The sequence below is a fragment of the Talpa europaea genome (assembly GCF_964194135.1).
Source record: "Talpa europaea genome assembly, chromosome: 7".
Classification (NCBI taxonomy): Eukaryota; Metazoa; Chordata; class Mammalia; order Eulipotyphla; family Talpidae; genus Talpa; species Talpa europaea.
Window position 1 is genome coordinate 81,559,488 of NC_140074.1, and position 72,089 is coordinate 81,631,576.

Here is a 72,089-nt window from a genome sequence, read left to right on the forward strand (position 1 = left end):
CAGGAGAGGTCTGCTGCACCATGCCAAGAGCTCCCTGACCTCCCTCCCTGCTGCAGTGGCTGTGGATAGCTTCATAGTGCTGCGTCTTAACCCCTTGGCCACCAGGAAGGCCCTGTCCTTTTCATTTTAAATCTCTCTGAACATTGTTTCTCAATCTTTCTGGCAATCTGAATCCCCTCCCCACTAACACTATTGTTTTCCAGAGTTCTCCCCTTGACTCACTGTGCTTTTCTCAAATCACCCCTTGCCCTGGTCCATCCCATGTATTCTCATGGGATCAGCTACCATCTCTACCTGCTAAAGACCTCCAACTATACACCTCAGCATAGTCCTATCTCTTACCTTTGGATTTACACCTCTGTCTACTAGACATCTAGATGTCCCGTAGGTTTAAAAACAAATTAGTGTTAAAAAAAAAAAAATAAGGGGCCTCCCTGGTGGCGCAGAGGGTTAGGACGCAGCCTATGAGGCTGTGCTCGGCCACTGCAGCATGAGTTCGATTTCCCAGCCGACCAGGGAGGTGACCCACACGGCGCAGCAAACCTCTCCTGTCTTGCCTGCTGCTCCCCTCAGCAGTGTATTTCAGGAGACCTGCCTGTTCTGCTCCCCACTCTCTGTGGTGAATCCTCTCACCCCCAGCACATCTGGCTTACACACCAGTTCTTGTATGCATAAATAAATAAATCTTTAAAAAAAAAAGATCATGTTTAAAAAGATGATGTTTAAAAAATCAACACTAGCTAACAGATCCTAATAATAGAAAGAGTGGGAGAAGCCAGGGACATATGCATAGGGCAACAAAAACAGGGAAGCAAGGAGGAGCTAGTTTCTAGGGAAGACAGCAACTTTCATTTTGAATGCACAGTTTCTGATTTACAGTAAATCATGCACAGTAGTTGCTTCTTTCCTCACCACTTTCACTCTTTGGTCAAAATATAGTTGTGAATGGACGCTCTGAGGAATTAGGGAGTTTCCTTGAGGTCATTAATAATTGGTTCCCAAGAAGAGGTGATACTCTAATGAGGGAACTAACATTTATTGAAGCCTTATTGTATGCCAGGCTTTCTGCATCTAGTTTCTCATTAATCCTCTTAATAGCCTTGTGAAACAGGTATCACCTTCATTGCGCAAAGGAGGAAGCTGAGGGTCAGAGGATGAGAAACCGAATAAGGTTGTACAGTTAGCAAGTGATTTGTTGCATTTTGCTTGAACCACATCATCTCTGAAAGCACCAGTCGCTCATGACCTCATGTGTTAAGTTTCCTAGGGCTGCTGTAGCAAATTACTGCAAACTGGGAGGCTTAATACAAAAATTTATTCCCTAAAGTTCAGTATGGTAGAACCCTGAAATTAACCTATCAGGAAGCCTGGCTCTTTCTGGGAGTGACTCTTTTCCGCGCAGTTCTCCTAGCCTCTGATGACCTGCTGGCAGTTCTTGGCCTTGCTTGACTTGGAGATGCATCACAGCAATCTCTGGCCCCATTCTCATCATTTTATAAGGATAGCAGTCATATTGGATTAACCTCCCCACATCCCCCCCACACACGCACACTTCAGTGTGACCTTATTTTAACTAATTTCATTTGCAAAGACCTAGTTTCCAAAAACTAGGTCACATTCTGAGTGACCTAGTGAGAGCCAGAACTTCAACATATCTTTTTTTGAGTGATACAATTCAATCATTAAGTGGAATAAATCCTGGAGTTAAAAGGAAATTATTGATTTGGAGGATTCTGCACAAAAAGTTGACCTTATTTTTTGTTAGATTCGTAAGTTCCCCTCAAATTCCCAATATTTCTAAATTTCCATGAATAATTCTTGTTTTTTTTTAAGATTTCTTTCTTTATGCATACAAGAGCTGGGGTACAGGCCAGAGGCTTGGGGGGTGAGTAGATTCACCAGAGACAGAGCAGGGAACAGGCCAGGCAGACTGACCAAAGTACACTGCTGAGGGGAGCAGCGGGCATCAGGAGAGGTCTGCTGCACCATGTGTGCAGCTCCCTGGCCTGCCAGGGATCCAACTCGTGTTGCAGAGGCTGCGGATAGCTTCATAGGTTGCGTCTTAATTCCTTGCGCCAACAGGGAGGCCCGCCATGAATAATTCTTATTAACACTTAGGATCCACCACATCGTTATTGCCTCCCGACGGTAGCTACACACGGCTACTTCATAAAGACACAAAGTCATCATTTTTCCCTTCAAAAGTCACCTCCCTCCTGGTTTTCCTGTTCTTTTTCACAAAGCTAGTCTTTCCATCTTCCAGAAAGAATTCATTATGTTAGGGGGAAAGGATGTCCTGAGATAATCCCATACAGGCTTTGTGGACTCCACCCCCACTCCAGACTAAAGCCATCAAGACATTGGGAAAGACAAATCCCATCACCACCAAAGGGAAGGTGGCTGGGACCTGAGGGTGGAGTTGGGCAGCCAGGTTGGATATAAAAACCAAACACGTGGGCCTTGGGGTCTCTGGCTCTGTGATCGCTCGCCTCCTGGCTTCACGGCTCCTGGCTGGCGGCCAGCTCTCAGAGCAGCATTTTGGGATTCCTAATCGGCGGATCGGGTAGGACTCATTTAAAACTTTGTCTCCCACTTTTCTCCCTGAGCTGTACATTTCCTCATTTGCCCTTCCTTGTAAATAAACCTTTTATTAACCTTTCACGTGTGCCTGCAGTAGAGCATTGATAAGTCCTTTTAAGCACACGGGTGAGGACCCACAGTGAGGCACCCCGTTTTGTATCCGGGTTGCTCTACAACAATTACTTTCCATTCCTTAACACTGCCAGAGTTCAAGTCCTTAAGTCTTTATGGCTGCCTGCATTACTTCTCGTTTCCTTTCTTTGTTCCCAGTCTCTTCACCACCAGTCCAGCCTCATACTGCTATATATGGCTAGTATGCTAGCAACACACCTCAGCCTGGCTCTGCAAAAGCCTCAGTGGTTTCCGGTTACCTGGTGGGGCCATTTAAAGTTCCACCCCGCATTCAAGGCCATTCCAAATTTGCCTCCGGCATCATCTTCCTTCCAAATGAAATACTGCTCGGACTTTTAAGGAGCAGCTCCGAAGCAACCCACTCTTATCTCGGCCTTCCCCGCTCCCCTCATTGCATGCCGGTTCCCTGCTGGGTTCTGAACCTCTCCCAGTTAGCCCATTCTACCTAGTAATATGATTATTTGTGTACCTGGCGCCCCAACCTGGCACCTTCATTTTAAGTGCTTAGAAGAAACGCAAGGGAATCCCCCAGAAGGGACTTTGCTAATTATGGGCAAAAACTGACCCATCCATGTCCTTCCTAAGGATTTGATTCAGCCGCTGTCAAGGGCCGGGTGGCAAGCAAACGTTTCCCCGAGGCAGTGGAACACGGCGCGGGCCGCTCCGGGGCTGGGACCAAGGAGCAGCGCCGCGCCCGCGTCCGGCCCAGCCGCGCTCTGGCCCGCCCACTTCTCGGCGAGCTCCTCCTCCCGCCCGCCCCGGAACGCGGCTTCGGCAGGAACCTCGCGAAAGGTCGGACACTTCGGGGAGCGGACGCAGGAACCGGAAGTCAGTGGAGGAAGCCTGGACTGTGGGAGCTACTGATTTATAACGTGGAGGATGAGCGTAATGAGTCTCATTTTGGCGGGAGGTAGGGTTCTGGAGTGGTGGGTTCGTTTCCCGGCTTTCCCTCAGCCTCTGGTTCTGGAGTGTTTCACCGCTGACGGCCCATGTCCAGGTCTCCCCCTTGGAGCCCTAACTGAGCAGTCGGAGCGATTCTGGTCCCCAAGCTTTGGAGCGGACCTAGGCTAGGGGTTCACGATCAACTTCTAGCGAGACTGGGCCGCGGGTGGAGGGTTCGGCTTCTAACCGCTGCTGGCTTACTTTTGGCTACATTATTTTCCCATAGCTGGGATTTCAGGGTAATTGTCTGTTAATTGCACAACCATACAAGTTGTTTTTTTGTATGGTTTTTCTTGCAGAGACATAGTCATGGTGGAAATCTTGAAACATGCACAGAAGAAAATTAAAATCATAAAATGTACCACTTAGCTAAAACATTTCTTATAAATGGGTAAGATTTAATTTTATTTGGTTGCACCAGAACTAGTGAAACTGGAAAAGTAATTTCACTAGAGAAACTGGTGAAAACAAGTATTAGATGAGAAGTTACAAAAAAGCTCCCTTGAAGGTTGAAAATATCAAAAACATTAAAGCAATTGAAAGTATTGTTTTAAATACATACATGCATACTTCTTAATGGACGTAAGATTTCTAGGTAGTAAAACTTAGGGCTTAACACAAATGAGAAGACATTTCTCATGAATAAAAATCTCTTTTTAAAAATACGTTTGCATATTACCAAAAGGAAATTTCAATTTATAAGTTAATACTTTTAATTTGTAATATAAAATTACTGTTTTGCTAAATTTTTATTCTAGGAAGGTGGAGATATTTTCCAGTTCCACTAGAGTCATCCTTGTTCCAGACCCTACATAATTCCTGCTGTCGGAAAAAATCTACTGCTCCTATGAACGTTATTCCCAGTGTTGATTTTTGTCATGAAAAAGCAGAGGAGTCTGGTAATGCACTTAATAAACTGTTCTCTTCAGAACAGCAGGCTTCCATCTTGCATGTATTGAATACAGCATCTAATAAAGAACTTGAGGCTTTCAAACTGCTTCGTGGAAGAAAGTCCAACAATATTGTACAGCATAGAGAAAAGTTCGGGCCATTTCAGAATTTGGAGAGTTTAATGAATGTGCCCTTGTTCCAGTATAAAACTACCATTCAAGTTTGTAACTCCATTCTTTGTCCAGAGACTGGGCAGAAAAAAAGACAGTTACGGGAAAACCGGCTCTTGAGAAAGCTCATCAAACCAGATATAGGAAAAGAAAGACTTAAGGTATATTCTTTTTCTTAATGTTTCTTATGCTGCCTAAATTATTGAGAACCTGCTCCAAAAAACACTATTCTGTACACTAATACATAGTTCCTCAGGCAACTTGGAGTTATGTTGGTGGGTCCAGACAGACACAGTAGTACATGACCTTTACCAAATAATAAGATGTAAGATGGTAAATTGTCACTTTAAAGGAGAGAGAACTGTGAGCTGTGATTGTTGAGGACTTTTTCTTTTTTAAAGATTTATTTATTTTTTATTTATTTATACAAGCACTGGGTACAGTCAGAAGCGCGGGAGGGTGAGAGAATTCACCAGAGCCAGAGCAGGGAGCAGAGCAGGCAGAAGGACTGAAGTACACTGCTGAGGGGAGCAGCGGGTGGCAGGAGAGGTCTGCACGCCATGTGGGACCCTCCTCCGGTGGCTGGGGAGCAGCCAGGGATCGAACCGGCGCTGCAGAGGCTGCAGGCAGCTTCGCAACCCAGCACTCAACTGGTGCGCCACCGGGGAGACCCTGTTGGGGACTTTTAATGGAAGCCTTGATCCTGAAGGAGAGAATTAGGCTAACTAGGAGTGGAGGGGATTCTAAGAAGAAAGAACCATTGATGTAGAGAAGTAGGTCTGTGCAAGTTTTGTTTTAGAAGTCTTATGGCCAAGGAGTGACTTTAGTAAAATATATCAGTCTTCCAATAGAATATATTTTGTATTCCTCCCATCCTCCTTTAAAAGCATTCTGAAAGCAGAGCTTTTTTAGTATTATCTTAAAAAATAGTTATTATTTGGCATATCAAATATTAAGCTTTGGAGGTACCTAGGCCATATGTAGTAAAATTTTCATACCTTATGCACCCTTTTTTTCACGACTAGTGGTTCCAGTTATTGGGGAATAGAATACATTTTGAAAAATAGAGCTGATGAATTATACTATACTTGATGAAAACTATGGATCCTCTTCCCAGAAAAAAATAACATGCGTGAGTGTGTGTGTGAGAGAGAAAATTTCTCACACATACAGAATATTGCATACTTTTAGAGGATTTGCTGGTTTCATTAAGTCCATAGACTCTAGATGTAATTCCTGTTGTAATTGATCTGGAACAAAGTTGAACCAAAATTTTCTGGGTTTTGGCCTTTCATTTAAATTTATGACTGAAATTACTGTTTACACTAAGATTATAGTGGCTTTGCATCTTTAGAGGGCCAGGATCTAAAGTCAGTTTTGGTTTTTTTTTTGGTGGGACCCTCGCCGGTGGCTGGGGAATGAACCGGCGCTGCAGAGGCTGCAGCCCAGCGCTCAACTGCTGCGCCACTAGGGGAGGCCCTAAAGTCAGTTTTTATGGAGAAAATTATGCAGTAAAGTCCTTGAAAAAAAATATATTGCCCATGAGGTACTGGGTTCAACCTGGCTCAGTAATTCTTAGGCACAGTAAAGCTTGAGGTCATTGAGCTAAAAAAAAGAAAACCAAAAGAAGGCCTACATTTTGTAGCTGTCTGGACATCCAAACTACTATGCCTTTAAGATATTTATTCATTCCTTGGCAGTGAAAGGGAGATAGCATTAGAATTATTAATTATATATCCTGCTTATCTGCCTCTGTATCTGTAGAGCATAATCAATTGTTTGTCCAATAATAATAAATCATTTAGGAGTGAGGTGATGCCATTGTGCTATAGCTCCAGCCCAAACTTAGAATTAAATCTATATATCCAATTATTTATTATACAACTCCCCTTAGAAGCCCTATGGGCAACCCAAACTTAATACAGTAGAGGACTCATTTTCCCACTTTCCTAAATTGATCTGCCTTGTGCTATCATCTTGATTAATGATGCCTGTCATTGAAGTAAAACTATATGGGATTACCCTAGGATCCTCCTTTATCCCACTCAAAGTCTACTCCCATTATATCTGATCTGTTTCTTGTCCTTCTCACTACCATTGTCTTTGTCATATGACAGGCACCTAATGCAGATCCCTTCTCTGGTCCATTATCCATACAGCTGTCAAGTGATTTTTCTGAAATGTAAATCTCATGTCATGCTTGGGGCCTCCCTGAAACTCTCATAATAAAGCAAGTTACTTTTTACAAAAATCTGTCTACCCCTCTTCGCTTGGAATGGAGCCTTACTCCATTCCCTGAGTGTAGGATGTCAGAGAGCCTATCTTTGTGGACATCTGTGTGAAATGACTTACTGTTTACATTTTATGGTCCTCTAGTAAAGTCTTCCTTACCTATTTTTTCTCTCTATCATGTAACTGTTTAATGGTGGCATTTCTTATATGGTTGTTTCCCAGTGTCTATCACAGTGCCTGGGAACATTTGAATGCATAGTTTGAGCTTGGTGCTGAGATCTTGTAAAGGTTCTTCATCTATAACTGGTATCATCATCCACATCTCCTGCATTTCTTTAACAATTCGCAGTTCATAAACTGTAAATAAATTCCTATCACAAATTAATTTGACATTCTGGCTTGTAGCTTAAAGTTTATATTTGTTAAGGCCTCCCTGGTGGCGCAGGTGGTTGAGTGCTGCACTGTGAAGCTGTCCGCAGCCTCTGCAGTGTGAGTTCCATCCTGGCCGACCGGTGAGAATCCCACATGGCGCAGCAGACCTCTCCTGCCTCGCCCGCTGCTCCCCTCAGCAGTGTATTTCATCAGTCTGCCTGTTCTGTTCCCCACTCTGTCTCTTGTGAATCCTCTCAGCCTCCTGCGAATCTGGCCTGTACCCTGGTTCTTATATAAATAAATAAATCTTTAAAAAAAAAGTTTATATGTTAAAATAGTTAAAATTTTAAGTAAATCAGTCTTTCGTTTTAGGCAGTTAACAGTATCGTGTCCATTGTTTTTGGTACTCGAAGAATTGCCTGGGCTCACCTTGATCGTAAATTGGCAGTACTTGACTGGCAGCAAAATGAATGTTGCCGATTGATTAAAGGAACGTACCCATCATCTGTCTATTTTGAAAAGGTAAGTTAATTGCATCTCCATATTGCTAGCTTCTAGAGCTCCTTGTGTGCTTTAATTAAGTTTCAAAAGGAATATAATAAAATAGTAAGGATGGATTTTTATTTGGTACTTATTACCCATTCCTATTATGTTTTTCTATCACCTATATTTAGAAGTTAAATCTTCACTTACTTCAAGAAATACCTTACATATTAAAGATACTGAGGGTTTTCCCTGGTGGCCTAGGGGTTAAGTCTCAGTGCTGTCACCTATACAGCCTGAGTTCGATCCCTGGCCCGGGAGCTAACCTACATGCGGCACAGATCTTTCCTGTCTTGCTTGCTGCTCCCCTCAGCAGTGGATTTCAGTATATCTACCTGTTCTGCTCTCCACCCTGTCTCTGGTGAATCCTCTCACCCCCACACCTCTGGTTCTACACCCCAGTTCTTCAGTAAACAATTTATAAAAAAAGACACTGAGAAAATCAATAATATTTAAATGTTATAGAACTTTATCAGTAATGCTTATTCTAAAGCTTATTTTTCAAAATGCTATCACATATTATCTCATTTGTGTTTTCAAAACCATGTGAAATGGGCAACAATTTTCATTCTGGTTATACCTATAAAAACTAGTTCAGTCAATCAGTCTGTGATGGATGAGTTGCGAGGTGACTGAGTCTAGGCTAGTTGTTCTAACTTTGTTCTACCCTAAAAGGTGTTTTTTTTTTTTTTTTTAAAAAGATTCATTTATGTAAGAACTGGGGTACAGGCCAGAGGTGTGGGAGGGTGAGAGGATTCACCAGAGACAGAGTGGGGAGCAAAACAGGCAGACTGATGGAAAAGACTACTGAGGGGCACAGCAGGCACAACAGGAGAGGTCTGCGTCATGTGGGTATCTCCCTGGCTGGCTGGGAATCGAACCGGCACTGCAGAGGCTGCGGACAGCTTCACAGTGCTGCTCTCAACCTGCTGTGCCACCGGAGAGGCCCAAAGGTGTTTTAATTGAATATTGTTTTGTAACATTTGTAGCATTTCAGGTGTACACCTTTTAAATCAACACCTGTATCTACTACATTAAGTTTGCCACCATAATTCTAGTTTTCATCCATCACCATACAATTAATCCTTTTTACCCAATTTAACCACTTCTCTTCCCCCTTTTGGCAGCCACCCTCATTTGCTTAGTCTAAGCCTGTTTTTGTTTTATTTGTTTTCATTCATTCATTCGTTTGTTTTTCCTTATATACCTGATATAAGTGAAATCATGTTTGTCCTCATTCTGACTTTTTTCACTAAGCATAATACTCTCCAGGTTAGTCTATGATGTTGCAAATGATAAGATTTCTTTTCATAGCTGAATAGTATTCCATTGTGTACGTATACCATATGTTCATCATTCACCTATCAGTGGACATTTAGGTTGTTTCCAACTCTTGGCTCTTGTGAATAATTCTGCGATGACCATGATGGTGCATCTGTCTTTTCAAATTGGTGTTTTTGTTTTCTTCAGCTAAATACCCAGAAGTGGGGTAGCTGGATCATCTCCGTCATATTTTCCATAGTGGTTGCACCTCCTATCAACAGAGTGCAGAGGGTTCCCTTTTTCCAACACTTTTTTTTTTAAAGATTTATTTATTTATTTATACAAGCACTGGGTACAGTCAGAAGCGCGGGAGGGTGAGAGAATTCACCAGAGCCAGAGCGGGGAGCAGAGCAGGCAGGACTGAAGCACACCGGAGGGAAGCAGCGGGCAGCAGGAGAGGTCTGTGCGCCATGCGGGACCCTCCTCCGGTGACCAGGGAGCAGCCTGGGATCGAACCAGCGCCGCGGAGGCCTCGGGCAGCTTCGCAACCCAGGGCTCAACCGCTGCGCCACCGGGGAGGCCCTCAACACTTTTTTTAAAATTAGCCATTCTCACAGGTTTGAGGTGATAATTTCATTGTTTTCATTTGCTTTTTTTTTTTTAATAAAAGATGAACATCATTTTATGTGCCTGTTGACCACCTATATGTCTTTGGAGAAGGGTGATTTCAGATCCTCTGCCCATTTTTTAAAACAAATTTGTTGCCGGATATTAACAAATCCAGTATGAGTTATGTTTTTGGATATTAACCCCTTGTCTGATAAATGATTTGCAAATATCTTCTCCCATTCAGTAGGTTGCCTTTTCATTTTAATGGTGGTTTCTTTCACTGCAGTAGTCCCATTTGTTTACTTGTGCTTTGTTCCCCTTGCTGTTGGAAATGTATCCACAAAGCTATCACTGTGGTTGATGTTGAGTTTAACCACCTATATTTTTTTCTATTTATTTTATGGTTTCAGGCCTGATATTGAAGTCTTAAATTTACCTTGAATTAATTTTTGTGTGTGGTTTAACATTGTGGCCTAGTTTCATTCTTTTACATTTGTACAGTTTTCCCTTTTATTGGAGATTATTTTTCCTTCTCTGTTGAATGTTTGACTCCTTTGATGTAAATTAGTGTCCATATATATCCTGGGGCTCTCAGTTATGTCTCATTGATCTGCATGTCTGTATTCTAAAACCATGCTATTTTGATTGCTTTGTAGTATAACTTAGTAAGGGATAGTGACACCTTCACCTTTCTTCCATTTTCTCAGAATCATTTTGCTATTTGAGGACTTTCACAATTGCTTTAAGGTTAATAAATCTTAAACTGTGTAATCATAAAGCCAGTATAGATTTTAGAAATTATGAAACCCATTTACAAATGAGGAAACTGATACTTAGATGGCTTGTTTTAGCTCTGTTCCTGGTAGAACCATGACCAGAAGTTGGCTGATTCCTCCATAAAATCCCTGTTCAATTACTCCAAAATTGTCATTATCAAAATTATAAAAATTTCATAATTGTATTTTTTTTTTTAGAGGCATGTTTTATTTTATTTATTTATTAGTTTGTTTGTTTTGTTTATACATGCACTGGGTACAGTCAGAAGCGCGGGAGGGTGAGAGAATTCACCAGAGCCAGAGCAGGGAGCAGAGCAGGCAGAAGGACCGAAGTACAGTGCTGAGGGGAGCAGCGGGCGGCAGGAGAGGTCTGTGCGCCATGTGGGACCCTCCTCCGGTGGCCGGGGAGCAGCCGGGGATCGAACCGGCGCTGCAGAGGCTGCGGGCAGCTTCGCAACCCAGCGCTCAACCGCTGCGCCACCGGGGAGGCCCCATAATTGTATTTTGAAAGTAAAAATGGGGACAGAGAGGGAACCCAAACAAAATTTAATTATTTCTACTCTTTATTTTTTCTTTTAGATTTCTTCACTCATTTCAAAGATGCCTAAAGCTGACTTCTATGTTATGGAAAAAATAGGACTTTCAATTCAGAACACAACTCTGTTTCCTGTAATGTTACATTTTCATATCTTGGAAGCCATGCTCTATGCCCTGTTAAATAAAACTTTTGGCCAGGATGGCCATCATCAGGTACTTAGCATGAATCGAAATGCAGTGGGGAAGCACTTTGAACTGATGATTGGTGACACACGGACTAGTGGAAAAGATCTAGTGAAGCAGTTCCTCTCAGATTCTGTACTGAAGCCAGACCCTCGGGTATTCTTCCCATCAGATAAGATAGTCCGCTACAGACAGCTGTTTTCATCTACTGAACAAAACAGAGTAGAAGAGTTGTATGACTCATTATTACAAGCTGTTGCCTTCTATGAATTAATAGTTTTTGACACTGAACATTAAAATTCTGAGGTTAATTTATTATCTTATTTTTAAAGTTTCAATAATTTGTATTTATTAGCTCTAGTGCTATTAAAAAAACTGTTTTGAAAATCCATGGTAATAAAGAAAACATGTTTGAGTGTATTCAAATGTTTGAAGTTAGATTTTTGGCTGTTGAGTGGTTTACACAGTAATAAGCCAAGGCCAAATCAGTATCTTATGAGATTCTGTGCCTTTTAGGTTTTAAAAAGTATTTGACAATGAGATTGTCCATGAAATTTGCCAAAACAAGAAACAAAGTTATCTCCATTTGAAAGCAGATACCATATAGAGGATTTGCATACTTTTACTGTTAAAATAGGGAATGATTTATCTGGGTGGTGCTTATGGGAATAAAACTAAATATAATGGACAACACAAGAATGGACTCCTCTTCTTACTCTGTAAGTAGAATGTGGTTTGATATAGTCTCCAAAAGGTGGTTTTCAGTTCAATCTACTAGACCCTTGTTTATTAGGCTCATATTTTTTTTTTTTTGCTCATTTTTTTACTGTGAAATAATTTACTTGACAGAAACCATCTTTTGAGAAAATAGCACTTTTCCCCACATTTCCCCATTTTCCATTTTTACCTTAGTTCAGTCCCTCATTTATTTCACCTATACTCAATCCAAGACTGTTTGATGTCAAAACATTGTCTTTTTCCTCCCTTTGACTTAAAAGTAAAATATACTCGGGCCTCCCCGGTGGCGCAGCGGTTGAGCGCTGGGTTGCGAAGCTGCCTGCGACCTCTGCGGCGCCGGTTCGATCCCCGGCTGCTTCCCGGCCACCGGAGGAGGGTCCCGCATGCGGCGCCGGTTCGATCCCCGGCTGCTTCCCGGCCACCGGAGGAGGGTCCCGCATGGCGCGCAGACCTCTCCTGCCGCCCGCTGCTCCCCTCAGCAGTGTACTTCGGTCCTTCTGCCTGTTCTGCTCCCCGCTCTGGCTCTGGTGAATTCTCTCACCCTTCCACGCTTCTGACTGTACCCAGTGCATGTATAAACAAAAAACAAACAAACAAATAAAGAAAGAAAGAAAACATGCCTCTATTAAAAAAAAAAAAAAAAAAAAAAAAAAGTAAAATATACTCATTGGAGAAATTCAAATTATCAGAAATATATAAAATAAGTGAAAGTTCTCCCTTCCTGCACCAAATCCTCAGGAGTTTGGTGGCCACTCTGGGCTTGTTGCCATACAGATGTAAATCTCTACTTTTACATACGTGGTGGTATGCACAAACATCTGTACCTTAAAATTGTCCATACTTTAAACTGCATGTTTAAATTATTCTCTTTCTTCCAAACTACCTCTTTTGCCATTGCTTCATATTTTGGTAAACAGCTCCACCAACCAACCAGATGTTCATGTTGGATATATGGCTTTCTGCCTTCCACATATTTCTGTAAGTGTAAGTGAAAATGTCTGTTTTAGACATAAGATACTGTATGTTGAAAGATCATTAACATTTGGTTACTTTCACCACACAAGTACATCTAAATCTTACAGAACTATGTCATCCTAAGGAGAAATTTTCCCCAAAACTATACTAAACCTCAAAAAGATTAAATGTGTTCCTAGTACAGAGGAAAATACCCCTATTATTTCTTGATTTTTGAACATTTAAGTACAATTCTGGGAAGTTACTTTACATTGGTTCTTTTGATTACTGAGAATTAGAATTTTCTAGTAATGAAGACCAAATTAACAGTAAAAGCAATTGGTAGGTTATAAATTCTTTGAGTTCAAAAGGAAAAGAAAATTCACATACTTTTAAAAAACGCTTTAGATGTTACTGTCTTCTGTAGAGATGAAACCTACAAAATATAGTTTATATCCAAACTCTGCAATACCCATATTTACCCAGATGCTTACCTCTGGAATTTCTATTTAAATATTGTATAAAGCCTTTTAGCTTTAACCTTTAATTAGATCAATATATTCTCAATATAAGTTATGTTAAATAAGAGGTAAAAACATACATATTTGTAAACAGGTATACATCTATATTTTTCAGCTGTACAAAATTAGGATCCTCACCATTTGAGTTGGAATTATAATTCATAAGATAGTATAACAAAATACTAAGCTAACATATAAACACTTGAAAAAGGAAACCTCAGATATACCTGATCGTCTGACTATAAAATGATTTTAAGTAAAATGTATATTTTTAAAACTTAAAAATATTTTCTCTCCAAAAACAGCCTCACATGGAAATGGCTATTATATAGAAACCTTATAGCAGAATCCATGTTTGTTACAGTTTTAATGAATACCAGTTTATCCAAAATAGATATATTCACATCATTAATATCTTTATGAAAGAAAACATGATATAAAAATACAAGGAAAATGTACAAGGAAAATGATTAAAATTGGCAAAATATACAAGATATATATGTATGGTTGCTAAAAATGATTAATGAAAACTACAATTCATAATCTTGATTTCACTTGGCCAACAACATTCAGTGATTCAATGGTAAACTTGCTGGAGGAGTACACTAGAAATAAAAGAATCAAGATTATCTTAATTTTCGAAAAGTTAAGCATAATTTCCTTCCTAGGAAGTTTTCTATGTATTATATATGTGATTTTGTATTGGGTAAATATATTTAAAAAGATTATCACTGAGGTGACTGATATTTACAAGTGCTGATACTTGGCTGAGACAGGTGGATTAAGAGTAACAGAAAAGGGAAAACTATGAATTAAGTTAGCACCGAAACATCTTTAGAAATACTTTAGTGAATTCTACCTTCTATAAACAGCTCACTCACAAAAATACTCCAAAAAGCTAAACTTGATGATACAGACATCCAGAGGGAAAAAATACTACTACAATCATAAATACAATTTGTAACTCAGGTTTTTTCATTTAAATATTTGCACACTAATAAAAATATACAGTCTTAAATTTACATTAAGTTCTTCCATGAAAATCCATATAAAAATGTGCCTTAAGGACCACATCACAATCTGTACAAGGCATTAATGTGGAATATTAAGGGAAGCCAGCTGCCAAAGTGCTCACAGTCTCTTTTGAAATGTTAAGATGAATTCCTTCAAGATAGTGCAGGAACCTGTCAAAATTACAAGAAGAAAAGACATTTTCATCAGATGAAAATATTAATCTTGAAAGTTATCTAAAATTAATTTTATAAACTTTTTTACCTTCTTTTATTTTTTCCTTGTTCTTTTAGCTTCTCAGTCCTACAAATGTTTCGAAGAGTTGGCAAGTATTCAGTTATACTAGCTTGTCTATTACCCAGGTTCAGAAGGGATCGGCTAGAAAACACACTTTTAATGACTGCTATCCTCTTCCAAGCACTGCTGTAAATGAAAAGTAATATATTACTTTATTTGTAATGCCCAACAAAAATGCCACACTCCCAAAGACATCCAGTCTCTGCTCTGCTTCTATTCTATACTGGATTAAATGGAGTCCAGATTAATTTACTGTGTCATTTTCAACACACCAGTCACTCCCATATGAAAAATCTTCAGTGGCTATCTGACATCTACCACAGCATTATCCAAACCCCTTCCCCTGTCATTCAAGTCTTCCAAGTCTTGCCCACACTCATCTCTCATTTCCTTTTCCATAATCAGTCTGGTCTTAACTACCTCATTAGAAGCTACATAATCAACATTACAGGTTAACCACTATCAGTAAAGCTGAATATTTCAAAATTAGAAGAATATTAATATTCCTTTTACATTTATTATTGAAAAAAATAAAACTTACTCCAAATTAGCAGCTGACTGACTGAAGTACACATTGTTGCGCCTTTGTGAAACATTCAAAGTAAGCTCTTCAGATGGATCTCTTTCTAATTTCTTGCAAGAATTCAAGGTTTCCAATGCTTTCGAAATAGTAGAAGAACATTTAGTGAAGCTGAGAGCTTCTACAGATGCCTTTAATTCTCGGGAGCTTTGAGAAATCCATCCATCATTACTCTCGATACTAAACTCATCACAAAGTCCACTTTTAACCTTTCCATTTGTCCAACTGAAGTCATTTTTACTAAATTCCTTCCGTTCCCTTACATCAGTTAAAAGGGCATCTAAAAAGGACATGTTATCCATGAACTCAGTAAGAGAATTTAAACAATGAGAAACGAGGGCAGAACATTTTTTTTCTGCTGGTGTTTTAGGAAGACGAGAAATGGATTTGTTTAGTTTCTGTGTCTCTGGATTGCTTTCCATGTCACTCACTCTATTTTCTTCTGAATTTGAAGAAGGTGGTGCTGGGGACAGGCTAATCTGTTCATCAAAAAAGTCCAATTCAGTGTCAAATAAGTCACTATCATCTAGAGTTACTATCTTTTTCTTATGTTTCTTCTTTTGTGACTTTTTCAATGGCTGCTCTCCTTCAGAATCCTTCCTGGTATGACATTTCATATTTTTTGTTCCTATACTGGTGTCCACACTTACAGATGAACTACCAAAGTTTTCTGTTTCTGGAATGACAGCAACAGGTAATGGTAGAATGAACTCCAGATTACTATATAAGAAATCTACATTCTGCATTTGGAATTCGGTAAGAAGCTGGATGAGCTTATGCCATTCTTCCTTTGTTCTGATTTTGTGCTGAAAAATAATTTTGAATGAAAAAGTGTTATAACAGTGTATAGTCTGAACATTTTTCTACTCATGAAACAGAATCCCTATTCCATCTTCAGTAATGAGTCAACACTCCTCATAATTTTACCAACCTGTACTCTATGAATACATCAAAATAGACGAATTTTAAAATTAGGACTGTTAATTTGAAGAATTATATTCTTTGATATTCAACATATAACAATTCAATAATCACAAGCCCATTTGCTTAAAAACTACTTCTCTGAAGTAGTTTCTTTCATCTGAAATATTTCCAAGTTCTATTCTAAACCCTGTAGCATGCATTTAGAGCAATGGCCATCTTCTGTTTGTCAAAATGGAATATGTTAAAATCATAAATCTGGAGCTTATACAAATTATAGGCAAATTTAATGAACTTTAAATTCAACAGGCAGGAGAGAATATTGGGAAGATGAAAAGAAACAAATTTAATATTCCAAATTAGATACTGAAAATACCTTTAAAAATGAAAATAAGTCTTCAGATGGAGAAAAAATGTTCTTAAGGCCAAACAAAGTCTCAACACAGCCAGTGTCACATTTGGGAAGATCTGTAAGATTCCTTTTAGCATTTTTAGGGTTATTTTTAGAATAAGGATCATCTTCAGAACAAACAAGTTGTACACTTCTGCTATTTCCTCCTACAAAATAAATAAAACTTTAGCTGTCCATATTTTTTTTTAAAAAGACTTTTTTTTTTAAGATTTATTTTTATTTATTTATACAAGCACTGGGTACAGTCAGAAGCTTGGGAGGGTGAGAGAATTCACCAGAGCCAGAGCGGGGAGCAGAGCAGGCAGAAGGACCGAAGCACACTGCTGAGGGGAGCAGCGGGCGACAGGAGAGGTCTGCGCGCCTTGTGGGACCCTCCTCTGCTGGCTGGGGAGCAGTCGGGGATCAAACCGGCGCTGCAGAGGCTGCGGGCAGTTTCGCAACCCAGCGCTCAAGCGCTGCGCCACCGGGGAGGCCCTCTAGCTGTCCATATTTTTAACAAATTGTAGTAAATGATTATTTGAAATGTAAGCTGGCATTTACCTTTTTTTTATTTCTTTTTAACTTATTTTTGTGTAGGAGAACTAGGGTGTAGGCCAAAGGTGTGGGGGGTGAGAGGATCCACCAGAGACAGAGTGGGGAGCAGCAGGTGAGACAGCAGAGTCCCGGCTGGGGATCGAACTCAGGCCATAGTGATAACAGTGCTAAGACTTAAGCCCTAGGCCACCAGGAAGCCCTGAATTTCCCTTTTTTCAGCTCTATACCCCCATTTTTTGTTTCTCCAAATAGGTAATTAATTCATTCATTAATTCAGTATGTTTGGCATAACATATACAGATTAAGTGAGGGTGGTATTAATGAACTTATAAAACAAGCAAGGACTGTGAATAGGCAAGACACAGAAGAAATACATGTATCCAATAAACGCATAAAAAGATGTGCAGTTTCACTAGTGTTGCTGGAAATGAAAAAACAGTAAGGTGTCATTCACTTTTCACCTATTAAATGGGCGAAATAACCATTAACCTACTTTTGTCAAAATTACAAAAGAGCCATCATATACTCCCTGTGGGGTCTTAAACTTACATAATTATCTTTAGAGGGCAATCTGGCACTACTTATCAAAATGCTAAATGTATATATATCCCAGCTAGCAACCACACTTCTAGAATTCTGAGAGAAATATTCAAGACATGTTCAAGGATATATTTATATAGGCATAAAATTACAGCATGCACATTCACTGCAAGACAAACTGGTAACTTACAAATAGGTAATAGTTAAAATTATGTTACCTCCCTTCTATATTATGGAATATCATACAGCTCTGAAAAAAAAGATGGGGTTTAACTGCACATGCGGACACCAGTCAAGTATGAAAAAAAGCAAGTTTTTTAACAATATATGTAGTATTGGTTAATTTTCTAAATAAGCTGGCAGCAATATTTGTTTATGCACAGAAAAAGGTCTCACTATGGCTACCTTAAAGAAGTAGGGGAGATATTTTACTCATAAATTTTGCACTTTTTGATTTTTCATTGAGTAGGTAACTTTTTTAAAAAAAGGAATAAAAAGCATAGTTAAGAAAAGAAACTATACTTTTTGTCTGCTAAAGTTCTTGATATATATAGCATTTACATCCAGTAGTAAATGATAGTTATTAACTAATTTATCTTTTTTAACATTTATTTTCCAAGTATTATTTATATTTACTTCTATAAAATACTAGAGCTATCAGTTTACAATGAATTAACTATGTAAGTGTGTCTACTTTGAAAAATGTCTTAAAATTTTGAACTTATCAAAGAAAACTGATAGGGGGTTAACATTATAGAACTTCACCTTGCTTTTTTTATTTAAATATTTATTTCCCAAAGCAGGATCTGTAACTACAGAAATGGGACTATGGAGCATGGAAATCACAAAGTATAAACTTCTTCAGAGAAGGAACCATGTCTCACTCATGTAAGCACAGAACCTGGTGTGGATAGTGTTCCCAGTAAATGTCTGTGACTTGAATCAGATAACAATGACAGATAACAATTTTATTGATGAGAAGCAAAATAAAGCACTTCTGAAATAACAAAGTTATTAGGAAAAAAACCAGAATTTTAGCCTATTGAAGAAGTCAAAAGGGAACTTACAGTACAATATAAAAATAATTCATAAATATGAAAACACCACCAATACACTTTTTAATAAGGAAAAAAACCTGCTAAATAAATAATTCTATTTGTTTGTAAGAAACTATTTATAAATGTTCAAGCAACAATCTGTTCCAGGTTGTTTAATTGTTTACTCACATTTAATGTTTGCAAGTTTTCATCAACAAAGTTGACTGTATACTTACTAACATAACTGGATGCTTAAAATTTTATAATCTTTGTAAATAGTATATATTTTAAAACAGGGTCCCACCATAGAAATTTCTTTTATAACAGATCAACTTACGACAAAGTGATAATGGCCTTTCTTCTAAAAATCCACCTCCACTTCTAATCCAGAATTGTAAGTAAAGGATACTTTTTCTGATATCACAAGTATTTGCAGTTAGCAATGTTACAAAGTCTTTTATATCTGTTCTAAAATTTTCAGTCAAGCAGATCATCTGTAGGTAGCTGGCAACATTTAGCTGAGAAACAGCAGAAAGAGAAACATGGTCAAATATAGAATTAATATGGATAAAATCAAATAAATGGATAACTCCAAGTCCTGGTAAGTATGTGAAAAACACCTCATACATTGCAAATCATTGGAAAAACAGAAAAAATTTTGCAAGGCTCTTATAATGCAAAGTGGACCAACAATTCTATCTTTTTTAAAAATTTATACATGCAAGAACTGGGGTGTAGGTAAGAGGTGTGGGGGTGACAGGATTCACCAAAGACAGAGTGGGGAGCAGAACAGGCAGATCTACCGAAATACACTGCTGAGGGAAGCAGCAGGAGAGAAAGAAGTCTGCTGTGCCATACGTGGTTGCTCCCTGTCCAGGGATCGAACTCTTGCTGCTATGGGATAGCTTGGTATCGCTGAGACTTAACCCCTGTGCCACCAGAGAGGCCCAATTCTATCTCATGAGACTGACAACATCTGTCAGAATGTACATTGACACGTATTTGACAGATACTTAACAAGTAATGTGATACATATGATTTAATGAGTCCTTTTGATATGTGCCATTCTTACTGGTGTAAGGTGGTATCTCATTGTGGTTTTGATTTGCATTTCCCTGATTATAAGGGATGTTAAACATTTTTTCATATGCCTGTTGGCCATTTGTATTTCCTCTTTAGAGATTTTTTTTTTTTTAAGTTCTCTGCCCATTTCTTGACTGGATTATTTACCTTGTTTTTGTTGAGTCATGTGAGATCTTTGTATATATTTGTGATCAGTCCCTTATCAGTTGTATGGAGTGCAAAGATTTTTTCCCACAGTCTACTAAAAATGGAGCTACCATATGACCCAGCAATTCCACTCCTAGGGATCTACCCAAAGGAGACAAAAACAAGAATGCCTGTACCTATGTTTATTGCAGCACTATTTATAACAGGTAAAACTTGAAACAATCCAAATGCCCAAAAATAGATAACTGGATCAAGAAGATGTGGGGTATGTGTGTGTGTATATATAATATATACACACATATACACACACACACACACACACACAATGGGATTCAGCAATCAAAAAAGATAAACTAATACCATTCATAGCAACATGGATGGAGCTAGAAAGAATTATGCTCAGTGAAATAAGTCAGAAGGAAAAAGAAAAATATTGGATGGTTTCACTTATAAGAGGAATATAGGGGAGCCAAATAAGACATCAGGGGGAAAAATAATAACAATACAAAACATAACAAAACAAAACCAAAAAGACAATTATAAACCAGAGACATGCTGCAGGGGTGGAGGAGGAAGAGGGCTCAGCGGGATTGAGGGAGGAGCATAGGGGACTGTGGTGATGGTGCATGGGTACATTGGTGAAGGAAATTCTATGGGGACTACACATGGGGAGGGGAAAGCAAACATTGTTTAAAAATGAACAATGATGTAAAAAATATATAAAGAAAATTTAAAAAATGATTTAATGAGTCCACTGAAAGAATGGCATAAATAAATCTAAAAAACATAATGTTAAAACCATAAGATATCAAAGGACATATTATGTTTCTTTCCCATTATTTGAAATTTCAGAATAGATGAAACTAATCTAAGTTAATATACATTAGAATAGTGGTTACCTCTAATGGAGAGGAAAATGCTGACTAAAAAGGGGCCAAGATAACCTTGGAAGTGATGGAAGTGTTGATTATTTTGATCTGAATGATGGTCAGATGAATGTTTACATATGTCAATATTCATCAAGTTGTATATTTGAATGCATTTTAACTATGTAAATTTCAGCTCAATTTTCATGTCACTATGAAAAAAACCCAACGATCAATATACTCTGAATAAATGATCAGAAGTTTCTGAGGACTCAAAAATTTAACATATACTTTAGTTGCCACATCTTAAAATCATAACAAGATTATCATAATAAACCACCTTATTTAAAATTCTTTAATCTGAAAACAAGGAATGATTCAGGAATTTGAGCATCACCCCTGAGGAGAGGCCATGCTATTTTCTCTGCCTTGTTCCAATTTTAATATATGTACTGCCAACACAAGCACAATGTTTTATATAATTCTGATATTTAATTTATAATCATCAAAATTCAACTTACCAGTGAAGGAGTATTAAAATTAATTTCTTCAAAGCAGCCATCAAACATTAAACTAAATGTTGGATCTATTGAAAAAAAATTTTTTAGGCATTAGGACCACTAAATAACTTTTCCAATTATACATTTTCTATTAAAATATTCTGCATTTCATCAGCGATGAAAACAGCTATCATCATCACTTCTGTGCATTTTAACTATGATGAAGTATCTACTTTTTAAAAAAAATATTTATTTTATTTATGCATAGAACTGGCGTGTAGCTAGAGGTGCAGGAGCGGGGTGAGAAGATTCACCAGAGACAGAGTGGGGCGCAGAACAGGTGGATCTACTGAAATACACTGCTGAGGGGAGCAGTGGGTGAGACAGGAGAGGTCTGCTGTGCCACATGTGGGTCAGCTACCTGGCAGGGGATTGAACTCAGGCTGCAGAGGTGATAAGGTTGAGACTTAACCCCTAGGCCACCTGGGATGCCTCAAGTAGCTACTTCTGAATCACAGAGGTAGGTAAGGTAAACCAATGTTACCTTAATCTAAAACATTTTTTTAAAGAAATGAAATTATCATGCAAATTATAAATTCTTAAGGAATTGAAATTCTATCTTGATCCCAAGTAACTATGATCTTATAATTAAACTACCATCTAAGTTGTGATTAGTAAGATTTTTTATCAATACTTTTAGTTTAATCACTAACTACAAATGATCTGTGAATTTTTTTTTCTTCCCTTTAAATTTAATTATTTATTTATACAAGCACTAGGTACAGTCAGAAACACGGGAGGGTGAGAGAATTCACCAGAGCCAGAACAGGCAGAGGGCTGAAGTACACTGCTGAGGGGAGCAGTGGGCGGCAGGAGAGGTCTGCACGCCATGTGGGACCCTCGCCCGGTGGCCGGGGAGTAGCCGGGGATCGAACCGGCGCTGCAGAGGCTGCAGACAGCTTCACAACCCAGCACTCAACCGCTGTGCCACCGGGGAGGCCGATCTGTGAATTTTTAATGTGGAGTCTAGTATAAGCACATTTTCCTGTAGAAAATTTGAAAAATATGAAAAAAATTACAATATTCCTGATAAATAAGTAAACTATATGAGCTTTGAAAATGAAACATTGGATGTTATTTATTAGGAAGTCAGGCTAATTCTCTTAGGCTGGCGATGGTTTACTTCAGCTAAAATATGGAAAATATGTATCAAGGTGTTATTAGGGATATAGAGGTTGGGTTCCATGAAAAATTCTGACTAGTAATTGAAAGTTGGTGGACTTAATTATAGATGTCAGGGAGAAATATCTGTTATTTCCTTAGCAAAACCCCTTCACTGACTCATCCGTGAAGCTTGATTGTAGGCTACTGTCAACTCCTAAATATCTAATGCTCAACACAGTGACTCAAAGTAGAACCCATTTTTAAAGTCATTGCTATTTGCAAGATATCATTAATTTTATAATTACTCAAGGCTGTAAATACGCTGCAAATTTGAATAATTCTTAGTGTAAAAAATCTAGGGTTCTCCCCAGTGGCGCAGCGGGTTGAGGGCAGCCCTGTGAAGCTGTCCGCAGCCTCTGTGGCGCGGGTTCGATTCTGGGCCAGCCAGGAAGTTACCCACATGGCGCAGCAGACCTCTCCTAATCTCGTGGCTGCTTCCCTCAGCAGTGTATTTCAATAGATCTGCCCGTTCTGCTCCCCACTCTGTCTCTGGTGAATCCTCTTGCCCTCCCGTGCCTCTGGCTTGTACCCTAGCTCTTGTATAAATAAATAAATCTTTAAAAAAAATAGAAATAGGGATCCCTATTGGAGCAGGCGATTGAGTGCTACACTGTGAAGCTGTCCACAGCCTCTGCAGCGCAGGTTTGATCCCAGCTGGCTGGAGAGAATCCCACATGGTGCAGCAGACCTTTACTGTCTCGCCCGCTGCTCCCCTCAACAGTGTATTTTGTCAGTCTGCCTGTTCTGCTCCCCGCTCTGTCTCTGGTGAATCCTCTCACCCTCCCATGCATCTGGCCTGTACCCTGGTTCTTGTATAAATAAATAAATCATAAAAAAAAAATAAACAAAATAAAAAATCTAGGAATGGATCTCTCTGGTGGCACAAGGGGTTAAGTCTCAACACTATGAAGCAATCCACAGCCACTGTAGCACGAGGTCGAATCCTGGTCAGGGAGCTAACCCACATACAGTGCAGCAGACCTCTCCTGTCTCACTTGCTTCTCCCCTCAGCAGTGTATTTCAGTGGATCTGCCTGTCCTGCTCCCTACTCTGTCTCTGGTGAATATTCTCACTCTCCTGCACCTCTGGCCTATACCCCAGCTCTTGTATGCATAAATAAACAAATCTTAAAAAATTTAGGAATGTCCTTATTTTAGAAAAAAAGGAATTTACTACTATACCTTTTTTTATTTTTTTATTTTTATTATTTTTTTTATAGAGGCATGTTTTATTTATTTATTTGTTTGTTTGTTTTGTTTATACAAGCACTGGGTACAGTCAGAAGCGCGGGAGGGTGAGAGAATTCACCAGAGCCAAAGCGGGGAGCAGAGCAGGCAGAAGGACCGAAGCACACTGCTGAGGGGAGCAGCGGGCGGCAGGAGAGGTCTGCGGGCCATGTGGGACCCTCCTCCAGTGGCCGCGGAGCAGCTGGGGATCGAACTGGCGCCGCAGAGGTCACGGGCAGCTTCGCAACCCAGCGCTCAACCACTGTGCCACAGGGGAGGCCCTACTATACCTTTTTTTAAAAAAGATTTTATTTAGGGCCAAAATACATAGAAGGAAATATAGGCAAAACACTACGTGATATGCACATCAAAGACATCTTTACAGACACATCACTTAAAGCAGTGATAGTGAAGGCAAAGATAAACAGCTGGGACTACATCAAATTAAAGAGCTTCTGCACAGCAAAAGAGACAATAACAAAAACAAAGAGAAACCCCACTGACTGGGAGAACATTTTTGCACCCAACACTGATGATAAAGGACTGATCAAAAAATCTGCAAAGAGCTGATGAGACTCAACAACAACAAAGAAAATGGGCAGAAGAGCTAAAAAGAAACTTCTCTGAAGAGGAAATGCAAATGGCCAACAGGCATATGAAAAAATGTTCAACATCACTTGTAATCAGGGAAATGCAAATCAAAACTACCATGAGATACACCATCTTACACCAGTGAGAATGGCACATACTAAAAAAACTAGCAACAACAAATGTTGGCGAGGATGTGGAGAAAAAGGACTCTCCTGCACTGTTGGTGGGAGTGCAAACTGGTCCAACCACTATGGAGAGCAGTGTGGAGCTTCCATATGATCCAGCAAATCCACTCCCAGGACACAGAAACATCAATTCCAAAGAGCACCTGCACCCCTATGTTTATAGCAGCACTGTTTACAATAGCTAAGCTTTGGAAACAACCCAAATGCCAAAAAATAGATGACCGGATCAAGAAGATGTGGTACATATACGCCATGGAATATTACTCAGCATTCAAAAAAGATGTTAAAACACATGCAATTTGCAGCAACATGGATGGCGCTGGAAGGGCTCATGCTCAGCGAAATAAGCCAGAAAGAAAAAGAAAAATACCGGATGGTCTCACTCATAGCAGGAATCTAGAAAACTTAAATAAGGGACCAGGAAAATGAATAACTATAAGAAAGTGAAAATCAAAATCAACAAATAACTATGAACCAGAGACACTCTATGGGGGGTGGGGGGCGGGGAGGGATTGGGGTCAAAATAAGGGGGTTGCAATTGTATAGGGAATATAAAAATAAAATTCATCCCAAAAATAAATAAATAATTAAAAAAAAAAAGATTTGATTTATGCATACAAGAACTGGGGTGTAGGCCAGAGGTGCGGGGGGTGATAGGATTCACCAGAGAGAGTGGGGAGCAGAACAGGCAGATCTAATGACATAAACTGCTGAGGGGAGCAGTGGGCGAGACAGGAGAGGTCTGCTGCACCATATGGGTTAGCTCCCTGGCTGGGGATTGAACTCATGCCACAATGGCTGGCAATAGCTTGATAGTGCTGAAACTTTAATCCCTGTACCACCAGGGAGACCCTACAAGTGGATTTTTTAAGGAATAGTCTCAACTAAAATTAGCTCCAAAAATTATTTAACCAAAAGTAATTAACTGTCAAATCATTGTTACTTACCACTTGTAGTAAGGATTACAGGTCTTTTAGTTGTTGCCATGAATGTTTTAATTGCATTCAAAAACCCGGCATCTTCTTCAAAAATGACATCAACCTAAGAACCATTTATTAGAATATTAATGTACTGAGTAAGAATATACTTACTGGATAAGAGTTATGCAGAACAGTAGCTATACTGCATGTCACAGACAAAATTTATGAATTTATGGACAGTGTGAATTCAGCCCAGACATAAGCTCATAATGTCTTACACCATTAAAAGAGTAAAAATTATTGAACATTACAACCAAAGAAATGCATACCTCTGACTGGATAAATATGGGTCAGAATAATATCTTCATTCATTGAACAAAAATTAAAAACCCTGAGTTGCATTAATCATCTTCTAGAAAAATTCTTCCATGGTTGACCTTTTTATTTGCTTTAATATCAAAATAGATACAAGTATTTCTAACTTCCTTGGCTAATCCTTTACAGTAAAATATATGGTAACCTTTTGCATAAGTCTTTATCATGACCCATTGGGAATGTACACATCTGAAAACCTACCTCCTCAAAAAGAATAAGACATGTTGCATTTTTCCTGTTGAGTTCCTCAGCTCCAGATTCTTTGACATTTGAACTAGTTGCACCAATAGACTTAGTCTGAATATTTTGTTTCAGTTCAAGAGAATTTTTGACTCCTGCATAAATAAAATATTTTAGATAAAATCAATTTTTAATAGAACATTGGATACTGAGGTTTTGATAGAAGCTCTCAAACTGAAATCCCCTAGCAAAACTAAAACAAAGTATCAAAACAAAAATGTCAGTACAGTTGAAAACAGTAATAGGAACCATGAAATATGATCAAATATTTATGTATCACAGTAGACTAGTATTTTAAAATGTCAAATCAAACTTGTGATTTAGTGTCTTACCTTTATTATTTTCCAGAAGTGCTCCTATTTCTTCATTTTTTTTTGGCTTGGAAGATACTTTAAAATAATTTGCCAAAGTTTTAGGTGCAAGAGCTCGCTTTGGTCCACTGCTTTTTGGTGATGATGAAGAAAATTTCCTGGGTGAGGTAACAACTTTCTTAGGTGAGTTTAATTTTTCTGCCAAAAACAAATTATATTTAATGAGAAAAATTCTAAAATGTAAACATATGGCAAGACTAAGTTATCTAGTCTATAAGTGGTATATAACTTAGTTATCCAGTCTATAATTAGTAAGTTAACTCTTAACAGTTAAAATAAAGAATACGGAAATTTTCTTTCATCCTCACATTCATCTACACTGTATACTCAAATATTAATGGTTATTCAAACAGTAGAGAAACTAAAACCAGTCATTTGTAAAAGGCACTCTTTACCAAAGAAATATACATTCTTGAAACAAGTAATATTCACTTTCTTTACATCTGCCTAAGGTTAGAAGAGACTGAAGGAAAGGTAATAATGGTACATTATTACTTTGTTGTCCAGCTGAGAGTAACCTGATATTGAAAGAAAATAGTAAGTTTTTCTAAGAAACTATGAGATGGATACAAAGATAAAATATAAATGGTTTGATTCCTCAGAAGCCTGGCGGTTTATTTCAGAGCATTTCTTCTCTAAGTATCCTGATTCAGTTGTTACAAGTCCTAATTATTTTCATATAGTCTTACAACAAGATCTTCCTGTACCATTATATGCACAGAATTCCATGGCTGTTTCCTATTCTCTTTGTGTACTCTCTATATCTATGGATCTTTTTTCCCCCTTTCTACTTATTTATTTATTTATTTAAAGATTTATTTATTTATTTATTTATTTATTCAAGCACTGGGTACAGTCAGAAGTGCAGGAGGGTGAGAGAATTCACCAGAGCCAAAGCGGGGAGCAGAGCAGGCAGAAGGACCAAAGTACACTGCTGAGGGGAGCAGCGGGCGGCAGGAGAGGTCTGCGCGCCATGTGGGACCCTCCTCCGGTGGCCTGGAGTAGCCGGGGATTTAACTGGTGCTGCAGAGGCTGCGGGCAGCTTCGCAACCCAGCACTCAACCGCTGTGTCAGCGGGGAGGCCCTATCTCTATGGATCTTGTCATATTTTTGAGTCTGAAAAAATCGGACATAATCATCATCATTTCATAAATAAAGCACATTTTAATACAAAAAGAAATTAATCTTAAGAATATTTCTTTAAAATAGAACAATTATTGATGAAATTCATATGAAATCACCAAAAACCCCGAATAGCCAAAGCTCTCCTGAAAAAAAAGGGAATGGAGGCATCACACGCCCAGACTTCAAACTATACTACAAAGACATAATCATCAAAACTGCATGGTATTGGAACAAGAACAGACACACAGACCAATGGAATCGAATAGAAAATCCAGAAATAAACCCACAGATTTATGCTCAACTAATCTTTGACAAAGGAGCAAAGAATATGCATTGGAGCAAAGAAAGTTTGCTCAATAAATGGTGCTGGGAAAACTGGGTCGCTATATGCAAAAGAATGAAGCTTAACTACTACCTAATACCATGCAAAAAAACCAACTCAACTATGAACCAGAGACATTCTATGGGGGTTGGGGGGTGGGAAAGGAGGGATTGGGGTCAAAATAAGGGGGTTGTAATTATATGGGGAATATAAAAATAAAATTTAAATTAAAAAAAGAAAAAATATTTCCTTATATGGAATATATTTCAATTTATAAAAATGTAACAGTATTTTGCCCTTATTTACTTATTTTGACATAAACCAAGGATTGCTTACTCATGGATGGATATCAGTCCGAAATTTAATTTTAGAAAATACTTGCCAATTTTTACTTTAAGATGCTTAGGAGATATCTTGATTCAATTTTATTAATGTGTGTATGTGTGTATGTATATATTTTGCACAGAAGAGCTGGGGTATAGGCTAGAGGTTGTGTGTGTGTGTGTGTGTGTGTTCACCAGAGAAAGTAGGGAGCAGAACAAGTGGATTTACTGAAATACACTGCTAAGGGGAGCAGCTGGCAAGTCAGGAGAGGTCTGCAGCACCGTATATGGGTTATAACCCTGGCTGGGGATTGAACTCAGGCAACAGTGGTGATAGCGCTGAGACTTAACCTCTAGGCCACCAGCGAGGCCTGTAATTTTATTAATTTATAGTTAGAGTCACTAAAGTAGGTGAGGACAGAAAAAACATTTGAAGAAATAATGGTTAAAAATTCCCCAAATCTAACGAAAAGTATGAACCCACACATATTCAAGAAGTTCAACAAATCCCAAAGTACACGATACACATGATATAATTGCTTAAAATTAGTGATGAAAATTCAAAAGCATCAAAGACAAATGATACTGAAAGCTTGAAACAAAAATTATAAACACACACAAATCTATACAAATTCAAATGCTTAAAAAACAAAAAAACAACACTACAAAAAAACTCATTCGTCTGTTTCAGAGGCTGCTAGGCACCATTACTCTAAGCACTGATAAATAAAAGGAAAGAATGAAGCATTTCCTGTACCTTTCCTATACAAACTATTTCAAAATAGTTGACGAGGAAAAGTGCTTCTTAGTATTCTAACTAATAAATTCAGAAAGACTGAATGAATTACAAAAATCAGTTTTTCTAACTCCTAATGAAATAATGAGTCTACTAGACAAAGATCATTAACTACAAAATACCACCAGATAAGAGAGGGATGGGGGAACTTTGTAATACATGGGTTCAAGTGAAAACAACTGAACTCATCAATCAATTTTAATATCAAAGTTGGGTAACCAGTTGTTATGCATCTACTGCTATGATAACACAGGAGGTGCACAGTCCCTCCTGTGTCTGTATGCTGGTCCCCAATGGAACCTGAAGTGAATCAAGCCCACAAATTTAACTACCAATTTACAAGAAATATAAAGAAGAGAAACATGTTGACTGAAGATACAATCAGCAAAATCCCAAATATGGAAATTCTATGATAAATGACCAGGTTCTTTAACAAACAAATGACACGAAAAGAATGAGTAAAGGAATGGTTAGAGATTAACAAAATTTAACAGACATTAAATGTAATTGTGGACCTTGTTTGGATCCCGATTTTGAACAAAACATTTGTGAAAAGAAAACCAAAATGAGACAATTAAATCACATTAAGGAGGAGAGCTAATTTTCTCAGGTCTGATTATGGTACTGCGGTAATGCTTTTTAAGATGTCCTTATCAGCTAGAGATACAAATTGAAATATATGTGGGTAAAATTTTATTACGGTCTTGAGAATTGTTTAAAAAAGTTAATGAGTTAAAATAATATTGTTTAAAATAGTATGTGTATGTATAGGAAAAGATAAAAAGTGGCAAAAAGCTGATTACAAAAATTATTTTAATTTTTCTCAAAAGTAAGAAAAATAATTTACTTACTGGGTGACTTGCCTAAGTTGTAGTTATTAAAAATACAAGGCTTTTGTGAGTTTACACCTTGCTTGTCTACTTGATGGGACTGAGTAGCTTCCTTCAGCTGAGATAGAATTTGTCTACCACTGCGCTGAGATGAGGCATTCACTTCAAATATCTAAAAGAATATATAAAAAAACAGGGTAGAATGGTTCATATTTTCTTGCACTGTAAGGGTAATTATTACATTAATATTCTTCTACTTAGCTATTACTAACCTTAAATCCAAGCTCCTGAGCACAAGCATACACTGCAGCAGTTTTCCCCACTCCTGTTGGCCCTGTTATGAGAACAGTATTGCAAAGACGAGTCTCTTCTTCATCGCCTAAACTGTCTTTAAAATCTATGCTCTCCGACAAGTCTGAAAAATTATTCAAATGCATATAAAATGAGAACTGCTTAAGCAACAATTCTACCTCACAAAAGCTAATCATCATGTCCCACAAACTTCTTGCCAATAAATGCTGGAAATCTAATTTAGAAAAACTAGAAAACCAAATATAAAATACTAATTAAGACATCTTACAGAAATTTAGCTAATCTAACTCTAAATATGTTCAGTGAAATGGAAAAAATAACTCAAAATACCTTCCTGTTTTTCCTGTTTCTCTTCTCTCTTTCCCTTCAAATTTTGTCTTTCTTCCAATTCAGCTCTTTTTTTCCAGTCTTTCAACCAACTGTCGTAAGAAAATATATGTTAATAAAAATAACCCATAGAATATAGCTCTGTCTTAAGACTATATGCTGAAATGATTGTGAGGGAAAGTTATGGCATATAGTACTTCCTGGTGCTTTTGAATCAACTAAACAGTAAATAAAGTCTTTTTTACATGGGCATGAATATTTTAAAATAATTTTTGCCCACATACACAAGATCACATCTGCAAAGATATTCATCATAACACTGATTGCATTAGCCTTCAAAGGGAAAAACCTAAAAGTACAGGCGGTTGCAGGGAGTTACATCTAAGAAAACAGAATACTGTAAAGAAATAAGGTAGATTGTGTGATGACAGGAAAGATGTGTGATATACAATACTAAGGATAAGTAGGAAGATTAAGTTCTAGACTGGAGCTAGACTGCTTGCACTTAAAGTCCAGCTGTATCACTTCCTAGCTTATGACCTTGAACATATAACTCAACTTCTCTAGGCCTCATACCTCAGTTCTGAGATGCAATGGTAGAATTTACCCTCATAGTGTTGAACTTACAATTTCTAGACTTTAGTACAAACAAATTAGTAAAACTAAATTCATAAACTATTTCTCAATTCCTTTACAAATTTTACCAACCTATATAACTTTTTTATAGCAAGTTCATTGCCTATGAGTTCACTGGAGTTCTGAGGTTGATACTTTTCTGTCCACAGCATGTCTTCAATAACAGAATCTAAAGAAAAAAAAAAATATATATATATATGTGTGTGTATTTGTTCTTGACATAGCATGTATTCTTAACTTTTACATTATTGTTTCATGCAATAAGTATTTGTACAAATATTTATATTTTAAAAATGCCAAAAAGACCTTCAAAACTTAACATTATTTTTAAAATGATTCATATCAAAATCCTTCCCCTTTAAAAACTAGCCACAATAAATCTCATGACAGTAAAATTCAAAAGCACAGACTCAAATTTTTAATAACCAATTAAGAAACATAAAAGATGAAAAACAATTTGTCTCATACAAAATAATCCAAAGGCAGTATAATTTTAGTGGAGCCTATTTTGACCACTGAAAAGATACATGTCAACATCCTACTAAGTCAACATGAGTAAATGGAAATCATACACTCCCACTTGAGAGACTGAATATAATAAAAATGACAATTTACTCCAAATTAATCTATAGAACAAAAGCAAAATTCCTGTGGAATTTCTAGGGAGAAGGGAAACTATACTTCATTTAGTAGAGTAGGTGATGAAAATAATTTTAAAAAAATGACAGGAGATATTCTATAATATTGAAATATATTTTTAAACTGTATAGGGCCTCCCTGGTTGTGCAAGGGGTTAAGACGCAACCTATGAAGCTATCTGCAGCCCGAGTTCAATCCCCAGCCAGGGAGCTACCCACATGGCACAGCAGACCTCTCCTGTCTCACCCGCTGCTCCCCTCAGCAGTGTATTTCAGTAGATCTGCCTGTTCTGTTCCCCACTCTATCTCTGATGAATCCTCTCACCCCACACCTCTGGCCTGTATCCCAGTTCCTGTATGCATAAATAAATAAAATACTTGAAAAAGAATTTTTAAACTATATAATACATTGTTCAAAGGCTTCACTGAGCATACCCTAAAAAACCAACAGAAACCAAGAAAGTAGAAGGACCAGAGGGTGAAAAGTCTGATTTACCAGAAACAGAAGGTATTTCCGATGTAGATTCGTCATCATGTATTATCAGAATATCACAATCTTCAACTACTTCTGTTTCCACTTTACATACTGTACTCGAAGCAGTTTGTTTCTTCCTAGATGTTTTAGAAAATGGACCTTTGGACGAATCGAGTTTTGTCCCACTGGAGCTGTTTCTTTTGTCAAGTTCTTCTGGCTTCCCATTTATCTTTTTTGGGCTTTCTGAGTATTCATTTGGTCTCTTTCTTTTTGACTTATGATTTGCTGTTTCTACTCGTTTCCTTTTGGTTTCTTTTTGATTGACATCTGGCTCCAATTGTGGACCTTCTATTTTGGGAATTACAGAAATGCATGTAGTTCCAATCAACAAAAAAATTTAAATACCTAATAATCTTAATACCACCTGAAAATAGTCTTCATAAAATGAAAAGGCAAGAATCAAATGAGACATACTGGAGACAATTTGGATATCTTGTGGGACTCACTTTTGAAGTGAAAATACATTCAAATTATCTCATCTAAGGTTTTCCTTTAGTGAACTACTAATATTTTAATATGAACTGTCTTTAATCTCTGAAAGCTGGGAGGGACCAACACCGCATTGAACCATGCTTAATTTTGGTTGAAAAAATTCTTCTACAGGTAATGTTGTCTCTGTGGTAACCATCTCCAAGAGATCATGGCTAAGTCTTAGTGTTTTCAAAGTTGAAGTGTTAACATAAATGATAATTAGCACTAACCTTGTTTAGGATGACACACAGAAAGTAGCTGGTGCTCAGTTCGTTTTTTTAGAAGCAAAGGAAAGTATTTCTTCAAAGAAAATTCAGGATTTGAACACCCAATTTCCTCCAGCAAAAGATTTCTTACTTCCTCAGTCAAATCTTTCCTTCTCCCCATAAACTGCTGTAAAGAATAAAGTGCTCTCAATACAGACAACACTTGTTAATGTAAATCACAACACTTCAAATTACTTTCCATCTATATTAAGCCCATATCAATGAAAGATTAACTTTAGCTAAATATAAGTTTAAGAGTAATGTCACCAGGGCCTCCCCTGGTGGCGCAGCGGTTGAGTACTGGGCTGCGAGGCTGCCCACGGCCTCTGCAGCACCAGTTGGATCCCAGGCCGTTGGTGAGGGTCCCACATACCACGACAGACCTTTCCTGCCGCGCCTGCTGCTCCCCTCAGCAGTGTATTTTGTCAGTCTGCCTGTTCTGTTCCCTGTTCTGGCTCTGGTGAATTCTCTCACCCTCCCTTGCTTCTGACTGTGCCCAGTGCTTGTATAAATAAATAAATTTAAAAAAAAAAGAGTAATGTCACCAATGTCACCACCCCTGGCAGCCTAGGGGTTAAGACTCAGTGCTATCATCACTATTGCCAGGGAGCTAACCCACATGGCACAGCAGATCTCTCCTGTCTCGCCTGCTGTTCCCCTCAGCAGTATATTTCAGCAGACCTGTCTGTTCTACTTCCCACTCTCTCTAGTGAATCCTCTCGCCCCGAACCTCTGGCCTACACCCCAGTCCTTGTATGTATAAATAAATAAAATCTTTAAAAAATAAAAGAGTAATGTCACCAAATACAACCTTCACAGAACTGTATTTGCACAGCTTTTGAGAGAGAGAATTCTCATTTTCAGTGTTCTTTCTTTCAACCAATTATACTTTACACATTTATCAGATTATAATGCTGACTTATAAATTATCTAAATGTGATATTCTTTTGGAGCTAGCTACTGTTAATTCCTGCTATGTTTTTAAAGCCGTAGGAGTATTTAAAAGAGATATGTACTTCAACAGAGACTTTTTAAAAACTACACTCGAGGGCTTCCCTGGTGGTGCAGCAGGTTGAGTGCAGCGCTGTGAAGCTGTCTGCAACCTGCGCAGTGCGGGTTTGATTCCCAGACAGCCAGAGAGATTCCCACATGGCACGGCAGACCTCTCCTGTCTCTGGTGAGTCCTCTCACCCTCCCGCACCTCTGGCCTGTGCCCCAGCTATTGTATATAAAAAAAAAAAAAAAAAACTACACTCTAGAAAAAAAGTAACTTTATGCTCTAATAATATCTGTCTGTCTATCCATCTGAAAGACATAAAAAACACCTTACAATAGATGAGCTCTCTAACACTTACCACAATAGCAGAATTATTACTTTTCAAATTTGAATTCAGTGTTGAAAATTCACCAAGAGCCATGACATATTTTGAAAGATCTATTACTTTATTATTCAGTTCCTTCAATTTATTTAAGAGAGTACACGTGGGTGGTCTCAAATGCCATAAGTGGCATCCTAAGAAAAAAAGAAAAATTATCTTAATTACTTTCCATATCCATACTATCCATTTATTGTCAATTTGTAAATATGAGACTGACAACCTTTACATAGTTAACACAGAGTAACACAACAGTTACTCTGTTGAATTCACAGGAAACAATCCTCACCTCCAACAAATACAAGTAGTAGAAATGACCTACCCTTCCCTCCCAAATGTTAAAAATAAGTAAAAATTAGCAAATTTTCTCTCTCTTTAAATTAACCTTGTTTCTGAGGGTTAAAATTTCAGGGGCAGTTAGCAGTCTGATTTAAAGTTTAAACTTTGAACTCATAGCTGGATTCAAATTCAGATTTTGTCACTTACTAGCTATGTGAGTATAGTCAAGATCCTAAACCTTAGATTTGTCATCTGTAAATTTCCTGGAGTTGTTACAGAAATTAAATTAGATGTGTGAATGAAGTGCTCAGCAAAATGGCAGACAACGCTAAGTATCAAATAACTACTAAGGTTTAAACAGAGAGAAGTTCTCCATGCTTGTTTCATCTGTTCATGCACAAATAGATATGCGAAGTTTTACAGTAACACTCCTATAAAAACAAGTTTATCAAAAATCAGGGAAGAAAAGCATAATTAATTCCCATACTTAAAAAAACTATTAGAAAATGCTATATAGGGGCCTCCATAGTGGCGTAAGGGGTTTAAGACGCAACCTAAGAAGCTATCTGCAGCCACTGCAGCATGAGTTTGATCCCCGGCCAGGGAGCTTATCCACGTGGTGCAGCAGACCTCCTGACTCGCCTGTTGCTCCCCTCAGCAGTGTATTTCAGTCAATCTGCCTGTTCTATTCCCTACTCTGTTTCTGGTGAATCTCTCACCCCCTACACTTCTGACCTGTACCCCAGTTCTTGTATGCATAAATAAATCTATCTTAAGGGCCTCCCCGGTGGCGCAGTGGTTGAGCGCTGGGTTGCGAAGCTCCCTGCAGCCTCTGCGGTGCCGGTTCAATCCCCGGCTGCTTCCCGGCCACCGGAGGAGGGTCCCACATGGCGCGCAGACCTCTCCTGCCGCCCGCTGCTCCCCTCAGCAGTGTACTTCGGTCCTTCTGCCTGTTCTGCTCCCCGCTCTGGCTCTGGTGAATTCTCTCACCCTCCCGCGCTTCTGACTGTACCCAGTGCTTGTATAAACAAACAAACAAATAAATAAAATACGTGCCTCTTTAAAAAAATAAATAAATAAATAAATCTATCTTAAAAAAAAAAAAGAAAAAAAAAAAGAAAAAAAAAAGAAAATGTTATATAGGGTCTCCCTGGTGGCCTACAGGTTAAATCTCAGCGCTATCACCATGACGGCCCACCGTGGTGGCCTGAGTTCAATCCCTGGCCAGGTGGCTAACCCACATAGTACAGCAGACCTCTCCTATCTTGCCTGCTGCTCCCCTTAGCAGTGTATTTCAGTAAATCCACCTGCTCTGCTCCCCGCTCTGTGTCTGGTGAATCCTCTCACTCCCTGCATCTCCAGCCTACACCCCAGTCCTTCTATACAAAATAGGAAAATGCTATATAAATTTGAACTAGGAAAATAACAAGAAAGGCTCCATCAACTAATGTAAGACTGGCTGGGAAACTCCCCATACAAGACAGGCTGAACAAAATTCAAAAAAACATGAAGGTCAGAAACACAAAAGGATAAGAAATAAAAAAGAACAGACACAGTGTACATTTCATGAGTAGATGGAGTACACTAAACCAAACCACAAAGCCAGCTGACAATAAAATTGTTTTTGTTCACACACACAAAAAACTCTAGGTAGGACAACAACAAAGTATAAGGCTTTGTACATTTATCAGTAATTAAGAAACAAATAAATACTGATTGCTAGAGCATTTGAATCCACAGAGAATTAGATTATTATCAAGCTAATACCACCATACAAAAAGGCTTGTGAAAACAGCTTGCTTTTGTGCAGAGTACATGAGAGAAAAGGATGAACTAGAGCTACAAGGTCCTACTACTTGTTACCTATTCCAGAAGATATTTACATGCTACTAAACAGCAAAAGCTGTTTTTGAGACTGGGAAAACAGATTTCCTTTTAACATTCAGCAGTAGATGGGAAAAGAACAGATGGAGCTCCACTGAGAAATTCCTAAAGGGGCCTCCCTGGTGGCGCAGTGGGTTGAGTGGGCATTGTGAAGCTGTCCACAGCCTCTGCAGCGTGGGTTCGATTCCCAGCCGGCCAGGGAGAAACCCACATGGCGCAGCAGACCTCTCCTGTCTCACCCGCTGCTCCCCTCAGCAATGTCTTCGGTCCGTCTGCCTGTTCTGGTCCCCGCTCTGTCTCTGGTGAATTCTCTCACCCTCCCACGCCTCTGTACCCAAGTTCTTGTACAAATAAATAAATCATTTTTTTTTTTTTTAAAGAAATTCCTAAAGATGATCTGTTTACACACAGGCTGACTTCAGAAACTAGTACCTTCCTTTTAGAACACAGTGTTTCTCTGGAGAAAGACATTCATTTGCGCTCCCAAACCCTTGCCTATTCTTCCGTGGCATATTCTTTCACGGCATAGCATGAGAATGGCTTTCTTGCCTCTATGCCCCAGTCTTAAAAAGTTGAGTCCCAAGATGAGGAAGACAGAATGAACCTCCTTTGAATTCCCACTACAATCATCTTAAACCAACTTAAATGGTTTTATATTACTTCTAACATCTTAAAAGCAAATATTCAGTAATAATAAGCTTACCATCATCTTTTTGTTGTACATGAACAACTCTCTGGAAACTGGTACTCACTGCATTGTACACATCGAGTACAGCAGCTTTCTTTGCAATTTGTCGCTTCAACAAATCTGGCAAACCACTCATTAAAAAGTCACGCTTTGCTTTAAACTGAACTTCACAATCTTGAGATTTTTCAGTTGTATCTTGACTTTTAAGAAAAGGAGAAAAAAGGAAAAAGTAAACTATGACACAAATACCTTTTGGGCCTACCCAGTGGCGCAAGGAGTTAAGCACAGCACTACGAAGCAATCCACAGCCTCTGCAACATGAGTTCGATATTCCGGCTGGCTAGGGAGCTATCCACATGGTGCAGCAGACCTCTCCTGTCTCGCTCGCAGTTCCCCTTAGCAGTATATTTCAGTAGATCTGCCTGTTCCGTTCCCCACTCTGTTTCTAGTGAATCCTCTCACCCCCCACACCTCTGGCCTATACCCCAGTTCCTTTATGCATAAATAAATCTTTTTAAAAAAAATGGGTTCCTTGGAGAAAAGGCTGATTATAGAGCAGGGGCAGGGCAAGTAAAAGATAAGCCTGGATTGTCTTCCTTCTCCAGAAAATAAGAAATGTCCAATAAATGATGAGGCTATGTCAAAAGGACAGAGAAAGCAAGTTGAAGGGCTTGCACTGGCCAAATCAGAAACAATGAGCATAAAATAAATAATATTTAATGGATTAAAACTTACCAAATAAAATAAGAATCCATGAGGAAAAGGGTAAGTGAAAGGAGACTATAAAAACTCTTCCAACTAACAAAGAAAGACTGCAACAGCTACTCAAAGTTAACATCAATAGTGGTGTGATGGGTCAAGGGCATGTATGCTTCCTTTGTGATGTACCAAGAACAGCAGCACAGCATATGGTTTCTGTGGTTATTCTAACGGGAATCTATGCCAACTCTTGTTTTAAGGAAAGATCAGACAGATCCAGGTTTAGGGTAATCCTACAACATGAAAGGTGTGCACTCTTTCATAAAAACAGTCAAGGAGAGCCTCCCTGGTGGCCCAGGGGTTAAAACCACAGTGAAATCAAGCTATTGGCGGCCAGTGCAGCATGAATTCGATCCCTGGCCAGGGCGCTGACCCACATGGCACATCAGGCCTTTCCTGATTAGCCACTGCTCCCCTCTGCAGTGTATTTCAGTGGATCCACCTGTTCTGCTCCCTACCCTGGTGAATCCCCTCACCTCCCACATCTCTGGCCTACATCCCAGTTCTTGGATGCATAAATAAATAAATCTTTTTAAAAAAAAAAAGTCAAGGACTTGGTACATTTCATAAAACATTCCTGACATTTTAAAATTTGTATTGGACTAACCTGCTTTCATCTAAACCAAGGACAGGATCAGATGTTTTTTGAGTTTTTCTGGAAAGAAATAATGGAGCCACTTTCATTTTTCCTTAGAAAAATAAATATTGAAGTTAGTATCAATGTTTATCACCTCTACTAATTACCTGTAGTTACTGTTAAAATTATCTTTTCAAACTTAAAAAAATTAACTCTTAAATTTCCATATAATGATCTGGTCTTTTTTTAGATAATACTATGATTATTAATCTTTTATTATTATATACCTTGCTCATGGAATAAATGATTGTGGTCAGTAAATGTATGAAAATTATGAAGGACATGGTTTAGATTCACTTGCAGTCATTTCTTTTCAAGTTACCCTTTTTTCTCCTTCAGAATAGCTCTTGAGTATTAATGTTTGGTGGTTGCTTCTAGCAAGTTTTTTGCTTCATTTTTTTTGGCTGCTATTAGGGAGATCCACTTTTACCTGGGTGATGCAAAATCATGATTCCCCTGTGAGCTGTTCTAATCTTGGTCTTGCCAGCATATGGGCTTACACCCAGAATAAGACTAGCTACTAGCCTACTCAATTTCTGTTCAAATTTTCCTTTGTAGTAGGATGAAAGGCTAGGAGCAGAAATCTTCTTTGCAGTTTCTGTGATTACTTGTTCTAGAGTTTTCCAAATCTGAAATGCACAGCGAACTGCAAATGCAAGCGCTGCAACACCCAGTCCTACAGCCATCAAGCTTCTTGCCAGACAATGGTCAATATCTATATCATGTCATTTGGTCAAAGGCAGCAAGTACTCAGCAGAGCGTAGACCATAGGCAGTGGGAGTGATGCCACCATGGGCCACCATGACAATGATAACCTGGTCTCTTAACCTGGCAATCTCAACACCAGAATCTCTCAGACTCTTCTGGAGAACTTTTCTTTTCCTTTTTTTTTTTTTTTTTTGACTACATAGTACCACAAATCAACTCTGGAAATTCTTAGTCAATAAGTCTAGGGAAAGATCTAAAGATTTAAATTTTTAAAAAATTGACCTAGGGCCTCCCCGGTGGCGCAGCGGTTGAGCACTGGGTTGCGAAGCTGCCCGCAGCCCCTGCAGCACCGGTTCAATCCCCGGCCGCCAGCAACAGTCCCAGATGGCATGGCAGACCTCTCCTGCTGCGCCCGCTGCTCCCCTCAGCAGTGTACTTCGTCACTCTGCCTGTTCTGTTCCCCGCTCTGGTGAATTCTATCACCCTCCCACACTTCTGATGTACCCAGTGCTTGTATAAACAAACAAACAAACAAACAAACAAATAAATCTTAAAAAAAAAAACAAACAAAAAAACTCTGCTTTCAAAAAGAGACAGAAATGTTGTAACTTAAAATACACTGCTACCCTTTGTAAAACTCTTCATTACATTATAACTTTACTTATATTTCTTACAACTAAAAGTTTGCATTTTATGACATGAAATTAAAATTAGAGAATTCAGAACATTAAAATCCCCCCAAAACATTTTAATGCTCATCAAAATATTACTAAATCTCATTACCATGTACATTTTTAGGTGTCTTAAGTTTTTTTCCTAGTACATCATTCAGACATGGAAGTTTCTTCTGATTTTTCTCTGGGTGCTTTAAAGAAGTAGGGCTTGAATCTATTATTATTACAGAGTCCTAAGGCAGAATAAGAAAAAAAAATTAATGTCATACAATTATCATTAAAATACCAAAAGGATTATAGTGCTAGATAAGAAAATTAACATTAACAACTCCAAACATGTCCTCATCAGACACTGATTGAAACATTAGAGTCAAAAAGTGGAAGCCCAGGGCCTCCCTGGTGGCGCCAGGGGTTAAGGACACACCTATGAAACTCACCGCAGCCACTACAGCACAAGTTTGATCCCTGGCCAGGGAGGTGACCCACATGGCGCAGCAGACCTCTCCTGACTGACCCGCTGCTCCCCTCAGCAGTGTATTTAGGTCGCTCTGCCTGTTCTGTTCCCTGCTCTGTCTCTGGTGAGTCCTCTCACCCCCCAAAACTCTGGCCTGTACCCCAGTTCTTGTATGTATAAATAAATCTTTAAAAAAAATGTGGAGGCCCAAATGTCCATCAGCTGATGAATGGGAAAATAATATGTGCTATGTCCATACAATAGGGTATTTTTTGGCACCAAAAGTAAATGAAATACTGATGCTACAACATGGGTGAACCTTGAAAACATTATGCTTAGTGAAATAAGCTAGACATAAAAGATCACATATTGTATGATGCCATCTATATTTAAAGTTCAGAACAGGCAAATCAAAAGCCAGAATGTAGATTACTGGACCAGGAGAGGAGAGATTAGGAGGTGATATCTGAAGAGAAATGGGAGTTTTTCCTGCATTAATGAAATGTTTTAATACTCTGTGAATATACTAAAAGTCACTGAACTGTAACTTTAAATGGTGAGTTGTGTATATGAATTGTGTTTCTATAATAAAGCTGTTGGGGGGGGGGGATAAAAAAGAGGAAGTGGTTATTCACCAGGATCTAATAGTTGGCATAGGAATTCATCAGGCAGGAAAGAGTACCTGGAATGTATATTTTAAGCTGAGACTGCAAACCAAAAATAGTAAAAATTGCACCACTTAGGCAGAAAGGAATTTAGTGTGACTAGAGCAAAAATTACATTTATGAGGAAGGTGTTATTTTGAAGAAAGGGAAGATATAATTCAGTCTATGAAGGATCTTGACTTCATAAGGATACAGACTGTATTCTGGAGGCAAGAGGGTCAAAAACTTTTAGAGAGGAAATAATAGTATTCTTTCTACCACCACAAGGCTATCTTATAATTCTACCAAACAAATTTATAAAGGTTTCCTTCGCCCACTCCAAACAGCAGAATAAGACAGTTTATACCAATTAATATTTGAAATACTTACTTCTGTTTCCGACAACTTCTTTTCAGGAAGCATCTGACGCCTAGATGAACGCCTTAAAGGTGTCGCTGTTTCTTCAGTAGTTTTTGACCTACTAATATGTAAAGCTTTTGCTTTCTCAATCAATTGTTTTGCTTTTGATACATTTTTTGAAGCAGTGCTCACCTAAACAAAAAATTGAAAGATTTAGATCACTGGTAAACATTTATATTTAATAATAGAGAAAAAATAGAAAAAGCAAAACTAGGGGGACTATAAAAAGATCAGTAGTTGCCAGAGGCTAAGGGAGGAAGGAAAGGAGGGTATACAGAGAACAGAGGATTTTTAAGACACTGAAACTACCCTGTAAAATACTATAATGGTGGGTACATGTCATTTAAACGTGTCCTAACCCAGGAAATATGTAACACAAGAGCAAACCCTAAACTATGAACTCTGGGTGATAATTATGTATCAATGTAACTTCATCAATTTGTAAGTAACAAAAATAATCTGGCATTTGATATGGGGGAAGCATGTGTGGTGCAGGTATGTGGGAAATTTCTCATTTTGCTATGAACTTAAACCTGTTCTAAAAATAAAGTCTATTTAGCAACAGCAAAAAATACATAGATTGATTGATCGATCTATCTATCTACCTACCTACCTACCTACCTACCTACCTACCTACCTACCTATCTGAGTCCTTTAGAGAGGTTGAAAGGCATTAGTAATGAAAAAGAACATTATCTAAGAATAAAGTTTGATTTAGGTCTGGTTTTGTCACTGATATGCCAAGTGATCTTGCAGATTTAAGTATCCCAGATAAAGTGTTTTACATATTTTGATTTCTACAGTTTTTTTATGTTTGGATTAAAAACACATATACAGCAAGCTTTATATTATATGATCCCCTTTAAAAATGACATATAACTATTTGAGCATGGTGAAGAGCCTGGAAGGATAAAACATAACATGTTAAGGATATTACTGCTACAGAATGGGAATGAGAAAGAAAAAAAAAAAATCACTTTTAATTTTATATACTTTTGCTGTTTGTTTTTCAAATAAATGGTTGTTGTTTTGTAAAACTTTTAAAATATTTTTTAAGGGCCTCCCTGGTGGAGCAAGGAATTAATAAGCAAAGCACTATGACGCTATCCCGCAGCCTCTGCAGCCTAAGTTCAATCCCCAGCCAGCCAGGGAGCTACCCACATGGCGCAGCAGACCTCTCCTGTCTTGCCCACTGCTCCCCTCAGCAGTGTATTTCAGTAGATCTGCCTATTCTGTTCCCCACTCTGTCTGTGGTGAATCCTCTCACCCTCTGCACCTCTGGCCTGTACCCCAGTTCTCATATGCATAAATAATAAATAAATCTTTTTAAAAAATAAAGTATTTTTTAAAAGCACTAAAAAGATTAGCACACAAATACTCAAAATACATGTTAGGCAGTTAGGACTGTTAGGATTTGCTACCATATTAGGAGAGTGATAAAGTTTTTCACTGTTCTGCTAGCCCTAGCAAAATTTTAGGCAGCCCAATAAACTTTTGGACATTGCAAATTCAAAATAATTGCCCAAATTTAAATTAAGAACTCAATCACTGATACAAACTACTATACAAAAAGATAAGTTTTAGTAAATGTGTGAAAAAAATACACTTAGACATTTGACACTGTACAGTTCTATTACTTGAAATTATTTTCTAGTAGTTATTTTTCTAATAAAAATAGTTTTGTTTATACAAAAACAGAAAAATTAAAATAATAGGAAAATTAAAATAAAATAATACCTAGCCACCTGTCCTTCCAGCTTACTTGGTTATTCCTGACCACATCAAGAACTTCAGTCCTGATAGCTTTCTCCTTTTCTCCAACCCGGCCTAGATCCCACTGCACGTCATTTAACCATCTTAAAATATTCTCACCTTCTTTTGACATGACTACCTGAAATAAAAACCCAACTTGTCTGGGTTTTCCCTCTTGTCTAAATGTAGGTAAATAATTTTACCTATGCAGTCACTACTCAACTGAATGCACTAACCAAGAGAGCTAAAAATCAAAGCACACATCAACGCAGACATCACTTAACTGCAGCATTTGGCAACACTGGTCACTCCCTCCATGAAATGCTTGCATGCGGGTGAGAGAGATGTCTGCTACACCTTGTGGGCTGGCTCCTTACTGGAACTTGTGCTGCAGTGGCTGGTGATAGCTTGTTAACATTGAGACTTTAACCCCTGTGCCACCAGGGAGGCTTTGGGTATGAGTTTGAAAAAGTCACCAAAGTGATTTTTTTTAAAAAAGATATATTTATTTATAGGGGCCTCCCTGGTGGCACAAGAGTTAAGACGCAATCTATGAAGCAATCTGCAGCCATGGCAGCACAAGTTCAATCCCGGGCCAGGGAGCTACCCACATGGTGCAGTAGACCTCTACTGACTTACCCACTGCTCCCCTCAGCAGTGTATTTCAGTCAATCTGCCTGCTGTTCCCCACTCTGATTCTGGTGAAACCTCTCACTGCCCCCGCCACACACCTCTGGCCTGTACCCCAGCTGTTGTATGCATAAATAAATTTATTTCGCTCAGTCCGCCTGTCCTGCATACAAGAGCTGGGGTACAGGCCAGAGGTACGGGGGTGAGAGGATTCACCAGAGACAGAGGGGGGAGCAGAACAGGCGGACTGAATGAAATACACTGCTGAGGGGAGCAGTAGGCGAGGTAGGAGAGGTTCGCTGTGTCATATGGGTCACCTCCCTGGCTGGAGATTGAACTCTAGCTGCAGAAAGCTTCACAGTGCTGACGCTCTTAACCCCTTGAGACACCAGGGAGGCCCAGGTGATTCCGATAGAATCCTTGGTGAGGGCTTCCCCTGGTGGCGCAGCGGTTGAGCGCTGGGCTGTAGGCCGGTTCGATCCCCTGCCACCGGTTTGGGTCCCACATGGCGCGCAGACCTCTCCTGCCACACCTGCTGCTCCCCTCAACAGTGTATTTCATCAGTCTGCCTGTTCTATTCCCCGCTCTGGCTCTGGTGAATTCTCTCATCCTCCAGTGCTTCTGACTGTACCCAGTGCTTGTATAAATAAACAAACAAACAAATAAATAAATAAATCTTAAAAAAAAAAAAAAGAATCCTCAGTGAAAACTGCTACCAAGGATTAGTGTATTTTGTTTTTATTTAATTGCTATCATTTTTTTGGACTGTCACATTCCAGATATTGTGCTTAGTATTTCTATCATTAATCTCTTAATGTTTAACCCTGTTTTATAGTTGAAGATTCTTGTAGTTCATGAGATAAGGAAACATACAATTTGCATGTCATCTTGGGAAGTGATTCTCCTAGTTACATACTATAGTTACAAATATGGTTCTTATCCTGTTGGAGAGTAATAATTCAGCTAATTGTACCACGGCTAAAGTTGGAAAGTCTCTGAGATGAATGTTATCCCACATATTTTATTCTACTTAATTTAATTTTAGAGAATAGCTAAATTTGTTTTTCACCAGCTATACCATGCCTGGTGTGGACCATGTACTGTCCAGCATTGTCACTCAGTAATAAATTTTACAGCAAGATAAAACTCAAATATAACCAAATTGGGGGCCTTATCTGAATTTTCTTAGATCACTTATTTTATCTCACACCATTAACCTGTCAATGAACCTCTTACTACAAAAGGCCTTGTGTTTTGATGCCTTATCCAGGCTTGTTTAATAGTCATAGGAGAAAATCTTAGTGATTTTCTGGGAGAGACTGTCCCTGTTTTAATGAGAGTGAGGGTAAAACTGGTTTTTCTAACACCAGTTTTTAAAACTTATTTGTGGGCCTCCCTGATGATGCAGGATTTAAAGACACAGCACTGTCAAGCTATCTCCAGCCACTGCAGCACCAGTTCAATCCCTGGCCAGGGAGCTAACCCACATGGTGCAGCAGATCTCTCCTATCTTGCTTGCTGCTCCTCTCAGCAGTGTATTTAGTAGATCTGCCTGTTTTGCTCCCCACTCTGTCTCTGGTGAATCCTCTCACCCCCCCCCCCAACACCTCTGGCCTATACCCCAGCTCTTCTATGCATAAATAAATAAATGTTTTAATAAATAATTAATGAAAAATAAAGTCTGTATTTGTAACAGCTCTTGGAATAGAGATGTTTACAGAATGATATTCAGAATGGCTCTGGTTTCATTTTTTTCATGCAACAAAGTTATTAAATACATTGCTACATGCTAGCATTTGGATATAGCACTCTAAACAAGATGCATGTGAAATCAACTCAGAGCTTACAGGTAGTTCAGGCAAAGAAAGAGGCAATTGAAGATATGTCATAAGATAGTGAGATTGAGTGAATAAACTAGTAAAATCTGAATAAGCAGATTATACCAACATCATATCCTACTTTTCCTATCACAGTTTAGTTCTATAAGATGTTCATATTAGGAGGCTAAATGTAGGGTGCATGGACCTCCACATACATTTCTTTGCATCTTCATGTGAATCTATTATTTCAAAATAGTTTTAAATAACTGATCATGTTACTCCCTAGTGGTCATTTATAACTCTTATTATTCATAGACTAAAACACATTCACCTAAGCATGACAAAAAAAAGAAAAAAATATATGTCATAAGATCTATTATAAAGTAAGTACTGAGTACTCTGAGAGTACATAGATAGGATGCTGTACCCAACTTTCCAGAAGTGATAAAACAGGGACCTAAAACGTTCGAGATTGTTTTCTAAGCATAGGGGATAGTGTGGGTAAAGAGATAAGGAATGAGGGGGCCTCCCTGATGGCACAAGGGGTTAAGTCTCAGCACTATCAAGCTATCTGCACAAGATCAATTCCTGGTGAGGGAGTTACCCCAGATGGCACAGCAGACCTTTCCTGTCTCGACTGCTGCTCTCCTCAGTAGAGTATTTCAGTAGATCCATCTGTTCTCCTCCCCACTCTGATTCTGGTGAATCCTTTCATCCCTGGCACCACTGGCCTATACCCCAGATCTTGGATGCATAAATAAAATAAATCTTAAAAAAAACTAACAAACCTCACATAGCTATACCTATTCACCCTGGAGCAAATCCAATTCTCTATAAAAACAAGCAGCTTATTTCACAAAAGCAAAGGAACTACTGCTTCCTTCAGAACAGTGGTTTCCAATTGAGGATTTTTTTCTTCCCTTCATGGGTTATTTGGCAAAACTGGGAGACCATTTTTGGTTGTCACAAAAGGAAATTGGGGTGCTACTAGCATTTTATGGGTAGACATTAGAATTACTGCTAAACAATCCACAAAGCACAAGACAGTAACACAACAAAGACTTATTCAGTCCAAAATGTCAACAGTACCAGGATTGAGAGATACCACTTTTTAGCTTCTAGTTTATATATAAAAAAAAAAAATCCAGGGGCCTCCCTGGTGGTGCAGTGGGTAGAGTGCGGCGCCGTGAAGCTGTCCGCAGCCTCTTCAGCACGGGTTCAATTCCTGGCCGGCCAGGAAGAAACCCACATGGCATGACAGACCTCTCCTGCCTCGCCCACTGCTCCCCTCAGCAGTGTATTTCAGTGGTCTGCCTGTTCTGCTCCCCGCTCTGTCTCTGGTGAATTGTTTCACGCTCCCACACCTCTGACCTGTACCCCAGTTCTTGTATAAATAAAAATAAACCTTAAAAAAATCCAATTATGATCTATAGGTATCGAAAGTATCTATAAGTATCTTATACTTATGATCCCTAAGTATCTACAAGAAAATCCTAGAAAGTAACTCTAAGAAAACTTTTCTAGATAAATTATTCTGTCTTTATCAATTGCTTTCATCTCACAATAAGAGAGGTTTGACATCTTAATAAACAAACTAAAGGAATGGATAATGGTGAAAATAATATAGGGTTATAGATAATATAACCAATCTATGAAATAAATTAATCTCCTTTTGGATATTACTTGCAATAGTAGTTGTTGTTTTAGGAAATAGAAAACCATTTACTAGTCTTTCTAATACATAAATTACCTTCCTTGTCTGAGAAGTGAAATCCCCATCAGTTGCTTCAGATTTCTCAGATCTTTTCTTAGATTTTTTCTTGGACTTTTTGGGAGTATTAATTCTGGTGAACTTCATTCTGGGGGGAAAAAACGATATTCAGAAAATTTTCATGATTTGATGCACAAGAATTTAAATTAAATACAGAAAAGAACTAACTAGGGCTCCACTTTCTGGACGTTACTAAAATAGAAAATAAATAAATAAAAACACCTCTCATTAGCATCAAAGTACTGATCCAAAAGTAAGACAAACTCAATGCTAAGTGCTTAGGAAATATCAAATGCTTTCTTTTAGAAATCCTAAGTTTTATAAACAATTAGCCCATAACATCACTTTTATATTAGTGAGAACCGGCACAAAAATATAAATACCACATAGTATATGGCTCAGTTTACCAAGAAATAAAGGTCTAAGATTTATTCTTTGATCTAATGCTCGATAAATACAGAAGTCATATTTGAAGCCTATTTCTCCTGATTTAACAATTGTGATGAGTAAGAGTTCAAAACTCCTCTAAAATACATCTAAAACTTCTCTGAAGTTATGCCCAACTTTAAATGAAACATGGAAAATAAGCAGCATTTTTGAAACCTTGTTTTTTTCTTTCTTTTTTTTTTATAGAGGCATGTTTTATTTATTTATTTGGTTTTTTTTTTGTTGTTGTTGTTGTTGTTTATACATGCACTGGGTACAGTCAGAAGCACGGGAGGGTGAGAGAATTCACCAGAGCCAGAGCGGGAAGCAGAGCAGGCAGAAGGACTGAAGTACACTGCTGAGGGGAGCAGTGGGCGGCAGGAGAGGTCTGCGCGCCATGTGGGACCCTCCTCCTGTGGCCGGGGAGCAGCCGGGGATCGAACCTGCGCGGCAGAGGCCGCAGGCAGCTTCGCAACCCAGCGCTCAACCGCTGCGCCACTGGGGAGGCCCGAAACCTTGTTTTTTTCTTATAAATTGACTGCTGTAGAAAAATATTTTCCAATGTTTGAAGTATTTCCCTTCCCAAAAAATATGTGCAGGATAATATAACTTTAGAACAAAAGCAAAACTTTACCTTATAGGGCTCTCTGAATCAGAGGATACTGTTATTAATTCTGCTGTATACAAGCTATGCTTTTCTGAGAAGCTGGCTGCTTTTGGAGTGGAAGCCTTTGCTGGACTATCATCTTGTGCATCTTCAGAATCAGTACCTCTCATGATTACTGTGCTAGGTGTGCTGCTACTTCTTACAGATCTTCTGGTTGATTTGGGTGTGGAAACATTTACCACATTGTCTTTAGGGTTAGCTTTAGTATGTATAGCTTTATCCTTAACTGGCAGGCTGGTTTTTCTTGAAGATTTATTCTTACACAGAGAGGAAGTCTTTAGAGAGCCGTCATTTGCTTTATCTTCACAAGTAAAACTTTCACTATTAAATAATGTGTTTTTGAAAACTTCTGTTTTCTTTTGTCTTAAAGTCATCCTAAGCTTATTTTGATTTTGTTTATCTTTAAAGGCAAGAATTGCTTCTTTCTTCTGAGTCTTTCCCTCTCTATTTTCACCTGGAATAATAGCAGTATCTAATAGTTTATCATTTTTCTGTACCTTTTTACTCCTCTTTTTAGGAAATATTCCTTTATCAATGTGTGACTGTGAATTGTCATCATTTGAAATCATTGGGATATTAGAATTTTCCATAATGTTTTTAGGATTGTCTCTTCCTTCCTCATTTAAAGATTTGTCAATGAGCTCTTTCTGTTTATCAGAAGACTTTTTTACTCCAATTTTAAGTGGATCTGATATTGGTTGTCTAAATGCTTTCATAAACTGTTGTCTTTCTTCTAGAGTACATTTTGGTTTTACAGCTTCAGAAGTTCCAGCTTCTAAAACTGCCAATTCTAATTCTTCCTCCTGTATAACAACGTTAGATTTTCTCTTCTGAACTGTCTGTTCATTTTCAGGATCAGACAGACTATTTTCCATTTCCAACTGCTTTTGTTTCAAGAAAATTGAGGGTATTCTCCTGGCCCTTCTGGGGGGAATAGAATGAACTTGTGCAAGAACAGTAACAGTCTTAAAGCGTACCTGTTGGGAAATTTCACAGGTCTCTGTATCATTTATACAACCACTTCTGACTATATCTTCAACAGTTTCAGAAGGCATACAAACTGACATTGTAGAATCTGGTATCTGTTCCATTTTATTTTCTTTGTGACTTTTTAAAAAGTCCTCATAAGAGACAGTTATTGTGCCATCATTTAGCTGGGATGTTTTAGTTATATTATCTTTAGAGTTTTCATCATTTGCAGTACTCTCACTTTCATTAGTTAGGAAAGGCATTGTCTGTTTATTATCTGGGCCATCTTTTTTAAAATTAAGTTCCTCTGCCAAAGGCAAACTTTCAGATAGATCTATTACATCTCTGCACTTCCTTTTTCTCAAATTTTTGCCATCACTTTTTGTGGCCCCTTGTTTAGTATTTACTTTCTTAGAACGTTTTTTGGAGGTTATAGTGCTTGATTGGTTTTTGATATCTTGAACACTTTCTGCAAATATCTCTACATGTTTTTTGTTAAGCAAAAGAGAAGTACTACTTTCCATAAAATCGCTATTTAAACTAGAATCTTCTTTGCTATCATCACTACTACTAATTTCAATTGGAGAATCATTTTCAGTTTTAATATTATTAAGTTGATGAGATAAATTAACTCTCTTTCTTGTCTTCTTAAACTTTATACTTGAAACCAGTTCCAAAGATGTTTTACAATCTTTGCCATTGTCAGCAGGTAATGGTGCCGATGACTTTATCTTGTACTCTCTTGCTGACTGAGCCTTCTCATTTGTGGGAGAAGTCTTTCTAAAATAATTCAGAATATTACTTGATTTTGGTGGTGAGAAAACCCTGTCTCCAGCCTTCCCTACAGGTGATAAATACTTTGTAATTGTTTTGCAGGAAGATCTGTCATCATCTTTCCTTCTCTTTTTGCATGCCTGTCAGTTTAAAAGAAGAAAAAGACACTTCAAGCAAAATGAAACATCAGTGTTAAACATAAATATTGTATGTAAATTGATTTAAAAAAAAAAAGGAAGGGTCCCTTAAGTGTCAAACATTAAATGCTGTAGTCACCCCTCCCCTGCTTTTCCATGGTTTATCTTTCGGTGGTTTTAGTTGTCCATGGTCTACTATGGCCCAATAATATATTTTGAGAGGCCACATTGACATTACTTTTTTCTTTTTTTTTTTTTAATTTCTAAACTTTAAACAAACTTTAAACTTTAAAACAATTTTTTAAAAGATTTTTAAAATTTATGTATACAAGTGTGGGGTGCAGGCCAGAGGTAGAAGGGGGGTGAGAGGACTTACCAGAGGCAGATTGGGGAACAGAACAGGCAGAACTATTGAAATACACTGCTGAGGGGAGCAGTGGGTGAGACAGGAGAGGTCTGCTGTGGCATTTGTGGGGTAGCTCCCTGGCCGGGGTTTGACCCCTGCTGCAATGGCTGCAGACAACCATAGAGATTCAACCCAATGCGCCACCAGGGAGGCCCCACATAACTTTTCTTAAAGTATAGTTATAACTGTTCTATTTTATTAGTTATTGTTTATGTATTACGGTGCCTAATTTATAACTTAAACTTTATCGTATGTATGTATGTATATGAAGGAAAACACATAGTAATATATTGGGTTCAGTGCTATACTTTGTTTCACACATTCACCAGGGGTTTTGAAACAAATGCCCCACAGATAAGGGGAGACTACTGTGTTAGAAAGAAAATGAATTTTAAAGTTAAACCTACACTCAAATTTCAATGTTACATTGAGTTATACATTTAAAATTGGTATGCTTTATTCTCTTTATATTATATTTCAATAAAAAGCTTCAAGACCACTGTAGTATTGAACAAATATATTACATTCTATTGACATCTGTTTAATCTTTGGATTGTGAGGTGAAACCACCCACCTCACAGAATTTTTAATGAAAACATTACATAATATGTTAAGTTTGAAGCATGATAGGGACTCTACGAATATTAATTCTATATTCCCTTTTAACATTTTAATTAAAAGTAAACCAGTTATTTAAAGCATTTCTAAAGAAACATGTACATGGTGAATAAGCTTAGGATCCAAAAATTTACTGATCAGGTAGAAATTATGGTGAAGGATACTTATCACAAATAAAACTTCCCAGGGTTTTAATTTGCTATTAAATAAAATACTGTCTGCTTCTTATTTATTATGCTCACAATATCAAGGTAACAACAATGCTAAAAAGTTGTCTTTCTATTGATAATAAATTAGTAATTTAGAGAACAGAAAATGCTTATTGATTGCAAAAAGTGCCATCAGGCACTAATTTTAACTTCCCTCAGTTCATTATTAGAAAGAACTTGCCAGAATAACAAGGAAATTCTTTAAAAGGTATGTAATGAACTTGGGAATTATACTTCTAGGAAATTAAAACATATTATAAAGTCATAATTAAAAGCGTATTACTGAAATATTGATGTGTAAATAGGCTGTCAACTTAATGGAACAGACTAGAAAACCAGAAATAGACATAAGTATATATTTAAGAACTTGGAATATAATAACAACAACATTCAAATTCATGAGCAAAGAAAGAGTTAAATCATTGGGAAACAAGTTCGGAGCCATTTGGATTAATATGAGGCAAAATAAATTACAGATTAAAATTTTATGTCAAAATGAAATGGTAAGTATATCAGAAGAAAATATTAATGGGCTGTTTTATTACTCTGGGAGAGTATCAGAGGCACTATATAAAAGGCTCTAGAGTTAGGGGGATCTAAGTTCAAGTACTGGCCATGACATTTACTAACAAGGACCCTTAAGCAAATTTTAACTTTTTAATTTACTTTGTCTAACACATTTAACTTACTTTACTCTTTAACCTCTTATCTGTAGAGTATATAATAAAATTTCTTTATAGATGAATGATACACGGTGTATAAAGGCCTTACCCTTACCATACTAAACAGTAAGCATCATTCTAATGAAATAGGCTCTCCAAACAGCACACCAAAAGCAGAAGCTGTGATGGAAAATATTGATAAAACTGAACACAAAACAGAGTGCGGGTGGTGGTGAGTGATGGAGTGGTGGGGCCAGCGAAATTTGAAATTAAAAAACAAAAAAAAAATGACCACACAAAAATGAAGAACTTCGTTAACTCAGGTACAAAAGTCTTTCACACCCGAGACTCGCTGAGCAACTGCCTTGATTTAACAAACAACGATCAACATTCAACATAACTACTAGCAAATAGATAAAAAATTACTCTATTCTGAGAAATAAGAGGATCACTTAAATAAATGAACATACATTTTGTCTTACTTCAAAGACACCACGATGTGGACGTCAATCAGAACTCTAGCTTGAGATTAGAGGTAAAAATTTATAGCAGCAAAAGTCTAAGATGCTACTCCACTGCTTCATGGCATCAGAATTTCTTTAAAATGACTGTTTAGTGCATTTCAACGAAATCTGATGAATACATAAGAATAACAGCATGCCATGCTGGGATTCCTAACTGCAGTACAGTAAACTCTTGAGTCGCGAGAAACTAATCTTCTTTATAAAGAACCTCGTTTGATTCCCACAGTGGCCATCACAGTGGCGTTCCTCGAACAGGCTGCTGGATGAACTTAAAAGATCCCGTTCAACGTGAAAGTTCCGTGGTTCCTACACATGAACCTAGACGTGACGCTGGGATCTCCCACGACATTTCAGAAATCCAAAACATTAAGTTCCACCAACTTTCCCGGATGCAGGAACTGGTCACAGTATCCTAAGTCCAGACTTACGTGGCCCCTCAAACCTCTCACAATCCCTGTATTTACCAGGACCGACCACAAGCACTTTAAGAGACAAACATAATCCACCAGTCGTTGCACACAACGTCAACACGTCCCCTTCCCCCCTCACAGATGCCAAGTCGGGATCACCTTTCACCCCCTCCCGTCCCCCCCCCGACGGGGCTACTTCCCCTCACCTCAACCTCGTAGTCCTCCACGGGAGGGGGAGCAGCTGCCGCCGCCATGGCCAGGACCCCCACCATGCTCCCGGCTTCCCGGAATCCCGGCTTCTAGGACCTTGCGGGGCCCGGCCCGGCCTGCCCGGAGGCCATGGAGGCGGCCGGCTCGGGCTGGAGCGCGGAGCTGGGCCGCGGGTGTGTCCCGGAGTCCCCCGCGCCCGCCCGCCCGCCCGCCGCGGCCGCCGAGGCCCGGCCCAGCTCAGCCGAGGCGAACGCGGGAAGAGGCGGCGGGAAAGCGCGGGCAGTGAGGGCGCTGGGGCGCGGCCGGCGAGCGCGGGGCGTCTCCGAAGTGGGCGCTCCAGGTTGCGCGCTTCGGACCGGGGTTCCGGCGCCGAGAGCAAGCCGAACGCAGATCGGACCCGCGGGCTTCGGAGCGAGTTCTTGTCAATTGGGTTTTCGCGCCGTCCCGCGCGCAGGGGGCGGGGCATCGGGCTGCGGCTCGGGGCTGCGCGGACGGTGAGCCGCGAGGCTCAAAATACCGCCACGCCGCGGCGGGAGGCGGCGTCTCCGTGCGGCGAAATGGAAAACGGGCAAGGCTTTTGGGGATTCGAACTTCCCGCGCCAGTTTCTCCGAGGAGACGTCATTTGACTACAGAGTTGGTGGTAGAATTGCAGCCCTAGCCTTGAGTGCCCTGACTTCACCTTTTTTTTTTTTTTTAAAGTGGACAGTCGAAAAATACAAAAAAGTAAGTAGCAATTTTATTCCTCACACCCAAAATAAATGTTCACATTTTGGCACGCGAGGTATCTCTTTGGAGGGTCCGAGAGTTCGATATCTGTACTTTCAATTGAACTGAGGTTTTTCTTCCCCTGGCGTTCGTCCTGGAGAGGAGCTGGCCCGGCGCCCAAGGTCATCGCCTCAGCTGCTCCGCAAAGGTGCAAGTTTCGCGGGGCCCTGGTGGTTCGCTGTTTGTACAAGTCATCATTTCATACACCAGCTAAGCCGTTTTTATGGGTTTTTTTGGTTTTTACTCTTTTACATTAAAATTGCAGCTACGTAAATATAGAGTATGTTCATTTTGTTTGAACACGTAGTTTTAACTACGCTGTATGGAAGAACCAAGCAAGGCAGGTAAAAGGATATGGCAAGTAATAACGGGCAGACACGCGTGACGTCGCGTTATGCAAACTGGTTTTAGCTGTTGACGTAATTATATCTATCTTTGTGGTATTTACTGTTATCTTGACAATGTAAGGGGTACAAATTTCTCCAATGAACTCAGTAGTAATTTTCTGTGAAAATTGTTAGCTATGGGTAAGGTTTTCAGGAAGGGAGACTGCGGTATTACTGTTTTGTTTGGGCCTCTTTCACTCTGTAGTGTAAGAACATTTCCTAGAAGAGGGAGACGGAAAGGGAAAGAGGCGGGGGTGAGAAATAAAAGAGAAAATTGCAGAGAAAACTGAGTCTCTTTTTATTTCCACCCACACCCCATCCCCACTTGGTCTTTTTTCCACTTTGTCCAAGCCCTAGGCACTATTAACCATATATATATATACATATATATATATACACACACACACACACATACATATATATATAAATAAACTACACACACACACACACACACACACACACAGCCAGTGAAAAATCTTCCGGTTTGCTTCTATTTACGTAAAAAGTAACACTGTAATCACCACTCAGTAATTAGCTTTTTCATCTATTGTTTTCTTGATACATGTAGATCTAACTCATTCCCTTTCATTCCTGAACATTCTGTCCATTTATTCACCACATTGCTTTTTCCTCATTGAATCTTTAAAAAATTTTTTACTTTTAATTTTGGGGTCACATTTTTACCCGTCCATATATATGCACCACATTTTATTTATCCATTTCGAAGAACATTTAGATTGTCTCCACTTTTCTGTTATTCAAAAAATGAATTACTGAATATTCCTGTGCATGTCTTCTTCAGCAAATGTAGTATTTCTCTAGACTACACACTTAAAAGTGGATTGCTGGGTAACAGCATATGTCTCTAGAAATTTTTTTATTCTTTTACTTTACTAAGCATTAAAATATCATTAAATTGTTAAATATTTGCCAGAGTTTATTTTTGGATATTAGATTGCATTTTACATGGCCGTTATTTAGGAGCTCATGGCATTTGTCAATTTTAAGTAAAATGATCTCTCACATTTGTATAGCAATTTAACATTTATAATATACACATTCATTTTAGATTATCTTCCCCATTTGGCAAACTTCTACTGTTTAAAATTACTTTTATTTATCAAAATAGTATCTGCATTTGGTTATAAATATAAAAGAGAATTACAAAACATTAAAAAAAAAACAGTTGATTTCTATTTCATACTTCAGTTCATTTTCCCAGAAGTGGTTATTTTCAAAACTCTCCTAGCATTATTACAATAATATTTCCTTATTTTTTTAATACTGTATATGCTTGTATGGTTATTTTTTCCAGTTTTATTGAGGTGTAATTGACATAAGCACTGTATAAGTTTAAAGTATATTGCATAATGATTTGACTGTATAGTTATTTCTTTTTTTCTTTTTATTTTTTTTTTAAAGATTTATTTATTTATACAAGCACTGGGTACAGTCAGAAGCGTGGGAGGGTGAGAGGATTCACCAGAGCCAGAGCGGGGAGCAGAACAGGCAGAAGGACTGAAGTACACTGCTGAGGGGAGCAGTGGGCGGCAGGAGAGGTCTGCGTGCCATGTGGGACCCTCACTGGTGGCCAGGGATCGAACTAGTGCTGCAAAGGCTGCAGGCAGCGCTCAACCGCTGAACCATCAGGTGAGGCCCTATTTGTAATAGTTAAAAACTGAGACCAACACATCAACTGGTAAGTAAATAAACACATTTTGATACAAACTTACCATGAATTGCAAAGAAATGAACTATTAATATAACAATATAGACAGGACAAAATCCTTATGCTGAGTGAATGAAACCAGATGAAAATGAAGTACACATTGTATGATTCCTTTTAAGTAAAAGTTGAGTGAATGCAAACTACTCTCTAATGATGGAAATCAGTTCATTTATTGCCTGAGATCCGAAGTTAAAGAGAGGAATGGGTTAGAAGGAAACTTTGGAAGAAATATTGATTATCCTGGATATGGTGATGGTTCCATGGATTTCTACTCATATCAAAGTTAACCAAATTGTGTACTTTATGCAATTTATTGCTGATTTGTTATGCTCAATAAAGCTGTAAAAATAGTTAAAGCTGATTGAAGGTTATCAGCATGGGTGGAAGTTAGTGGGCTCTACTGAAAATATGATATGAGTTGGTATTTTCATTGGGGAACTCCCAATGTTAATAGGTGGAGGTTATTTCTCTGGGGCCATTCAGTTTCTTCTCAAGTCTCTTTGAGGCAGGAGTCGTCATGTCTCTTGCTGGTGGGTGGAAGAAATGGGGTACAATTAGCTAAATGCATAGACTAACACAATGAACCTGGAAGATCAAACTAATTTTAACTGATACCTCCATTATTCAGTCCCATACCTCACACAGGCTGTGTGTTCATCTAGCCATCCTCCCACCCACTCACCCATCCAGTCTTCCAGCCATTCCATAAATACTATTCAATGCCTGACACATGCCAGTCATGAGCAAAGCAACTGAAAACAAAACAGATAAAAATCTGTACCCTCTTTTTTATTTAAGATTTATTTATACATACAAGAACTGGGGTAGGCATACAAGAACTGGGGTGTAGGCCAGAGATGCAGGGGATAAGAGGTTAGCTCCCTGGCTGAGGATCCAACTCATGTTGCAGTGGTTGGCCATAGCTTGATAACACGTGTCTTTAACCCCTGTGCCACCAGGGAGGTCCCAAATCTGTATCCTCTTAATGGTTTATATTCTAGTTGGAAGATACATGTAATAAAAATGACAATATAAAATGCATGATAAAGTGGGGATAAATGCTGAGGAGAAAATAATACAGGAAGCGGAATAAAGAAAGGAATGTCTAGATAGGGGTTGCAGTTTTTTAAAATGACTAAAAATTTTGAAAGGCTAGCCTGCATTTTTCAGATGTCTTGGTGGGGGTGGGGGAACAACTCTGAATGGTTCCTCTCTGTAGTTTAGGATGTAACTTCCGTCAGTTGACTTGGGCAATTACTGCTAGAATTGCTAGAATTAGAAGATGGAAGCATCTTCTAAACTTTTGTGGAACTTTCTAGTGTTTTTTTGTACTTTCTTCTCTTCTACTTGTTTTTGACCCAGTTTTTAATTCCTTTGTTGTTATTTTGGGGTGTGTGTGGGGGGATGGGAAAAGCAGGAGAGACAACAGTAAACTAGAAAAGCCTCAAGTCTTAGCACAGGTATCAAAATCAACAACTATGAACCAGAGATACTCTATGGGGGTTGGGGGGCGGGGAAAAGAGGGATTGGGGTCAAAATAAGGGAGTTGTAATTGTATGGGGAATATAAAAATAAAATTTAAATTAAAAAAAAAAGACTTAGCACAGGGGGGCCTCCCTGGTGGTACAAGGGGTTAAGCACAGCACAGTGAAGCTGTCCGAAGCCTTTGCAGTACTAGTTTGATCCCCACATGGTGCTGCACCTCTCCTATCTCTCCCACTGCTCCGCTCAGTAGTATATTTCAGTGGATCTGCCTGCTCTGTTCACTCTGTCTCTGGTGAACCCTCTCACCCCAATTCCGCACCTCTGGCCTGTACCCCAGTTCTTGTATGCATAAATAGATAAATCTCTATTTTAAAAAAGATTTAGCACAAGGTTCATCTTCTCAGAGAATCTTTCCCTGACGCCGTCTTCCTTTTACTGTGCCTTGGGCTGGCTTAAGTGGCAGGTCTGTGTTTCCACCATTACACTCATTGAATTATATTATAAAGTCTACTTCATGTATGATCCCCCACACACCTAGAACTATGAAGGCAACTCCTGTTTTCATTCCCAACACCTAGCATACAGCCAGTCACATACCTTGCACTCTAAACATTTTGTAAATAAATGTGTATTTTTACATGGCACAAGACCATATCAATTTATAGACTGAGAAACTGTAGCTCGGAGATTTTTACAAAGTTACAGTGTCGGGCCTCCCTGGTGGTGCAAGGGGTTAAGACGCAACCTATGAAGCTATCCACAGCCACTGCAGTATTGAGTTCGATCCCCAGCCAGGGAGCAGCCCACATGGCGCAGCAGACCTCACCTGACTCACCCACTGTTCCTCTCAGCAGTGTATTTCAGTCAGTCTGTCTGTTCTGTTCTCCCCTCTGTCTCTGGTGAATCCTCTCACCCCCCACACCTCTGGCCTGTACCCCAGTTCTTGTATGCATAAATAAATAAATCTTTTTTTAAAAATAGCAAAGTTACCGTATTTTCAGTTCTCTGAACTAACTTCAGTGCTTTCTTGCATTGATACACTATAATCAGTACATCGAGAAAAAGTGAATGATGTTGTTTTCTCTTTTTCTTGTTAACCATCACTGTTATTCTGGTTTGCACACTTCCTGACTAGGCCCACATACTTGGGGAAAGTGAATTTCACTTTGGATTCACCTATACCAATCTACTAATCCCACCTCCTGGTCACAGCCAGTTATTGGTTCAAAGGCTGTTACCTAATTGGGGCTAAGAAAACTAGCAAAACAATCTTCTCAGTGCCTCTGGGAGATAAGCATATTTGTACTATTGATACAGGTCGAAGGAAGAGTCCTTCCACTCCTGCCAACAGGTATATTATTAAACAGCCTAAAAATAAGATAATGGCACAAATGGCAGAAAAGAGACTTGGGAAGTCTGACCTTTGTTTTTGTTTGTTTGTTTGTTTGTTTTGGTTTGGTTTTTTAAAGATTTATTTATTTATTTATACAAGCACTGGGTACAGTCAGAAGCACGGGAGGGTGAGAGGATTCACCAGAGACAGAGCGGGGAGCAGAACAGGCAGACTGACGAAATACACTGCTGAGGGGAGCAGCGGGCGGCAGGAGAGGTTTGCGTGCCATGTGGGACCGTCGCCAGCGGCCGGGGATCAAATGGGCGCTGCAGTGGCTGCGGGCAGCTTCGCAGCCCAGTGCTCAACCGCTGCACCACCGGGGAGGCCTTGTTTGGTTTTAATATTTATTTATTTTGTAGAAGACCTGGGGTATAGGCCAGAGGTGCGGTCTGCTGTGCCGTATGTGTGTTAGCTCCTTGGCTGGGAATAGAAGTCAGGCCTCAGACGATAGTGGTGATAATGCTAAGACTTAACCCAGGGAGCCAGTGGCTGACCTTTGAATCAAATTAACCCTAAAGTTTTTTTCAGCTGTATTGATCAATGAATCCTCTTTATTGTTTAAGGCAATTTGAATGGATTTTCTGGAATTCGCAACTGAAGATATCTAAAAGGATACAAACGGGAAGGAACGCACAGGCACGAAAACTAGGGTGACTGGAGTTATAACTGAATTATGTAAAAACATACCAAAAATATTTAGAAGCATTCTGAATAAACCGGGAGACAAGATAAGCTCAAAGAAGACTGACAAAAACAAAATGTATTAACATTACATATATTTTTGGCCTTGTCCCTTACTTCCCCAGCATACCAACAAAGAGACCTTTTTGTCTTCTCCTCACTAGCAGTGGGTTTCCCACCCAGCTCCTAAGCTTCTGTGTACATTTTTAAAATTTTTTAAAAGATTTTTATTTCTTATTTATTTATGCATACAAGAACTGGGGTACAGGCCAGAGTTGTGGGGGGGGGGGGTGAGAGGATTCACCAGAGACAGAGTGGGAAGCAGAACAGGCAGATCTACTGAAATACACTGCTGAGGGGAGCAGCGGGTGAGACAGGAAAGGTCTGCTGCGCCATGTGGTTTGCTCCCTGGCCAGGGATCAAACTCATGCCACTGTGACTGGTGATAGCTTGATAGCGCTATCTTTAACCCCTGTGCCACCAGAGATGCCCCAATTTTTTTGTTTACTAAGTCTTTGCTTTGGTACAGAATTGAGAGCCATGACTGACGAGGCAGATGGCAAGACTGAAGTTAGGTATGGGGAGGTTTGTACTGAATAAGGAGTAAGGGACTGAATTGGGGCTTTTAGGAATAAGACCAGAGTCTGAGTACCCCAGGCAGGCTCTTTCTCCGTTCTTGTCTTTGGCGATGAAAGAATTCAACGTCAAGACCAAAGTCCCAGAAAAGCAAGAGATTTATTAATAGGTAGGTAGGAAGAGGAACAGGAAAGCTCTCTGAGTGGAGTGGGGTCCCAAGGGGGTAGCCACTGAGTATGTCAGAAGCAGGTGCTTATATGGGCAAGCACTGGGGGTTTGGTTGTTGGGTGTGTTTGCATTTTGTGTCTCTTGCTCATTGGCTGGGCCCTCAGGGATCTTCTAGGCTGCCAAGGTCCACTGACTTTGCAGGGTTCTCCTAGGCTACTGAGTTGGTCCACATTACCTGGCCCAGTGAGTTTGCCCACATTACCTGGCCCAGCTTCCCTAACCTCGCCTTGGTCTGTTGCTCCAACATTGTGTTGTGTTGGTGTTCTGAACTCTCCAATCAGGCTGATAAACAGACCTAGGGCAGGGTGGAGGGTGGGGGGGAGGGAGGAAGGATGCCCTCCAGGTTCCAATGGAGTGCTTTTTTTCAGTCAGGCTGATAAGTGGACTTAGGGGTTGGGGCACTCTGTTCCTAACTGACTGCTTATACCCATTTCCTAGCTTCCTCCTTCAGGATTGAGGGAGAAACTCCAGAATACTTATGTGAAATTAAAACATGGGAATGGAGAAGAGAATATTAAGTTTTGGACTTATGAGTTAGAGAGTGTCAGAGATATGACAATTCAATGCAACATGTGATTCTGAACTGAATCCACTGGATAATAAGGGCATCATATGACAACTGATTAAACTTGAATGGAAGATTAGATGGTAATAAAGTATCATGTTAAATTCCCGTTTTTAATGGTTGCATTGTGGGTATTTTGGAGAATGTACTTGCAGGATGTTGGTTCCTTACTTGCAAAAAGAAAATTTTCAGGAAAAAATTTTTTTTAAAGATTTATTTATGCATACAAGGACTGGGGTGTAAACCAGAGGTGTGGGGTGGTGAGAGGATTCACCAGAGACAGAGTGAACAGAACAGGCAGATATACTGAAATACACTGTTGAGGGGAGCAGCAGACAGGAGACAGGAGAGGTCTACTGCATCCTGTGGAACTGGAACTATGCTGCAGTGGCTGCAGGTAGCCTCACAGTGCTGAGACTTAACCCTTTGCGCCACCAGGGAGGCCCCAAGAATAATTATTTTTGCACTGTATTTGCAATTTTTCTCTAAGTGAGATTTCTATAAACTTGAGTTTTCAAATTAAAAAAAAATGTAGCATTAATAGAAGTTTTAAAGAGACACATGTCAAGATTAGAATTCTGTTTTAATTATTTGTGATTGCTGGACAGTATTTGTATGCCTTGTGATTCAAAAGTAGGTCCTAGGATTTACTTAGTTATAGCCAGTTGATTCTAAAAAAAAATGTGTTAGTAGCATTAAGTATGCAAAAAGTGTAGTCAGAGAGCAAAAAACTTTCAGTATGTGTGCAATAATGCTATGAGCTTTCTGAGAAGAGCCTTTGCTGACCACATAACCAAAATATTCTGAACTGAATCCATGTTTACCAAACAACCCTCGTGTTACAGCTTGATTTTCCAGCTGTTTCAGTTTTCTCAGCAATTATACTCTTATCCTAAATAAATAAATTAGTTGTTTTGTTTGTTGCAAGTCTTCAGCATGAGGAGCCTGCCCCTGTGAATCTACTTACCTCTGGGTACACTTGGAGATGATTCTAAACCAAAGTGATGCTGTTATAGAGCAACCCCGATATTAAACGGGTTCCTGGCTGTGTGTCCTCACCCGCGCGCTTTAAAGAGACTTATGAATACTCTACTACAGACACACACAAAAGGGTTAATAAAAGGTTTATTTACAAGAGAAAAAGAAAATAAGGAAAAGGTACAACTCAGGGAGAAAATAGGGAAATAAAGTCTTTAATGCGTCCTACCCGATCCGACGACCTGGAAACCCAAAGTCACTCTCAGAGCTGACCGGACGCTGCAAGCTGGCCGAGAGCCCAAAATGGAGAGAGCCCCCAAAGCCCACGTGTCTGCCTTTTGTATCCACCTGGCTGCTTAACCCCACCCTCAGGTCCCAGCCACCTTCCCTTTGGTGGTGATGGGATTTGGAGTTCCCAGTGTCTTTGGCTTTGACCTGGGGTGGGGGTGGAGTCCACAAAGCCTGTATGGAATTTGCTTTGGGACATCCTTTTCCCCCTAACAATGCCACAGAGATAAAAACTGTAAAGCCTTGTCTGATGGCTCACTGGTTTCTGTTTTTGCCACCTTTTAATCAGTCTTCCTCTGTTATTAACCTGAGTGTTTACTCTTTAGGAACTTGTGCTCTACAGTTAAAAACAATGCATCCCAAAATTTCCAGCCTAGGAGGGGGGTAGTTTCACAATATTTTCTTTAGGTTATTTTTTTGTTGGGTGGATATACTAGATAGACATTTCCTGCCTCCCAGCTATTAGTATTGTAGGTCAAGGAAATAAAGTTGAAAGAGACTAAGAGTAGTGTATTGCCTTTAGGGAAATTTTTCTTTAAAAATTTTTTTTTCACTTTCACGTAGTGTCACATAGGGAAATTTTTCTTTAAATTTTTTTTTTTTTTTTTTTTTTTACTTTCACATAGTAAAGCCCTCAGGGACAGGATCCAATTCTCTTAGCTTCAAGGTTTCTGTTTTTCCCTTATTCACCTTCTGATCCTATTTATATTCATTTAACTGAACAAATATTTACTGAGAACTTACCACATGCCAACAACCACTACCTTATTTTATGATAGACCCCCAAATCCTACTTCTCTATCGTTTAACATTGTTTTGCAAATGGCACTTAATGCACATGCAAAAATCTTTGATGTTTACTCATTAAAGCAAAAGTTTCTTAACCTTAACTCCCTAGTCCCTACTGTCCACAATCCACTTATATTCCTTATCCCCCCTCCCAGCTAGTTTTGTCCTAGGGTATCTTTCCTCAGTCCTTTTTGTACCTCTAATAATGCCTTGATTAATTGAACTGACGTTTATTGTGTACCCAGAAGTATACAGCTACCTTACCTTCAGGGTAGTTAATGTCCCGTTTTATCTAGAAGGTTTCTCCTATTTAAACTTTCTAGTTACAAGTGTAATTTACTTAGCACAAAACAATTTGGTAGAAAGAGGTTTAGCCTGGCCCAGGAAAACTGAGATCTAGCCTCTATAGGTTCATTCTATAACCGGGACCAAATCGCATTGCCTCTGTTGCCCAGCTGAGTCAACATAAATACCTTTGACCAGGGGTCAGCAAGAGTCCAGGGCCAAGTCTGACCCACTACTTCTTCGTCTTGTACGGCTTCTGCACCACGCATGGTTTTTACTTTTATAAATAGTTGAAAAAAGATGCAAAGAATATCTTGTGGCACGTGAAAATTACATGTAATCCAAATTTGTGTACAAAATGTTCTCTTTGCACACGGTTACACCCATGTACTTACTATGTTGCCAACAGAGATCTTAGGGGCCGCCAAGCTCCCAATTTTTATGACTTGGGCCCGATGGAAAGTTTGCTAACACCCTTCTTGCTGTACAAGATTGCTGCCAGGATTGCCGTACAACCGCTGGTGCTGGGCATCGCTTAGTCCTCAGTCTTAAGCCATTAGACTAGGAGCTTCGGGGCGTTGGAATTTAAAGATCCCATTGAAGTGGTGCCGGCTTCATTACGTCCTAAAATAGCATAGACTGCTGCGATGGTCGGTTTCTAAGGAAGTAGGACAAGGACGATTTATGAATTCATTTCATTGAAATCCTAACGGGTTGAGAAAGTTGCTTCCCCCCGCCCCCCCGTGCCCCTCAGCTTTCTCCTCCGTGAAATGGCGATAAAAGGAGGATTCATCGTGAGGCCGGAATGAGACTAGAGGTGGAAGCACTTGCAAGAATGCACGTATGTTTCCTCGCCTCTACGCTTATCCGCGGAAAGCACCGCAGGCCGGGGGCCGCGCGAGAGCAGGGCGCAGCGCGGGGGTGCTGCGGCGCGGGCGGGGCGGGCGGCGCCGGCGGGGCGGGGCGGGCGGCGCGGGCGGGGCGGGGCCGGGCCGCGGACGTGGGCCGTGCGGCGCCGGCGCCAACTGTCAATCAAGGCGGCTTGGGGCGGGGCGGGGCGGTGCTTCCGCCAGCGCGAGGCCGCCGGGGGCCGCTCGGCGGCGCCGGGGCCAGTCGGGAGCCGCGCCCGCAGCCGCTGGCAGCGCGGCCCGAGGAGGCGGCGATGGAGTTGGAGCCCGAGCTGATGTTGCAGGAGGCCCGCGAGAACGTGGAGGCGGCTCAGAGTTACCGGAGAGAGTTGGGCCAGAGGCTGCAGGGGCTGCAGGAGGCGCGGAGGCAGGTCGGAGGGCAGCTCCGGGGGGGCGCCCCGGGCCCCCGGGAGGACGCGGGGTGTCGGGCGACCTGCGGCGGCGGAGAGGGCTCCGGGGGCTGGGAGTGCTGGAAAACCCGAGAGAGGGGGAAGAGGCTTTGAAGGAGCAAGGAGACCTAGTAGGGACTGGAGTGGGGGAGGTGGGTGCTAGGGGGCCTAAGAGGAAGAGACGAGTTTGGGGAAGAGTGTGCGGGGCGTTCCCCGACTGTGCCGGACCGTGGCGGGGACGTCGGCGTGTCTGGGGTTGAGGGGGTTGAGGAGGGTGAAGGGCCAGAATGAAATCCCGGGCCATCACGGAGGGCACTGAAGACTGACTGAGGTTGGGGGAGGTGGAGAGTCTCTGAGAAAACTTGAAGTGGGCATGGAGATGGGTTTTGAGGAAATTGCGGGGCAGTGATCTGCAGAGAGCTAAAGGTGGGAGCAAAATGGATACTGGAAGGGGAAAACTAAGGGGGAGGGTGGGCTTGAGAAGCAGGAAACACTAAATGAATGGAATTAAAGCCTGAAGTGAGTACTTAATAATGTATCATGTCATCTTAAATACATTAAAACATTCAGTGTAACCCCATTCCAGAATTTGAGGTGATACTGTGTTGGTGAAGGCAAAAGGGATGGGGAAATGGAAAAACAAGTTTGAAGAGAAACTTGCTCAAAGGAGAAGCGGTTATCCGTTCCATGGGAGCAAAGGTATCAAAGATATAGGAAAATTACATGGTTACTCTACACCCCAAACATATACAGAATACAACCTACTGCCAGTGTTTGATTGGACAGGTACTCCTCAAGCTACTATTAACATAGTTGCTTCATAGATGCTTTTTGAGTGAGTGGGATTCTATTTATCGTTTAGTGAATGGGATTTCCCTACATCACACTTGATATTAATCTATAGTGTCATCCTAGTTATTCCCATCTTGCTTAGAATCTGAAATGTATAAGTGATAGAATACTGCTGTGGTAACAGTCCCTTTGGATATTCTTATTAAGGGTACTAAATATGCTTTAGGTTTTATGTATTTTAAAATCCGTGTAAAACTAGTGTAGGGCAGACATCATTTGTAGTTTAGTAGTAAAGCTGCGAGCAAATGTAGATATGATGATTCTGATCTGGTCACTGAATGCTTTTCGAGGCCTCCCAATGTACTCATCTTTGTTTCCATTTGAAAATATCTTCATTATTCCTTCTATTTTGAAGTAGAGGTTCTAAATCTAGGACATTGCTTACTAAGAGGTTAAAATATTTCTTCTTATGTGACTAATGTTTCAGCCAGTTAAGATATCTTATATATGAGCACGAATATTATTTAACTACACCACCAATTAAGAAGCAGTAGGGTTGACACTAATTGAATGTAGTTAGCACCTGGGCATAGCACTTACTAATTTCTTTCTTTTTTTAGTTTCTTGTGTGATATTCAATGTTTTAAAAAACATTTAGTGTGATTCCACCTTGAATAGTTTAGAATTCAATTTTCAAACATATATATATATTTTTAAATCTCCCGTTACTTTATTTATTTTTTTAAAGATTTATTTATTCATTTATACAAACACTGGGTACAGTCAGAAGCACGGGAGGGTGAGAGGATTCACCAGAGCCAGAGCAGGGAGCAGAACAGGCAGTTTGACGAAGTACACTGCTGAGGGGAGCAGCGGGCAGCAGGAGAGGTCTGCGCGCCATGTGGGACCCTCCTCCGGTGGCCGGGGAGCAGCCGGGGATCGAACCGGTGCTGCAGAGGCCGCGGGCAGCTTCGCAACTCAGCGCTCAACCGCTGCGCCACCGAGGAGGCCCACAAACATATATTCTTTTAAATTTGATATCCAATAATGTAAATACAGGACATGCTTTCCTATAACTTAGTGTAGTTTAGTATGAGATTTTATTTTGTTTTTGAGGCCTATTGTCTGGTGTCTGAGACAGAAAACACTGGGGGAACATCCATCACTGCTTAGTTCCTGGTGACACTGCTTTTTGACTAGACTGAATAAGAATGTAATTCTCCTTTGTTTTGGGACAGTTACAATATTGTCTTTTCTCAAAGCTAATTTCAGTGGATTGTTCATGTTTGGGTTTGTAGAAGTCCTCTGTCAACTTGTATTTAAAGGAAGGTCTGCATTACAAAAATGTTATCAAAATAAGCAGCTGGTTTTGTTGGGTGATAAGGATATTTTTAGGGTTCCAATATTTTCAGAGTAGCTACATAAAATATGTGGCTTTGTAGCAAAGATTTTGCATGGGGGAAGGATGAGAACAGAGAGGAAGGGATGCCCTCCTTTGTGCATTTTTTTTTTTTTTTTACTTACTGATTTTGTTTCCTTTTGGATTATGTTTTTTTTTTAATTGAGATGTAATTTGCATAGCATAACATTTATACCCTTCAGTGTACTATTCAGCACTTTTTAGTAGAGCAAAATTGTGTAATTATTACCTCTAATTCCAGAACATTTTCATCACCCCAGAAATTCCATACCTGTTAGCTGTCCCTCCCTCAGCCTCTGGCAATATCTAAACTGCTTTCTGTCTCTGTTTGGATTTGCTCAGTCTTGACATTTCATATAAGCGGAACCATACAATATGTGGATCCTGTGACAGGCGTCTTTGGCTTAGCATAGTAGTTTCGAGGTTCATACGTGTGGTAGGTAGCATGTATCAGTACTTTAATCCTTTTTATGACTAAATAATACATGTAATATGGATAGACCACATTTTTTTACCCAGTTACCAGTTGGTAGATATTTCACTTTTTGACTGTTATGAATAGTACTGTTAGGACATTCACGTACAAGTTTTTATATGGACATGTTTTTAATTCTTTTTGTATATACTTATGAATTGCTAGGTCATATGGTAACCTTTTCAAGAACTCTTGGCATACCTTTTAATCTTTGTTTTTGTTTCTTACTGTTTAAAAGTCTCTTATGAAATTGGTTTCATGTTAGGAAATCATGTCTTTGAAAATCTAGAAAGAAGAATAAAAATCCTTTCAGTTCTATTCTGTCAAAAGAAACTGTCAGCATGTAGCAGTTTCTCCTCTTGTGGTTTAGTGTAGGCCCTGCCCTCTGTCTTCAGAGAAAAGGAAGTTCTGTGTAGGAATGCAAGAGTAGTTTGTAACTCTTACTGTTTGAGTAAGTTATAGGCTAGAAGACATGGAGGTTGTCTTAAGGAAATTAGATAATATTTACAGCCAACCAGTCCTAACTCATGTTGAAGTCATTAAGAATAGCTCCCTGGAGGGCCTCCCAGGTGGCGCAGCGGTTGAGCGCTGGGTTGCGAAGCTGCCCGCGGCCTCCGCGACGCCGGTTCGATCCCCGGCTGCTCCCCGGCCACCGGAGGAGGGTCCCACATGGTGCGCAGACTTCTCCTGCCGCCCGCTGCTCCCCTCAGCAGTGTACTTCGGTCCTTCTGCCTGTTCTGCTCCCTGCTCTGGCTCTGGTGAATTCTCTCACCCTCCCGGCTTCTGACTGTACCCAGTGCATGTATAAACCAAACAAACAAAAAAAACAAACAAACAAATAGATAAATAAATAAGACATGCCTCTAGAAAAAAAAAAAAAAAAAAGAATAGCTCCCTGGAATCTTGGTACTAAAATGTAAATACCAAAGAAATTAACTCCTACTCTCCTATTCATTTGTTCATTCACTCCATAAATATTTATTGGATGCCTATTGTGGGTCAGAAATTCTGGGTCCTGGAAATACTGTGGTCATGGAAACAGACCACTGCCCCTCAATGGAGTTACTGTTTCCTTTGGTGGCTGATCATTAGATTGTTACCCATAAAAACAAAACAAATAGGAAAAACCAAAATTCTGTGTGTTTGTTTTTAGATTTCACTTCCATTGTGTTTTTCATCAGTTGTTTATTTCTCCAGGGTTGGCTTTCCTGATTGTCGAAAGTAGAGATAGCTTATGAAAATGTCACCTAATGATGTTAGTCGGCTAGTCTCAGAGTAGCACTGCTTGATGGCATTGCCACAGACTGGGCCAACTTAGTCGTTAAGCTTTGCAGGTCTTTTGTTTGTTTTACTTTATTTTATTATTATTTTTGGCATTCTTTTGCATGTTATCAAAGGAGAATTAGTTTGAGGTTGGAGGTGCCCACAGTGAGGGACACATACTCTAGTCTGTGTACCCTTATGAGTCACTCTAAAATGAATGTGTTGTCCTTCAGGTACCTTTTAGTTAGTGTGACTCACTTGTCTCTCAGGGCATTGACAAAAGCAAATCTCTGCTCTTTCAGAGTAAAAGTTCGGATCTTGGTACCTAGTTAAAATAACATTTGGTGCGGACCTTGCCAAGCTCTGGCCAGTGGTGTCCCTTTGATCCCTGCTTCTGTAAGGGTGGTCCATGGCCACAGTAGAAGCATCACCTGGGATCTTGTTAGAATGCAGGAATCGGTCCCCGATAGACTTTCTGAATCATAATTTGTACTTTAACAAGATTGCCAGGTGTGATATGTATGCACATTAAAAATTAAGATGCACTGCCTTAGAGTATACCATTACACTTCATCAGCTCTAAACGAGTTTTGTAGTTTAATCTAAACCAAAGGGTTGTCATCATGAATTCCTGTGGTTTATCCTCAAGATTAAAACTTTATTTGAAATATCATACATTTGTTAGATAATTAGACAACCATATATATAAGTGAATAATTGGCAGTCTTAAGCCAGTGCTTGTCCTAGCATGTCTTAACATCGGTAATGGGATCATTTGTTGTTTTATACTATTTTGCTTTCCATTTTTTAGTAGTTGATTTCAGATAATGTTTCAAAGGTTTAACTAGCAATCTTGTTATTCCTAATGTGTGCAGTACCAGGTTCTCTATAGATCATCATTCCATAGGGTTTGTAAACACTGCTAAACACTGGGACAGATACAGAACTCAGTAGAAAAACAAAAGTAAATTTTTTCAGAAAATGAGGGCAGGAAGTCTTAGTAGCTCAGCAAAGAAGAGACTATTATTGCGTCTTTTATCTCCCACTTCCCCTTCTGTTACCCATTTTCAAAACAGTTCAAAAATCTGTTTGAAAGTCATTTGTTACATCAGTTCTTGTTTAAGACTGCCTGTCTGTGTCTATGCAGGCATCTCTTTTTTCCTTTCCTCAATAAACTTGCCGTGTGCTGATAAAAAAAAAAAGTCATTTGTTACAACAATAGCACTTTATTTTTTAATTTTTTTATTTAATTTTAATTTTAATTTATTTATTTTTTAATTTTCTAGAGGCATGCCTTATTTATTTATTTATTATTTGTTTGTTTGGTTTATACATGCACTGGGTGCAGTAAGAAGCGTGGGAGGGTGAGAGAATTCACCAGAGCCAGAGCGGGGAGCAGAGCAGGCAGCAGGACCGAAGTACACTGCTGAGGGGAGCAGCGGGCGGCAGGAGAGGTCTGCTCACCATGTGGGACCCTCCTCCGGTGGCCGGGGAGCAGCCGGGGATCGAACCGGCTGCAGAGGCTGCAGGCAGCTTCGCAACCCAGCCCTCAACCGCTGCGCCACCGGGGAGGCCCTAATTTTTATTTTTATATTCTCCATACAATTACAACCCCCTTATTTTGACCCCAGTCCCTCCTTTCCCCGCCCCCAACCCCCATAGAGTGTCTCTGGTTCATAGTTGTTTGTTGATTTTGATATTTTCTTTCTTATAGTTATTCTTTTTCCTGGTCCCTTATTTAAGTTTTCTAGATTCCTGCTATGAGTGAGACCATCTGGTATTTTTCTTTTTCTTTCTGGCTTATTTCGCTGAGCATGATCCCTTCCAGCTCCATCCATGTTGCTGCAAATTGCATGTGTTTTAACATCTTTTTTGAATGTGAGTAATATTCCATGGTGTAGATGTACCACATCTTCTTGATCCAGTCATCTATTTTTGGGCATTTGGGTTGTTTCCAAAGCTTAGCTATTGTAAATAGTGCTGCAACAATAGCACTTTAAATGTTCCTTTTAGTGTCCTAAAAAAAGGTTAAATCTGGAGTAGGGGAAACCAGGAACAGATGAAATAATTTTAAAAGAATCCATAATTCTGTTACTTACAGACAACCACTTTTGACATTTTGTTGTATCTTCCTTGACATATTATTTTACAAAACTGGGGCTACTCTATTGCAACTTTGTATCCATGTTTTCTTTTGGTTACATCATGTCATAAACCATTATTATGACAGTTTTCTCATTTGCCCTCTATTTTCTTTTAAATGTACCTTTATTAGAGATTTTTTTATTTATGTACACAAGAACTGGGGTATATGCCAGAGGTGTGGTGGGTGAGAAGATTCGCCAGAGACAGTGTGGGGAAAAGAACAGTTGTAGTGACTGAAATACACTGCTGAGTCAGGAGAGGTCTGCTGCACCATGTGAGTGGCTCCCTGGCCATCTGGGGTTCGAACTCTTTTTTTTTTTTTTTTTCCCTCAAAGATTTATTTATTTATTTATACAAGCACTGGGTACAGTCAGAAGCGCGGGAGGGTGAGAGAATTCACCAGAGCCAGAGTGGGGAACAGAACAGGCAGACTGACGAAATACACTGCTGAGGGGAGCAGTGGGAGCGGCAGGAGAGGTCTGCGTGCCATGTGGGACCCTCGCAGGTGGCCGGGGATCGAACCGGCGCTGCAGAGGCTGCGGGCAGCTTCGCAGCCCAGTGCTCAACCGCTGAGCCACCAGGGGAAGCCCTGGGGTTCAAACTCTTGCTGCAGAGGCACGGATAGCTTCATAGTGCTGTGCTTAACCCCTTGCGCCACCAGGGAAGCCCCTGCAACCTATTTTTTAAGCAGAGGTGAATAGAGTGTTAAGTATTAACAGAACATTTGTTAGTGGTAGGCTGCAGTGTATCGAGTCAGGTATGCCAGAAAACTGGGAGCAAAACAACCATCCAGGGGAAATCAACAACCATGACGAATAGCTACACATACATTTGTGTTCAAAGACTTCCTACCAAATTACATTGGCTTTTCAGTCATTTTTCACAAATTGTCTTTAAACATGCCACTGAAAGCTGCTTATTGAGTCTAGAACAAAGTTGAGTTATTGAAGGATGTA

At 39.5% G+C, this 72,089-nt stretch overlaps 3 protein-coding genes across 4 annotated transcripts in view; 2 read left to right on the forward strand and 1 right to left on the reverse strand.

The window, feature by feature from the left end:
- Positions 1-3,591: 3,591 nt before the first annotated feature.
- Positions 3,592-11,527, forward strand: TEFM (transcription elongation factor, mitochondrial; the record flags this gene model as incomplete). Its single annotated transcript, XM_084237660.1, has 4 exons — positions 3,592-3,622; positions 4,413-4,876; positions 7,692-7,841; positions 11,090-11,527. The coding sequence occupies 4 exons, from the start codon at positions 3,592-3,594 to the stop codon at positions 11,525-11,527; spliced, it is 1,083 nt and encodes a 360-aa protein (XP_084093786.1).
- A 3,021-nt stretch (positions 11,528-14,548) lies between these two features.
- On the reverse strand, positions 14,549-53,654 carry ATAD5 (ATPase family AAA domain containing 5; the record flags this gene model as incomplete). The annotated part of the gene is made up of 23 exons (XM_084236811.1): positions 14,549-14,627; positions 14,719-14,877; positions 15,293-16,137; positions 16,629-16,810; positions 19,113-19,293; positions 21,393-21,457; positions 25,545-25,638; positions 26,094-26,227; positions 26,465-26,641; positions 29,921-30,071; positions 30,172-30,314; positions 30,542-30,630; positions 31,247-31,343; positions 32,447-32,635; positions 33,049-33,208; positions 34,440-34,597; positions 37,327-37,511; positions 38,678-38,759; positions 40,199-40,322; positions 41,578-41,739; positions 47,560-47,668; positions 48,641-50,556; positions 53,589-53,654. 23 exons carry the CDS (start codon positions 53,652-53,654, stop codon positions 14,549-14,551), a joined length of 5,547 nt encoding a protein of 1,848 aa, XP_084092937.1.
- An 11,249-nt stretch (positions 53,655-64,903) lies between these two features.
- Positions 64,904-72,089, forward strand: part of CRLF3 (cytokine receptor like factor 3) — a gene marked incomplete at both ends in the record, with an annotated part of 40,199 nt that continues 33,013 nt past the window's right edge. Inside the window, one exon of one of the 2 annotated variants that reach the window (XM_084237344.1) lies at positions 64,904-65,020. In XM_084237344.1, coding sequence (XP_084093470.1) covers positions 64,904-65,020 — 117 coding nt within the window. The remainder of the gene's footprint in view (positions 65,021-72,089) is intronic. The other variant, XM_084237345.1, reaches the window with a different exon arrangement.